The 72,089-nt window shown below is 40.3% G+C and overlaps 3 protein-coding genes across 3 annotated transcripts in view; 1 reads left to right on the top strand and 2 right to left on the bottom strand.

The window, feature by feature from the left end:
* The window catches only part of TDO2 (tryptophan 2,3-dioxygenase), a 14,530-nt gene extending 7,079 nt beyond the window's left edge, over positions 1–7,451 (bottom strand). Inside the window, exons 1-6 of the mRNA XM_040971408.1 lie at positions 7,355–7,451; positions 7,031–7,136; positions 6,077–6,167; positions 3,442–3,512; positions 2,508–2,635; positions 1,152–1,338 (exon numbers count right to left, since the gene is read on the bottom strand). Coding sequence (XP_040827342.1) covers positions 1,152–1,338; positions 2,508–2,635; positions 3,442–3,512; positions 6,077–6,167; positions 7,031–7,136; positions 7,355–7,389 — 618 coding nt within the window. The 5' untranslated portion in view covers positions 7,390–7,451. The remainder of the gene's footprint in view (positions 1–1,151; positions 1,339–2,507; positions 2,636–3,441; positions 3,513–6,076; positions 6,168–7,030; positions 7,137–7,354) is intronic.
* A 6,310-nt stretch (positions 7,452–13,761) lies between these two features.
* ASIC5 (acid sensing ion channel subunit family member 5) lies at positions 13,762–28,626 on the top strand. Its single transcript, XM_040971407.1, has 10 exons — positions 13,762–13,801; positions 14,566–14,872; positions 17,009–17,246; positions 18,725–18,850; positions 20,508–20,657; positions 21,457–21,604; positions 22,734–22,790; positions 23,232–23,400; positions 27,668–27,759; positions 28,436–28,626. The coding sequence occupies exons 1-10, from the start codon at positions 13,762–13,764 to the stop codon at positions 28,624–28,626; spliced, it is 1,518 nt and encodes a 505-aa protein (XP_040827341.1).
* A 1,905-nt stretch (positions 28,627–30,531) lies between these two features.
* Positions 30,532–70,166, bottom strand: GUCY1B1 (guanylate cyclase 1 soluble subunit beta 1). The gene is made up of 14 exons (XM_040971317.1): positions 70,031–70,166; positions 69,322–69,395; positions 55,050–55,150; positions 52,671–52,789; positions 42,741–42,938; positions 39,414–39,644; positions 38,445–38,561; positions 38,144–38,277; positions 36,505–36,702; positions 34,880–35,117; positions 33,763–33,903; positions 33,108–33,262; positions 32,660–32,786; positions 30,532–31,708 (listed from the first exon to the last, which is right to left on the bottom strand). The coding sequence occupies exons 1-14, from the start codon at positions 70,031–70,033 to the stop codon at positions 31,685–31,687; spliced, it is 1,860 nt and encodes a 619-aa protein (XP_040827251.1). The 5' UTR covers positions 70,034–70,166; the 3' UTR covers positions 30,532–31,684.
* Positions 70,167–72,089: the final 1,923 nt, after the last annotated feature.

Genomic DNA, 72,089 nt, shown 5'->3' with positions numbered 1-72,089 from the left:
TTCCATTCACTAGCTCACTCTCCAAGTGGCTGCTAGGCCTGCGTTGTGGCAGGAGCCTCAGTTCAGGTCTTCCATGTGGGTGCAGGTCTCCTAGCACGTGGGCAATCTACCATTGGTTTTTTAGACACATTAGTGTGGAGCTAGGTAAGAAGAGGAGCAGCTGGAACTCAAACTGGCACCATGTCTGGGCATTACCATGCGTGCCACAGCAGCCGGTCCTGTTTAGTAACTTCATAATGAAATAGCCATGCAGTTAGTTGCATGAAGATTTCACAATACATTGGAATCTAAAGATGAGACTGCATTCCTACAGCTTTGTGGCTTTTTATTGATTCAATACTAGCTCTGCGATTACTTTTCTCCATATTTTTATACAGCATTTGTGACGCTGTATAAATCAAGAGAACCTAAAAGCTTACTGACAGCACCCCAGGAATTCATGGGAAGGACATAATTCACAAAGAGGTAAGTTTAATAAGAAAAGGGAAAGGTTGTTTAAGTATGTCAGGATAATATGCTTTTTTAATCTAATTATTTCTTAATAGTGAACATTAATGATTCTGTGAGACTATGAGGTTCCAGGACATCAGGATATTGAGAAACAATTTCTGAGAAGTGTATTCTTGGCACATTAGTTTAAGAAAAACACTATCGTGGTCTATGTAGCATATAAAGCTGCTGTCTGCATGGCTGGCATCCCACATGCGCGGCAGTTGGAGTCACATTAATCTAAGAACTGATGTAACGATTACATATTATTGTTATTATTATTATGCAAGCCAGCATTGTGGCCCAGTGGGTTGGGCCACCGCCTGCAGCACTGGCATTTGATAAGCACACCAGTGTGAGTCCTGCCTTTACTTCCTGTTCAGCTCCCTGCTAATGGGCCTGGAAAAGCAGCGAAAAAATGATCCAAGTTGTCGAGTTGCTGCACCTGTGTGGCAACCAGGATGAAACTTCTGGCTCCTGGCTTTTGCTTGGTACAGCCTGGGTCATTGGGAGTAAACCGATGAATAAAAGCTTCTCCCCATTCTCTCCCTTTTACTTTGCCTTTCAAATAAATAAGTATTTTAAAATAAAGTAAAATTCTGGTTTAGCACAAGCTAACTTAGAGGCATTGCATTAGACTGAAGGAAAATGGAAGCACACACCTCGACAAGTTGCAGAAGTGTCTTGCCCTGCTCAGATTGAAGTAGCAGCTCGTTGTCTTCCCCTTTGAAGTTATCCCGATAATGTCTTCTGTTGTAAGGGACTCTCAAGTTCTGAAGAACACCGATCTTGTTCTCCAGGAGTCGGAACTGCAAACTCTGGAATCCTGATGCTGGAGATAAATACTCCCTGGGAAGGGAAGGGAAGGGAAGGGAAGGGAAGGGAAGGGAAGGGAAGGGAAGGGAAGGGAAGGGAAGGGAAGGGAAGGGAAGGGAAGGGAAGGAAGGAAGGGAAGGGAAGGAAGGGAAGGAAGGGAAGGGAAGGGAAGGAAGGGAAGGGAAGGGAAGGGAAGGGAAGGGAAGGGAAGGGGAGGGAAGGGAAGGGAAGGGAAGGGAAGGGAAGGGAAGGGAAGGGAAGGGAAGGGAAGGGAAGGGAAGGGAAGGGAAGGGAAGGGAAGGGAAGGGAAGGGAAGGGAATAGTACATGGATAGACATTGTAAATCGCTGTGATGGTTTCTTCTGTTTTAGGAAATTATCAGTACTACCTTCCTAGATATCACCAAGAAAACACACACACAACTGCCTAGAGCTGGACCTTTGGCTTGGCCTTTCTTAAAATAAGGAAAATGAGCTACTTAGACATTATGTTTCCGTCAATAAGAAGTTAGAAACTTCGTATTAGTTGTAAAATGTCATACATATTACAGCATATATTATATATATTTTAATATAAATATGTATAATAATGCTTAGGTGTTAGATAAAATTTCCATGCATGTAATGGAATAACAGCATACACATATGTATATATAGATACATACATATAGTTGTTTATGAATATATTTTTGTACTAAATATTTTCCTTTAAAGACATTTGGATACTGGGAAATTATCCATCCCATGTTGCTAAGAATTTTTTTATAAATATTATTAACTCCCCCATAAGTTACAATATTGGATATTATCATAATCTTGCTATCTCAAATCATTATTAGCATCAATGAAATAAGGACATGAATGGAATTTTGCCAAGCATGACATGAGTAGTCCAAAGATATAACTACTTCCACCCTCCAAATCACTGTACTTTTGGCTAAAGTTGTAATTTCTAATTAAATTGCAAGGATTCTTTTAAAATCATTTTTGCGAAGTTTTCTAAAATTCCTTATTGGGAAAAGTGGAGCACACCGCATTGAATTGAAACCAATTTTCATACATTTTTGTATCTGAAAATGGTGAAATGCCTTTCAAACGTTACAACTGCTCACTTCCGCCCAAGTCCAAACAGTGACAGCATCAACAGGTTCCTCACACGTTCTCCTTTTCCACCCTCAGGATAAAAGGCACAGAGCTACGCACCTGAAATCATTGAAGTCCAAGGCTGTCATCGTTTCCAAGACAGAAAACTGCTGCACCAATAATTTAAGGATCACGGACACGCGGTGCATCCTAGTGACAACTTTTAGCATATTCCTCTCATCTCTGACCTAAGATTAAGACATGAAATGCTGAATAATCAATGCCGACCTCTTGGGCAGAGAAGAAATTATAAATGACAACGCACGTCTGTCAACTTCAGGACTAACTGGAACTGGTCATTGCCATAAATATGTGTTGAAGGAACAGTAATACGGAATTGGGTACCAGGGACGCCAGTAAACCCAGGATCATTTTTCTGTGGAAATGGAAAATGAAGTGGCAGTGAGCAAGAAGAAGATTGTAGGAAAGCAGCTGCCTCCGATTCCAAGACAAGCTTTTCACTTTCATTTTGCTGTAAAGGGAATAAGGTCAAGGGAGTATGGGGACTTCTGAGGATTCCGCAACACGTGGAGAGATCTGCTCTTGACTGACAAAGCTGCCGCTGACACGAATGGGAAACACATTCAACTATGTGAGAAGAATGTCACCTGTCCGGAGAACACTCCAGGAAGTTCATGGGAAAATAAAGGTTATGTGGGTGCAAAAGAAATGTTGAAATCTGTGAATTGGTCTTTTATGCTCCCCTCGAGCCTTTGGAAAATTTCTTGGTACGCAATCCCTAGCCAGCCGCTCCTGGGGGACGAGCTAAGAAGCAAAGAACCAAGGCAGGATGCTGTGAGCCTCTACAAAGAGGAAGGGAGACTGGACAGGAGGAAGGACAGTTGAGTCCTCACCATTAACCGAAGGGTCCCCGATGCTCCCTCATTAAATACTGTTCTTGCCACTTGGTGTGGGATGTAACTCATTGATCAGCTATTTCTGTATTTCCTGATGCATGAAAGCAATATTGTGACAAAAAAAAAAAAGAACTTACGTGACCATTCTGAAAAATTTCTCGAACAGAGTCTAATTCCCAGAGGATCTGTTTAAACCAGAGTTCATAAGCTGTAATAATAAAAAAAAAAAAAAAACATCGTCAGTTGGAAAGTCATGGCAATCTCTTTGATCACAGTTCTTTATGGGCAAAATGGTTAACACTGAAAGAGATATGAAAAGGTTAAATAAGCGAAAAAAGCATTACATATAAAGATAGCACTGTTCAAACTAGAAATACCAGTATTAGAATGATAATACCAAGAGTTTATTGAATGTTTTAATGTACCCAGCACGTTTTTATGCTTTATATTCATTATCACAGTGATTCCTCTCAACTGAATGTTTGTAAAGGTGAAAAGAACGTTTTTTTCTTGTTTTGCAAAACGTCAGTTACCTACAAGCCAAAGCAAGACTGACAACACAGTGACATACATTAAGTAGATTCTGACTTTTTTTGGTCACTAGGCTACTCATAGTAGGACTAAATTATTCCCGCATTAACTTGCTCTTAAGATTTAGAGTTTTTGTCTTGTTTTAAATTGGAAAGGCAGATATACAGAGAGGAGAGACAGACATCCATCCACTGCTTCACTCCCCGGGGGGGATCACAGCGGTTGGGGCCGAGCTGATCTGAAGCCAGCTGCCAGGAGCTAGGAGTTTCTTCTGGGTGTTGCGCACAGGTACAGGGTCCCTAGGTTTTGGGCCATCTTCTACTACTTTCCCAGACCACAAGCATGGAGGTGGAGCAGCCAGAATACTAGCAAGTGCCCATATGAGTTCCCAGCAGACACAAGGTGAGGATTTAGCCACTAGGCTATCATACCAGAACCACATAAGTCTCAGACTATAAGTGCTTAGTGTCTAGATTTTATCACATTCATCTATGTTTGCTCAGTATTTAATCCAGTGCAAAAATAAACATTGAGTGGTCATTTATAAATAAAGAAATGTAGTCAGTCTAACTATGGACTAAACTTAGACAACCATCTTGGAGATCTGTATTGTACCCGTTTGGGTTCAATTGTATAGATAAAAGTTATATTTTTGAGATAATTGAATCTAACTGTAATTGTTAATTTGTGGAAGTTTGGGAATAGAGAGAAAACCAAATATCTGTTGATTAACTTATGTATCTCTTTTTCACATGTAACACGTTGGCTAGTCGTATGACCCACTGCTTACAAATCACCAGTGCAGGATGAAAGAGAGGGGAGCCTATCAAATGATATCAGGTGTTAATTATTGCATGCTGATCAAGTACCTTCCCTAGGCACCCATGCTCCCCCAAGGATCTCTGTGAGTGAGCAGATGGAATGGGTCTGCCCACTTGGCAGCTGTGAAGATAAATCTCCCTGAGATATGCACAACTGGACCAAAGGTCACACACCTTAGAATGACCTAGACAGGGTTCTGTGCAGCTTTCAGATGTCGCGTTTGTGGCACTAAGCCGCAATTCCTTTCTTGTTGACTTTACCTTGGCATAGGATGCCAATAAAAATACAAGCACAGAAGCAGAAGGAGTAACACATTAAGCCAGCTGCCGTTTGTCCTTGGGTGCTCTATTCCCTGGGGTTTCCAGTGCAGCCAGTCACTGAGGATCTGGACTGGGAGGGGAGAATGGGAAGATATGTAAGGTTACTGGGATTTTGTGCCCTGACAAGTCAGAGAACTATAAAACGTCCTGGACTACTTTAAAGAAAATGTTCTTAATATATGGGGATCGTACACCGTTTAGCATATATTCATTAAAAATGTGCATACAATTTCAGAATTTAGGGGCCATCTGAGCTCCTAAAGGCCTGCATTTCTAGATCAGAAACCACTGCCCAGAGGTAAAAAAAAAAAAAAAAAAAAAAATCTGGCATTCTAAAAAATTGTATTTTTTTCTCTATTGTCAGTTTTTTTACACATAATACATTAGATTGTTTAATTCCTGAAAATAGCTTTTAAAAAATGTTCTAACTTGAGAAACAGTAACAGCTTGTAAACTCTTGTTGAATTTCCAAGAATGGGGCTCAGCATGGTAGTCTAGTGGCTGAAGGCCTCCCCTTGCACGCTCCAGGACTCACAGAGGTGCCAGTTCCCATCCTGGCTGCCCTACTTCCTGACGAGCTCTCTGCTTGTGACCTGGGAAAGCAGTGGAGGATGGTCCAAGGCATTGGAACCCTGTACCTGAATGGTGCAGAAGAAGCTCCTGGCTCCTGGCTTCGGATTGACTCAGTTCTGGCCATTGCAACCACTTGGAGAGTGAATCAGCTCTCTTTCCTTCTATCTGTAGATGAGCCCTTGAAATAAAAATAAATTAGCCTTAAAAAGAAAAAGGGAAAGAAGGAAAGGAAAGAAAGGAAGAAAGGAATGAAGGGAGGGAGGAAAGAAGAAATCCAAACAATGAAAATCCTCCATGGAATTAGACAAAGCTGGAGTCCTGTTTGAAAGAACAAAAAAAAAAAAAAAACCATAAAATTAAAAAAAAAAAAAAGAAAGAAATGTGTTCACCAGTAAACTGGTCTCAGGCATTTCCGAAACAGATAGTTCTGTGCCATTTCACCAGTTTATTGTTGAAAGGCCGTCTTTTCTCGTTAGTCACGGGAGAGTCTTTGGAACTGTTCGTGTCGAGTCTGAATGCAACATACCTTGATGCGTTATGATGAAAAGGTGCTCATCGTGGATCTTGTTGCCTTTTATTTCACTTTGAAGTTCTTGCGCACTCAAAATTTTTTCCAGCTTAAAGTGAAAATAGAAACATGGGGCTTAGTATTACAAACCTTGTTTTTCACCATCTCAGTGGGAGTGTTCTCCAGCGTCCCAAACACAGCAGGAGCACCTCTATCCCTTTCTTTTAAACAATCAGCGTGTCTCTTTAGAAAGGAGTTGAACGGATGACTTTTATTTTTCTCTGAAAAAATTATACTTACTAGGAGCTTATCATATCACAGTTATTATAGTCATTGCCAGGCCACATTCCCTGTAACATTCAACGATTAGGGGATAGACTAAAGATGTGTTCGACTGTGTATCTGTCGTTTTCCGCTCATCCAACAGCCTCTGTGTAAATGATCTTAACATTTTTTTATTCATGAAAGTACAAGGTTTTCTTCCTCAAAAACTAGATGGTAATCAGGCTAAAACTTAAAAAAAAAAATTTCCAAAATCTCCTTTGCTGATTTCCTCTTACTGACTGATGATGAAAAAACAAAAATCAAACTAAAAGCTTGGGTGCCTTTTACATTTGTACTTTATGCTGAATCTTAAAAAGATTGTTTTTTTTTCTAGATGCATTTATAGTTTTCTAGGCTGAGCCTACTGACTGCTTCTTATTTATTCAAGTTATATACTGCTTGAATTACTAAAGCTATGTCATGCCTTTACACGCTAGGCATTCACTCAAGTCTCTGATTTCATTCTACCTCTACTAAAAAGTCGCTATTTTCACCTGTGCGTCTCTTGAATTATTCCACCAAAAACATAAAAACAGAAATTTGTGAATAAGGTTGTTGATGACGGAGGGTGCAAGACGTGGAAGAGTAACTTAGCAGAATTTAGTGCCTAACAGTGGTGGTTAAACCCTGTGAGAAGCCTGGCCCCACCTGTAGGTAGTTCCCATAGATAAGTCCTCCTTTGCTGGCTTTATTCACACCAGTTTGGGATTTGTCTTCTTCTCTGCCTTCCACGGGTAGGTTATTCAAAGCGAATCTGTTGTTTTAGTAAAGGAGAAAAGAAAGCAAGAGCTTGAGAACACACAGGTAACAGTACGTATGGGCGGTTAAACTTCCCTTGTTAATTTTGTGTAGATAATTCAACAAGGGGATCAAGGAGACAGCATTCAATGCTCTCCATATTCAGAAACTCAAATGCCCATCCTTGGTACTTCCATTAGCCTACATCTACTTAGAACACAAGCAAATACTCACCCAAAGTTGTTTCCTAAAACTGGGCACCCACTCATGATGAAGAGACACTGTCCGAGCAGCACAGAGCTCCGACTCCGGCTGGAGGGCTCATTGATCTGGATGTGCTACTGCTGCCTTTTACGAACTCTGTTTACGCTGCACAGCCAATCAGCTCCCTCCTTGTCCGCCTAGCTAGAGTGTCATTCCAGGTGTGGATTATAGAGAGGATTAAGGCCATCATCGTTTGTTTTCTGGAACAGTATGATGCCAAATTGGATTATTTGACTTCCCAACTTTTGCTTTCATATCAGAAGTACTGAATGGCAAATAAATCAATAGGAGCGGGGTTTTGAAAAGCACTATTCACTCCTCAATTATGATAAAATACGTGGCGTAGCGTTAGGATGCGCAGGACGACAGATTTGTAGAAAGGCAACATTCTCTCGGATTTGCACAGTCCTATAACCATCCATTAGGCAAAAATAAAACCAGATTTTCATTTCTAAGCAAAGAAATCCGCAGTATCACAGATCGTATGTATGTTGTATGTGCTCTTTCGTCTCGTCATTAGAAGTTGTGATCTATACCCTAAGCAATAACAGTTAAGCTTCTAACACAAGGCAGTGGAATTTAAACAGACAGAACTAGTTTACTTGTTCAACCCATGGCATATCAATAGGAGGGTAGTCCTGGCTCTTTGAGGTATTATCTCTACTGAGAATTTAAGAATAATGACTATCACACGCTCACAATTTTAAAGGTCAGTGATATAATAGGCTTCCTGGAAATGGTGTTTATTGGCCTACGGGCCCAACAGCTGCTTTAAGGAACTACGGAGTCAGGGCAAAAGTGCCATTGCCCTTTCCTTATTGCACCCATCCTGTTCATTGATAATTATGTATAGAAAGAGCATCACCCATTTTATTTCACTACCTACAATCAAATTTGCTAAATTCATGAAAGAAGTTAGAACCGGGAGCCCAGTGTGGTAGCTTAGTGGCTGAAGTCCTTGCCTTGAACACACTGGGATCCCATATGGGTGCCAGCAGCCCTGCTTCCCATCCAGCTCCCTGCTTGTGACCTGGGAAAGCAGTCGAGGACGGCCCAAAACTTTGGAACCCTGCACCCGCATGGGAGACCTGGAGGAAGCTCCTTGCTCCTGGCTTCAGATTGGCTCAGCTTCAGCCATTGCAGCAAATTGGGGAGTGAATCAACAGTTGTTTGACTTGGAGATAAAACTGAGAAAAGAAGAAATGAAACTCAGGACATGGGTTTCAAGGTTGAGAGATGTTTATGGATAACCATGGGTTCCTTACAGACCAGTTTCCTCCCTCAAAGTGATCCAGGATGACAACCTCCAGGGTGGAAAAGCAATCTTGGGGCTGGAATACAAAAAGGAATATAAATAGGGAAAATGGAATGTCTTATAGAAGGAACAAAAGGGACCTTTTTCAGCCTAGGTTGCGAACTATATTTGCGGAGAAATGCCTAGAAATAAACTTTTAATTTATTTCTTTTTTATTGAAAAATGTACCATATTAAGAAAGTAATTCCATTGTGTTTGGGAAAACAACAGAAGATAGTGCTTGCATTCTTGCATTCACGCTGGAGACCCGGGAGCTACTCCTGCTTCCAGCCTGGCCCACCCTACTTTCAGGGGGATTTTCTGAGAATCCGAGGTTATAGACATGTCCTGAAACGTAACAGGAGCACTAGCTTTACTGCTGTCATTTTTTTGTTGTCTGAGCTGTCACAGCTTCGCTATAAGAAGATTGAATTTAATTAGAGAAAATATCCGCAGGTAGTGCATCAAAATAAAGTTGATGATAGCTTGCTCTCTTCTTGTTCCAACGTGTAAAAATAAATCAGATAATTTGTATCATACCTGCAATGATTACGGGCAAAATGCAAGTAAAAATAAACATGTTAAAAAACAACAACAAAAGCAGGGCTAGAGGCTAGCATTGTGGACAGCCCACGTGAGAACCGATTCATCTATTAGCTGCTCTACTTCTCAGCCGGCATCCTGCTCACGCTCTTGGTTTTCCTTTCTATTGCAAACCTCACCCACCCAGAGATGCTGATGTCACCAGAAGGGCTCACACGGAAGGCTGGCATCCTCCTAAACCAAAGGACCTAGGAGAGTTGCGTTTTCTCACTGACGCGTTCTACAGATGCAAAGAGCATCTAGCATCCTTTTGTATTTGTAAATGAAGACAATAGTCTCCATGAATGGAATGATATTTCCAGATTCATTTTAAACATGTGTCTCATTGTTCTTGATTTAGAAGGCACTACATGACGCCTGGTCTTTTCTGTGACATACATGTATGTGAACCATTCTCTCCGTGGCATTCGAGTACTGTAAGATTTTTGCTTCTGCTTCTTGCCCCGAAGTCACCTGGACTTAGTTGTGTCTGCTTAGTTTCTCGGAATATCACCTCAGTGGTCATCTTTGAAAGGCAAATAAAATGCAACTGTGTTGTAAGACTGAAAATTCTTGCAGGTACCAAGAAGAGTCAAGATTTGATTCAATCCATCTGATTTCTCTCTGCAGCGTCTACTGGATTCCTAGTACTGCTTTAGCAAGGGGTCACAAAGTTGGTGGCCAGCAGACTGATATGAAACCAGCCAGCAATCCAAAATGCCGTCCTCAGGGTCAGACCTCCTCCAAAGTTCCTGAGAAGCGTCCTTGCTTGCCACTTATGGTTCTTAGCATTCCCTTGCACACTCAGGCATTGCCCTGTCCTCACACAGCCTTGCATCCTGCACACCTCTGTGCCCAAGTCTCTGCTAACTTCTCCTACAAAGATACCACTCATTGGATTTGTCACACACACTGAATCCAGAAATTTATTACAAAACCCTTGGACACTGTATTTAGAAAGACCTTATCTGAATAAAGTCACCTTCTGAAGTTCTGAATGAACATGAATTTAAGGAACCCTATTCCAATGCATTGTCTAAAATCCACATGGAAAATGTTTTAAAATTATTTATGTTCTATTATTCCCCAATATTTGTATCTTATTAATCTTAACTTTAAAAAAAAGTTACATCTTTGATTTTTAAAAATTTTGTTTTGTTTGGCTTTGGTCTTTTAAAAGATTTGTTAAACACACTCCTGACAGCCATCTGTTAGAATAGTCCCCAAAGTCAGTAGGCATTGACTAATCAATGTTTGTGTTGTAAGTCGTTGGAAGGAAGGTAAATTTCTCGCAAATGATCTATTGCAGCAAGACAAACGATCAGAGTTGAGAAAACAGATAGGAACATAAAACTTTCAGGCACATGCTTAGAGTTCAACACAGGGGTCACCTTGACCTGCAGTGTGATGTTTTGCATGAACACCCAATTTTGCAACCAAGTTAAGCATTAGTAGAGTTCTTCCCCCTGCCTTGACCAATTACAGGGACGTTTCCAATGGTCCATGGAAAGCCACAGAGGTGTTTCAACAGAACCTGCTTCCCTGAAGGTGTGGCTGCAAGCTGAGTGACAAACAGAAACCTCCTCCTGACAGAGCCAATCGCAGAACCTGGCAGAGAACAGGAGTAAGAACCCGAGCGAGCGTATTCCAGAAAGCCTTTCATCTGGGGAAGATTGAGCACACACTCCAGATATGGGCTTTGAGCTTGCAAAAGACGAGGACTGGCCCCACAGCTCCTGGAGAAAATCTCAGTGGTCCCCAAAATCCGTAACTGGTAATCATTAGAAAGTCAACTGCTTCTTCTATTTAAACATATGTAAGGATCTTTCTTGTACATGCAGAATTATTTTGGATAACTGATTAGACATTTTCTTAGCTATCGTCATTCAATAGAAAATAAAGAAGGAGGGTCGTGGTTTGCTGTGGTGGTTGGGATGCAAAGAGGGCCAGGTTCCAAGACGGACTCGGCTTCTTCAGGGTGTGTGTGCCAGGGGACAACAGACCACGGTTCAAGCCCTTCAGTTCCTGTCACTCACTTGGGAGACCCACAGTACATTTTTATTTTCCAGGCTTTGTCTGTGAAATATAAAGTACCAATTCAAAGCTAAACATTTTTTTGATATCTGAGAATTAGCAGAAGCTAAATGGTTATTAGGTACCTTTTTTTTCCCCCAAAAAATAGCATTGATCAGATGTAATTGAATGTCACGTGTTCAGTCATCTATAAAAATGGTAGTGGGCCAGAATAAACATTCTTGTCTAGACGTTCCCTATTGACTGTGCATGTTGCTACCCTCTGAATCCAAAGTCAAGGTCGCGTTGAGAGTATGCTAGTTGTGTCTTTTGTTCATTGGCTCATGTTGATTTCATCCTCTGCGGACATCAGCGCGATTGAGTGTATTTGCTTGAGATGCCATCAGTGCAAAGGCAGTGGAGAACGAAAGGCTGGAAGTCTCTGGATCCTCAGTGGGTTTGGTTTCATCCTTTAAGAGCCCAGCTGCATGGGAACATGTCTGTGTCATTAGCCAGGGGAGAGGAAGAGCCTGGAAATTGTGTCTCCTGTTAAGTGAATTACCTATTCAGATCAACTGCAATATCCAGGGAGAGCAGAACAAGACTAAGTGGGGACTTCCATACTATTTTTATTTTTTAAACTCTCAGATTAAAAAAATATTTATTTAAAAGCATCACAAGGGGCAGGGGAAAGATCCTCGTTGGCTGGTTCTCTCTCCAAATGGCTGGAAGTGCGCCATCAGGTCTCACCTGGGAAGTGAAACCAGTGGACAGAAGATCTTTCTCTTTCTGTCTTTCCCACTGTGTCTATATCCATGACTTTCAAATAAACAGAAGTATCTTTAAAAAGAGAAGTGAGAATCATTGTATCCATGTGGCATCCAGTGTTTTGTTACGGAAGAGAGAGACATGTCTGAGTCAAGAGAATTAAGAAATATTTTTATGTTTGCCTTTGTTCAGCCAGTAAAGAATAGGTAGGAAATGGAAAAATCTTACGTGTCCTCTTTTTTTTTCCTCCCTTTTTTGTCTCTTTTTTTTTTTTTCATTTATCACATACAGTGTCGTGAGAGAGATATTCTTAGGCTATGGCTGGAAAGAAAGACAAATAGAAGTTAACTTCAGCGTAGTTTGAAGAGTAAATGAGCTTCAAGGTAGTTTGTTCTCAGGCTTGAGTCTTGGCTAAACAACAAAGCAAATAAAATATAGTTTCAGAAACCTATCTTTGTCTTGAATTTTCCTGTTTGCCTCCGCTGCCATCACAGCTGCCCTGTTACTGCTTCTAGGGTGACACGAGCTCGCAGCCTCGCTTCCTACACAATCTGTCCTCAAGCTTAGACCAGCAAAGGCCTCTTAACAGTTATAATGGCGCATGGTTGATAACTGGTTATCAGTTACAACATTACAAAGCTCTGTTTGCCATCACGGCTGCACAGGTGCTTCTAAGTAAGGGAAGATGAGCCAGGAAAAGGAAGTGGAGAAGTTGGCTATTATTCTTCCCAGCAGTCCCTGAATTTCAAGACTAAACCTAAAGTTGTAAATTAACCTCAAAAAGGGTTCTTCAATGGAGAAATGCTTACACCTTTGGATGGATCCTGCTCCCAGAATTCTTAACGTCAAAGTTGGGAAGGTTTCCCCAACACCCCTTATTTATATCACTCAAAACCCCTTCGCTTGCGTCTGGGAAAGTCTAGCTTCCACTGAAAGCACCTAACTTCCAACCTTCCAAGTATTTGTAAGATACATACTAATAATAATTGGCTATATGCTTCTAAAAATAAACCTTTGTCATTTCACAGAATTGATCTAGCAGAGATACATGCAATTCCCGAGTTCAATCAGTAGATGGCAGCATTTGTAAACAAAAGCGTACATTCTCATTGAACTAAATTCTGATTTTCCAAAGTGTTAGTAAGAAAAATAATTATTCTCTAATTATTTTTTACAGTAATTATGTTCTTTCCATTGATTCCTGAGGATATATACACTCTGGATTTTACTTTACCATTTTAGTTCTTATTATTTTTGTTAGTTTTATCTGTTAATAATACCAAGAAAATTTCAATGAGAAAAGAAGACGTTTCCCACAAAAAAGCTTCTTTCATCCAGTTTTACATATCATCACAGAATAAAAAGATCTTTCCCGGGGTTGTCAGCTAGCCTGGCCAGAGTGCTATAAAAATCCTTGACAAGGATGGGCTCCTTAAATTCCTTTATTATTATTTTTTTAATAAAAATGACCTTTTAAGAATACTTTTTCTCACACCATGGTAACTTTTCATCTGTCCGTAACTGCCCACGCTGGCTTTACCAATGTGATTGATTTGTAGGTTATGCAGTTTGCAAAGCAAAACATAGCAACACAAATATTTAAATTGCCCTCGTGTTTTACGACCTCAACCACTGTATTTGACATAAAGGCAGCAAATTGAAGATTGTCTGAGATGACTTTCGCTTGTACCCTGAGGACTCCTGCTTATGGAAGCTGCAAATGGAGTGGACCCAGCCGTCAAAAGCCCATGCCGAGAGAGGTAGGACCTCCCAGCCACCCTGACTGCTAGGGGCTTGGACTAAGAGAAAGGAAGAGATAATTTTTTAAGCTTACTTGTTTGGTCCGTTTGAATTCCATTGCTGTGTGGACGTGATGCAGGTCACATAAGTCTGCACCATGGATCGGACACGTTTAGCTACTCAAAGAAAAAGGAATGAATGGAAGAGAATCCAAGGAAATTTACAATGTCACTGTGCATTCAAATCTGCTTTTTGTCTGGTCTCTGCCATTCTACTGCTTTCATTGCTGTTTGTTGTGTGCCTGCAAGTTTTGTTTTTTAGATAGAACGTGCCCAGAATTCCTCCAAGTGCCCTTATGAAGATCAGGAGCCAGTGCAAGGACCACTTTCCCCAATCTCCAGATCTCTCTGTACCCATTTTCTGGTACAAGTTTCAAAGCAGTTCAACTCTTTTTTTTTTTTTTTAAAGATTCTATGTTGTAGGTGATTCAATTCAAGGTGGGTTAGTTGGGAAGCTGAAATTGACATCCAATGAATAGGGAGTCTGAATACATGTGCATTAACCAAAGTCACTCTGAAAAGCGTGAGGGTATTTTTAGCAGATTCATGCAACCAACTCTTGTACTTCTTGACTCCTAAGTAAGTCATCCAATGCAAAAGAAATTTTGAGTCCCTCTGTAAAACACATGCAAAGAAGCGGCCCGTGTGGCTTCTGCATGATTTGTGTTCTTCCTAACTCACTAATTTTTTTTTCTTCTTAATTATCCTACGGGCAAAATCTTAAGGACTCTTAGAAAAGATAAAGCTTTGCCTTTCAAAGCAAGCACTGCCATCTCCCACTGACCGAAAGAAATTTGACCATGACTTTGCCATCTCCACTTCCATTCATGGGGTACACAATGTCGTCCGGAACAAGAGCAGGCTCCGGCGGGCGCTGTGGTTGGCGGTGGTCCTGGGCTCCGTGTCACTGATGGTGTGGCAGATCTATAGCCGCTTACTCAACTACTTCACATGGCCAACCACCACATCCATAGAGGTTCAATATGTGGAGAAGATGGAATTCCCGGCTGTCACGTTTTGTAATTTGAACAGGTAAAAGAAAAAAATCACTTTGGAAAATAATTATTTTCTTTCTTAACTTATGTTTACACTTTAGTAGGACTACGGTCTTCCTAGTTTTTATTTGCTGAATATAACAATTAGTGGAAGATTGAACATGTGAATGTAGAGTGGATTATAATTTATATATGGGAAAAAAAACTGATAAAGGAGCAGGATGAAGAGATGTGTGTGTTTGCGCGAGCATGGGGAGACAATTATACACCAAAGAGACCGTTTCGTTCTTATATACTTTTGTGTCATTTTTCTTATTTTTAAAAATTCAAAATTCTATTTTTAGTATTGCTTACATAGTTGACAGGGATCATTCTACTGGCAAATGATATGGCTGTCGGAGCCTCTGTGTGCGTCTGGGCATGCTGTCCACTGCGCAGGCACCAGTAAATGAGGAAGCCCAGTCCTGACCCATGCACTGGAGGGCACCCCACAAAGCTCGTCATTTTCCCTGTTTTCCTGATTTGAGTCCGGTACTCCAGTTGGGGCATTCCCCGAGAAACCTCCTTGGCTGATATCAGACTTGATTCTCCTGAGTTCCAGCTAATATGGGAGCGAGTTCTGTCAGTATTGCCAGCAGCCCCACCTCTCGTGCAAACCCGAAATAAGAATGGGATGCATACAGGGATGCAGCAGCATGGTCTGCCTGCCAAGATCACATCAGGCTAAGTGATGCCCACCATGAAAACTGTTTTCTTATCTCTGAAAACGTAGACAATGTTGTTTACATGTTTATTTATCCTCTGCTTTGTGTATGACCCACTTTGGGGAAGGGTTTAGTGAGCAAGGACAACTACATACCTACAAAAATATATAAAGGAAAGTAAGACGGAAGTATAAGACATAAAGCAGGTGCAGGAATGACCCACGAATCAGGCATCGCGTGACCCTGTGCAGGTGTTAAGCGATACCCATCCATTCCTCTCCATGCTTTTTAGCACCGAACTAAGGAGAGAAAGTTTTCGTATCAATACTGGCAAATTCCTATGAAAGTCCTGCTTGTACTTGGAAAGGGATGTGGAACATGCGTTACAGAGCCATGCGTCACACAAGGCAGGGATACAGCAGCAACACGAGGATTACAAAATAATACGGACCATAGGACAAGTTCTGAATATATTCCTTCTGATTTGATTGCCAGGAAATCACTGGCAAAAACGACGCATTGGTTCAATGAGCACCTATCCCATAGTCCTATGCTACAAGCATCCTTCTCAAAGTCTTCAGAAAAATTACTCATTTTGTCTTCAACTAGTATGTTGAGAAAGGTTCTACGAACATACACTATTTTAACCAGGGAAGAAATGAAGTGGCAGGGAGATGAAGGCATTTGGGAACAGAGTGTGATTGGAGAAATGAGCAGCTATGAATGACATACGCCAAAGGATGAAAGCATATGGGGTAACCCTTGGTCAGGGCTCAGGCCTGGAGAGGAGACCCTTGCAAGTGTTGCTTGGTTTTGTCGCTGAAGTCAGCAGAGCCTGTCAGCAGGACAAGCAGATGCGAAGGCAGAGAAACAAATGGAAGGTGGTCATGTGTGTCCTTCCATCGCCCTGACTTTGGATCTCAACTCACGTAGGATGTGAGAAAGTAGAAGGAAGGAATAAAAAATAGAAGTGCTGGCAGCTCCCCCAAAGAGCTCCCACTAGCAGGCCAACTAGAACGTTTGGTGTTCCTGCTCTTCTGTGAGGGTCGCAGTGTAACTAGATAAGAATAACAAAGGAAATGTTAGGAAATACAACTTCCAGTAACACAGAACCAAACCATGACAATGACAGAACTAAGATCTGAACCCAGGAACTCTGCTTCCTAGGTGTTGACAAGTTCACATTCCCAACTCTTTCTTTGGAGCAGAGAGGAATTCGAATGCTAAATGTCCATTAGAATTCATCCATATCGAGTACTACGGAGTATTCCAGACAGATGACCCTGTGCACAAATGCAGAGTAAATTGCATCATGTGTCAAAGACCTCTGGAGTCCCCTCTGGCTTGGATGGAGACGATGGTTGGAGATGAAAAAGCAAGAACAGATGAAGTCCAGAGACTGAATGTCTGTCTCCTAGATAAGCAGCAGCTTTTATTGTCCTAAGTATTCTTGTTTTTCCAACTAACAGGTTTCAAGCAGATGCTGTTGCCAAGTTTGGTATCATTTTTTCTTTATGGGATATTTTCTCAAAAGTTCTCCATCTTCAGGAAATCGGGGAAAATTCCACTGCTACTAGAAAAGCGATGGATTTTGTTGCAACTCAGCAGAATTTCAGCATCACAGATTTCATCAGGAACAATGGGTTTTATCTAAACAATAGCACTCTGCTGGAATGTGAGTTTTTTGGAAAGCCTTGTGGTCCAAAGGTAATAGTTTAATATTATTCCATGCTATAATAGAATGAACCACTTTTCCATGCTGTTTCGTATTGAAAGAAAGCTCACTGACACGGGGGGACTAGCCTATTTGCTCAGATTGTATTTCACTAACTTGGAATACACGTAAGACAAATTTCCTCTCTCACACAGTTACATAAGCAGAGAGTCAACTGAGATTTTGATTGTATCTCTTGTATAAATAATTTAGCAAAAAATGTTTTAATTTTTCCCATTCATCATGAGCAGTATACTCCAGCATAAGCTGATTGGTACATTTGCAATTTTTTTTTAATTCTTGTGATATTGAATCAAAACTACAGAAAAATTAATATATTCTGCATTCTATATGAAAATTATATACATAAAATTCACTCACAATACATGTATAGTTCAGTGTTTGTTATATGCTTACTAAACCTTCAAGACAAAGTGTTGTATATATCCGGAATCTACATATTAAAAGCATGTCAGCAATAAGATTCTGTTTTCCAGTCAGCAAATATGAAATCCGGGTTTTTTTTTTATGACTCTAGAATTCATTTCTTGTCCTTTTAGCACTCTCATTTAGCACACAACAAACAGAAATAAACCTGTGAGACCTTTGACCTGGAAGAAGTCTCTGGCTGAAATTTTAATCTGGAGGAGAAACTTTTCTAGCTTGCTTTTTATTTGCCAACATATTTAAACCCAACTTGAGCAAAGTTTGCATTCAGTATTCATTTTAAAGTTGCATGTTAGGAAAACTCAATTCTAGGAAGTAGGAAAGCCCAAGAAATGATTTCATTCAGTGGGACCTCTTCAGAACAGATAGGGCTAACGAAAACGCTGAACCGAGACAGCTCCAGACTGTTCTAAAGTGCTGTTGCTCAGTCTCCTGACTGCAAGGCCCCGTCCTGTATAGCCTTTCCCCATTGTGGACGCAGCAACTGCGCGAATCCCTACAGTGCCAGTATTTTAGCTGGGTACTCCACTATCCATGTCATAAACCAAGAGACACGTTTCAACTCCTGCATCAGCCACTGAGCCGAGAGGGCAGGGCGGTAAGACTGGCCGACAGGTGTCATGGCGTAGCTCCGTCTTAGAGGTGGTCGGTAGGAGCCGAAGTGGCACAGCAATGTGACGGATCTGCCGAGAGAACAGAGGATGGACGAGGGATGGCTCTCCATGGGTGAATCTTGTTTTCATGAATCCACAGGTGAGACGTAAAACAAGAAATTCTTAAGTGTGGAAAGACTACATCGAAGTATTTGAAAATGTCTTATTTAAATAATCATATTCCAGTTGACAAATATGTGTGTTTCAAAATTCAAGCCCATCACTGAATACACATATAAATTACCACACTGCCTTGCTTTCCGGTGTTTCTACATTCCCATTCAGACATCTGGGCCTTTTCTGAAGTTATGTAACTCACTCCTTAAAAATGACAATTGACTGTGTTTTATTTGGTTCGTTTTCTTCCTGAGGATTTTGCACACATCTTTACCGAATATGGAAATTGCTTCACTTTTAATCACGGTGAAAATATCAAAACAAAGAAAAAAGTGAGTGTCTCTGGCAGAGGTTTAAACTTGCTCTTCAACGTCAATCAGGTAACGAATTCTCAATCTATCCAGAAGGCAAGACACACAGAACAAACGAGTGTGTACGGCGCGGGGAACCCAAAATGTAATCAAAACATGCAATTCTCTGGAGATGTCGAACTACCCTGCTTTCACTCTTGTGACTTCAGGAAATAAGCACACCATAAAAAGAAGAAAAGTAGAGGTTTCTAAGTTGCAATATAAGTACTTATTTTAACTATGTATTTAAAAAAAATCAGGGAGATTTTGATGGAAAGAAGGCAACTCGGTGTAAAAAGGAGCTACGCATACATATGTGACAAACCAAAGAAAATACACCTGCAAAAGTGATAAAAAAATAATTTATATGGACAAGATATTGTATAAATGGTCTTTGCTCAAGACTAGTTTTAGAAAACTATAATTAGCCTAAAAATATGTGTCTAGAATTGGGAAGCATGTGGTCACATGCTCATGCTTAGTGAAAGTTGTGACATTTCTTCAAGGTTGTCTGCTATGGCTCCCATCCAAGTTGAGGCCTCGCTTTCTTTTACGAATAACCATTTCTATCATTATTTACTTAGAGATATGTTCTATCCCATTACCGTGACTTCATCTCCAAGGATTCTGAAATACTGATGGATGAAGTATCCAAAAAATTACACAATTAGTGTCAGAGATAAGAAATATGTCTTGGTCTTCTCGAACCTCACAGACTATCCCACTTCCCATTCCACAAGAACGAGGCCTTAGGCCATTTTTGCAGAAATTCTAAACAGGGTCTCTTTGTAACTTCTTGTAGCCCATTCAACATGTTTTTCATTTTCATTATGTCTAAATGATACAACACTGTACATGGCAAAGGAAATGCAACTACATATGTGTGTATATACATATATATATACATGTATATAGAGTTGTTTCAGCTCATCAGAATATTTGCTGGACAAAATATTGTGTGGACGGTTCTAATTTTAGTTATGCATTTTATAAACTAGAACTTACTAAATGCTTTTAGAATGCAGTCAAAATTTATAAACACAATATTACCAAGATATTACTCCAGATTATTTGGTTAAGTGTTTCTTGGAAGATATTATCAGGTGCAGGAGGAATAAAGTTTGGAGTTAAAAATGGAATATTAAATACAGCTATTGCATGTAATTACATAAGCTATTGTCATCTACCCAAAAATCATTATATTCTCAGGTCTGTTCCCTTTTTATAGCCAGCATTACAACCAAAGATCAAGATGTCATAAAATTTATGTAAAGAAAAGCATTGGTGTTAAATACACAGCATAAATCTTTATGGGAAAGAATTTTGAGTTTTAAACAATGGTAAGAATTTTAAGAGGAGATGAAAGCCAAGTGATTTTCTAAAACACGTGACTCCAAAAGACCATGCTAAAAGAAAGGGGAGGAGAGAGTGCCAGAGGGCATGAGATGGTTAACAGCCATCCTCTGCTTTCAGGATATTCAACTCAGGCAAAAGGGGATAGACACTTGAACACTTCCTGAGGTGTTTAATTTTCACACCTTTTATTTGAAATCCTAATATTGAAACTTACTATAAAATATCTGATGTTTACATAAGTGGGAACTGTCATGCGGTGCTTAAATACTACACTCATGTGGAACAAAATTCATCTGTGATTCACATGGGGGATCATGCACTTTTGCTCCAGGAGGAATTCATCGATAACCCAGCCCTGGGTTTTGCCGACGCTGGGATCATCTTCGTTATCCATTCTCCACGGAAGGTACCACAGTTTGACGGTCTAGGTTTGTCATCACCAGTAGGAACACACGCCCGTGTTACAATCCGCCAAGTGAAGGTCAGTACACGCCAGGCATGGAGTGAGTGAATGGTGCGGGGTAGGGAGTGCCTTTAACACATAAGTCATATATATGTATTTTTTGCTAGAAACCCCCTTCCCTCATGACTTTTAAACCCCACTAGAAATGCCAAAAATTATCCCAGATTCGTTTTCTTTATGTGTAGGTACAGCTTCAGAGTAATCCAGTATACTCACATAGTTAATACAACGAATCTAGCAGAACTTTGAGTTTTATCAGAAATTCCAAAGGTGATTAGGTCTGAGGAGGCAGCTAAGTTGGTGAACTGGGCATTTTTTTTCTTTTCTTATTGGAACTCTTTGAGAAGTAGAAAATGACAGTGTCAAGAGCTGTAATCTGGGAGTCCGATGGGCCCATCAGGGGTCCGTTTGTCTATCACTTTCTTAGTAATTTTCTTAATTAGTTTTCTGGATTTCCATTTCCTCTCTCTGCACAATCCGGAATGATATTTCCCTCTCGTTGGTACCATGAAGCTTAGCTGAACAACCACAGAACGTACTTACATTGTTGGAACACAACTATACTAGGCAACGGATGTTTTCTTGTGATTTTTGATGGCTTTGATTTGTGGGTGGGCTGATTGCTATGTTAGTTGAATGTTTATGTAGATGCTTTTTGCTTTCCTCATATGAGTTAATGTTTGGAATTGTCTATCTGACTTCATTGATTAGGGTTGTGGGTGCATCGTGCTTTGATACACGCAATTTCAGGGACTTTTCAGATTGATAGAACAGGAGACATAGACACATCTAAATGGAATGTTTCTTGTGACTTTAGACAGTCCATCAAGAGTACCCTTGGGGAGAATGCAACCCTAAAATAAAGTTGAAGAATTTCAGCCATTACAGCACCGCTGGCTGCTTGAAGGAATGCAAAGCCCGATATATCAAAAAGCAGTGTGGATGTTTGCCTTTTATGCTTCCAGGTAAAGAATGAGTGGAATCACCTCCTTATTTCACCATGCTGAAACCATCCTGGAAAGTCTCCATTGGCTAAATATAATCATCCCTGACTGATTGAAAATCTTGGAATCATGGTAGACATTTCTGGAAAAGAACTATGTGTGATTTGGGTGGGTTCCAGTTCTTATATGCAAGGATTAAAGTCAGGTGCTCTCAAACACCTCCAACAGTACATCAAGATTATCTCAACTTGCAAGCAAAGTTTGGTCATGTGTTTAAGTCTTGCTGACCATTAAAAAGCCATGGTAGGGAATTTTTTTTTTTTCTTGGTGACTGTAAAAGAAACTTCAGGATTCCTTGGGGCTCATTTGAAACATTTCCAGATTGGTCAATCTCAGAGGTTAGGTTTAAAGGATGCCAAAAGGGAGGATGGATCCAGAGATCAGGTGAGAGCCACAATTTTTCAAACAGGTGATCTTTAGGAAATCATGGAACCTCTGTACACCCCATGAAACTGGGAGCTTATCAGTACCCTACCTTATAGGGTTGGTATAAGACTGAAAACCAATAGGCAAGTGGCATAAAAATGCCTGACACGGAACATGAAATGTCATATAAATGTTAGAAGGCTGTAAAGAAAGGCAAAGTGCACTAAGGCAAAGTTAGAGTAGTGTGAGAAGTTTGCCATTATGGCTCTCTCTCTTTTCCTCTCTCTTTTTCTCTCACACACACACGCACACACACACACACACCTCCTATTTCCTCCCACAGAACATTACCATCTGTGTAGGGAACAATGTCTCAGGATTTTCAAACAGTATCTTCTTTCTCTATTTGGGTTTATCACGCTTTTTTTGAACACTGAATTATTTACACATTTGGTACATCTCACGGGTGCAGGTCTGATAAATACATTTCCCTCCTTCTTCCTCTCCTCATCCAATCCTCAACCACCATCTTTCCTTCCTTAGGGTCTTACTTCGAAAATCATAATATAAGCCCACTCTGCAGTCAAAGGCATCACTAGCCACAATATTCAAGTCTACACGGCTAAATGGATGGATGCATATAGATAGTAAATGTGGTTTTGCCCTTTGTTTGCCTGTCTTAGAAAATGTAATTTCTATATATATTACTCTTGCTGTTTTTAAGGAAATGCGATAGAATGTGACCTACAGAAATACTACAACTGTGTTTCTCCTCTACTTGGTAAGCAGTATGGTTTACTTCTTTCATTTTCAGGATGTTTATTAAGATCGCTAAACACACGACATTTAATCAATGCTATGAACATCCCATTCTGTGGAAGAGAAAATGCACTGAAGGAAGGAGCTTACTAATTTTATTAAATAATAACTTGCTTAAATATAGTTACACTCAGAAACTCACACAAATCCTCTGATTTCAAAATACACCTGATTTAAAGATAGTGATAAAGTCATAGTAAAATAATTTTGGTTTTGAGTTCTAAATTGTTAAATTGCTTTAAAAGTGTTTGCATTTCTATAATCACAAGGAAGCAGCACTTGCTGAGAAAGTGGAGACAACTTACCAGTCACCCAATTTCAAGACGAAAAGTTACATTGTCTAGATAAAACGCTGTTCCCCACGCTGTGATCTGCTTCTCTATTGTTCTCATTTTTGCTTCAGACTACATAGAAGTTAATGAACTATGCACAATGGGAACCTACAATTCCAGCTGTCCAGTTTCTTGCGAAGAAACCACATATCCTGCGACGATTTCTTACGCCACTTTCCCAAGCCAAACTGCTTTGAAATATCTTTCCAAAAAGTTGAATCACAGCCAGGAATATATCAGGTATTTTCAACAGCCTTAACACGATTTATAATCAACACGACTTTTTTCTCCCCCTTTATTGGAAGCTACCGAGAACTCAGGAAATGAAATTCTCACCAATTAAAAGAAATGGCAGCATTTGTCATTAAATTAACACTGAAAGAAAAGGATTTTGAAGTTAGATAAGCGCATATCCTTTTGTCCTTAATTTAATTACCTGAAAGTTAAATTGAAGCTTGCTTGAGTGACTTGCTCTGGGCTGAATCTTTCCGATGAAAACGATAATTCTGGCTGATATCTATCAGTGGTTTGAAACATAAAAATGCTGAGCATCTCTGTTGAATAATTCGAACCTTTCTTTAATCGCATACTATAGATGGAGCAGAAATATTAACGCTGTACATTAACAAGTGCCCTATCAAGATGGTTAGAGGCACTGACAGGAGTTACACTAGGTTATGCTAACTCCAGAAGTCACTGGTAATGGTGCAGGCTGTTGGGTTCTCCTGGCTCCCAGCTGCAGCTGTGGCTCTGCCACGGCTGGTACTCTGTTTTGGCGTGGTTCTCCACCTGCTTCCCACAAAAATTTCCGATTCCAATTCTCCTCAGGAACTGGAGTTTTCTAATTTTCTTTCTAGTAAACTTTCAGAAATTATAAAAACATACTTCCTAAAGAATCTACTGTTTCATCAGGAAGTAACTTTGACATTTCTCAAACTGTAAATCTGTATTTTTAGAGCTAGGATCTGAAACAGCAATGCAGCATATTTATGTATGTGCTGGTATCAAAGCAACGATATATTAAAGCTGATTTATGTGTGCAGAGGAAATACCCAACTTGAAAGCATGTTTTGATTTCGGTTTTAACCTGGCACCTGTTTTAACAAAACGAAACACATTGTTCTTGTAGCAATACCTAACCAGTAAACTGATCTTTGAAAATCAGATGGAAAAAAAAAAAGTTCAATAAAGGTAGGATTGATGGGTATAGTTTCAAACACGAAGACAGAAAATGAGAAAATCTGCAATTACCTGTCTGCATGCAGACATGTAAGATACAGCAGCACAGTATCTTAAACTTCCCTGCCTTCCCGTCGGAAGATCCAGTTACAGCGTGATGGCAAGCTCTCCTGGGTTGAGGCAGGCAGCAAGTGGATGCACATACTGGTAAACCGAGGTCAGGTTTAGTTATTAGGCGAACTAAGGAATTTCCAAAATTGCTTTTGTTTTAAAGTGACAGATGTTACAATAAAAAAATTCCCCAAATGGTTCACTGTCTGCAAAAAAAAAAAAATTCCGTTTGGATGGATAAACAAAATGTGGTACTGATACATTTACGGAGTACTTCTCAGCCAGGAACAGGAATGGAATCTTGCCATTGGCAACAAAACGGACCCAGCTGGTAACGCTTCTGCTTAATAAAACAAGCTAGTCTCAAAAGACAAACATTCTGTGCTCTCTCCGCTCTATGACAATTAATAGAGCACACACAAAAAAAAGATCTCCTAAGTGATATTAGAATACTAAGAACTAATTGTTATATACAGCATGCATTTCTTTACTCCTAAATAAAAGTGTAATTTCCATTTTTAACTTTCAATATATTTTTACATTGCTATTTTACTTTGTTTCATTTCCCCCTATTTGCTGTGTCTCATTTATGATATCTTTATATATTGGAAAGTTAATCAGATATACAGAGAAGAGGAGAGACAGAAAGATCGTCCATCTGCTGATTCACTCCCCAAGCAGCCGCAATGGCCAGAGCTGAGCCAATCCAAAGCCAGGAGCCCAGGTGTCTCCTCTGGGTCTCCCACACAGGTGCAGGGTCCCAAAGCTTTGGGCCGTCCTAGACTGCTTTCCAAGGCCACAAGCAGGGAGCTGGATGGGAAGCGGAGCTGCCGGGATTAGAACCGGCGCCCATATGGGATCCTGGGCATGGAAGACATGGAATTTAGCCGCTAGGCTACAGCCCTGGGACCCTTGAAAGTTAATGTTGTGGCTGTGAAATAGATGGTTATTATTGTAATAGCCTGTAGAAAAAAAGGAGGATACAAAAGGAGGAGGAGAGGGAATGGGGGACTCCTCGCCCCCATGATTCTAAATCTGCGTGGTCAAAAATGTGAAAAGTATTCCTTGGGCACGCATTTAGATCAATCTGATTACCTTCACGCTGCACTCATGTTCAGGCACCTGCGAGCGTGTCTTTAGGATTTTCTAGTGTAAGTGATGCTCTTTTTCTTTTTTCCCTTTGAGCTTTTTGTCTCTATTAAAAGTCATCACTTTGTGTCACCTGAAATAAAATTTCCTTGATTTAAATCCCGAAGAGTTTCACTCACTCTTTGGGAAAGATTCAGCAAGCACCTCATTCCTGGACAACTCGGCTGGTACAGATGTTGAGTGAGCACCACAATCCTTGTGTGGGGGAGGCGTTTATCTTCTCTCCAAGGCGCATGAGGAAGCTGTGCAATGATTATGATTGTGCTTGGGAAAGTCAACAGTATTATCAGTGTACGCACAAGTCAGGAACATAAAGATTGAAATCGTGCTTATGTCTGTGGACTTCCAAGACAACTTTATCATTTTCGTCACCTTGGGGGCTAATTTACCGTTTGTCAACATCGCTGCACCTCTTGATTGTCTTTTCAAACGAAACACATTCTTTTGTTACCCAGGGTTCGACCAATGGAAATTAGGTAAACATAACTAATATTTATTTGGAATTAAGCATGATGGGATGTAGCAACGTTAAGGCTAGAAGCAATAACAGTGATTTACGACCCTGTTGTTAAGATGTGAAATAAAACATCAAGCGATTCCAAAAAATATTGCTAACAGCAACCATTCTTAATGACAATGATTATTATTTGAAAATCGTGAATTCTTTGGTTTCCACCTTAACTCCTATCACAGTCAGGTTATAATCATCTTTCATGTATTCCTTTATATGTATGTTTTATAAATATACAACGCACACCTGTTATGTGTAATATAATCAATAAACATGTTGGGCATTAGAGATACCTCGGTGTATGAAAGACAAACCCTGTCTCATTGCACTTGTTTCTACTGGGATGGAGACGGACAATAAACATAGTTAGGCAGGTTAGAGGGTGCTAGGTGCAGCAAAAAGCTGAAGTCAGGGTTGTGGATTACAACCGGGAAACACCTGTTTGAGAAAGCAACACTTGAAAAAACATCCGAAGCAGTGTTCTCAGAATTTCGTGGGAGAGTTTTCCTTAGAGTGTGCTGGGGAACCTGGGGTAGGAAGGCTGGAGGAGAGGAGAGGCTGAGAAGCAGGGACACATGTCTTGGCAGGTTAAGGAGGATGGTTCCACTGCGTGTCTGTTGAAGCAGGTGAATAAGAGCAGCCAGATAACATTGTTTGGAATCCAGAGATAATTTATGGAAGCCTGGGCAGTGACCGTGATTTTCAGAATCTAAATGTTCAAGCATTTATAAGACAAATATTAGAATTTCCTTAAAGACTGGTTATGGAAGGATGATATTGTACACTCATCGTGGGGGAAATACCTACTGTTTCGCTTGGGATAGGTTACGTTTGAAATATCTGTTATTCAGGTAAGAATACTCAGAGGTCATGAAAATTTTATTTAAGCTCAAGGTAGAAGTTTTGGCTCCTGATGGAGTTCAGGCTGTGCAAGAACGACCAGCTATTGTTTCTTTGAGAATGTCCCCCTCTCTGGTCATGTGAAATGGTTTCTGGAAGATGCTAAAGAATGGGAGTCTTTGCTCAAATATTTCAATAAAATGGAGTAAGTGACTAATCGTTATGCAGTATCAATAGGGACCACAATGTATACCAATCCTTTATTGCATATTCAGTTTCTTCTCCCCCTCCACCCTGCCGCAATCCTAAATCCTGAAATCAGATAAGGAAATAATGACTTAGGCAAACAAAGCAAATTCTCTGGGGTGACATTCATAGCAAACGAAAGAGTAGGAACTCGAATTAAACTTAAGCACATCCTTACACATTTGTTAATTCCGCAGTAGACATTTCTATTAGGGTGATATTTCCACTTGATGCATTTTTTAAAAAATTTCTCAGGAATAAAACATGATGAAATTGTAATCCGTCAGAAAAGACTCCTACTAAAAACCGGACAGAATAAGAAGCCGTTCTAGTGAAGCTAGCTGTGACTAACACTGAATGCAACGCCATCTCTCTAGAATAGTAAACTGTATTCACCCATCCTTCATCAGATGGGAATTAAAAGTTGTGCTGAAATTGCCACCTAAAGCTAACTCAGTTTTTAATTCCTAGGGAGAATTTTGTGAACATTGAGATTAACTACAGTGACTTAAACTATAAAATAACGCAGCAACAAAAAGCTGTAAGTGTGCCTGAGTTACTTGGTAAGTGCTGTTCGTCTTTCCTAATTCTCTTTTATTTTCTTTTAGCTTTTATTCTTCTCTATTTGAGAGTTAATTTATCAATGCAGAAAAAAAATAATTTGAATAATTTATATAACAAGTATAAATATACCCCCCAAAAAGCTCTGCTTTTCATTTAACAAGTAAAACTGGGTGTTTCTTATGGGTTTATTTTGTTACTTGAAAAGCATAGTGACGAGAGAGAGAGAGAGAGAGAGAGAGCGAGCCTCCACCACCGTGAGTTCATTCACTCAGGAAATGGTCATTAACATGGACCTAAACTGGAAGTGCAGTGGCTCAAACTTGAATGAACACTCACTTGAGTATTTATGTCACAGGCAATGACTCCAGCACCTGGGCCACAACATGGGCTCCTTGAAACTGAATTGTATTGACCCCAAATCATTCATAAATCAACCTAAAACTTCCATCTTCCAAAGTCTTTGAGATACATTTGTAGAAACAGGTTTTAGCTGTGCTTTTCTCTTCTTTTTACAATCACTTTGAGATTTTAAAACATGATTAACTTATCCTTATATAATATCGCCTGTGATTATCTCATTCATTTCAAATAATCTTACATCTAATATTGCTTCATATGCTTTTCTTGTGAAAAAATAACAGTGACATAAAAATTCAATGTTGATTTTTCTTACAGCGGATATTGGAGGTCAACTTGGCCTATTTTGTGGTGCAAGTGTGATTACAATTATAGAAATTATTGAATATATATTCACCAATTTCTATTGGATGTGCATTTTCTTATTGCTGAAGATACCTGAAGTGACAGAATCATTTCCTCCTCAGCACAATCATTTGCAAAACAAAAATAGGATAGAAGAATGCTGATGTTTACTTAGAACGAGAGTGTAATTCTCTTCACAATAGCTTGTCATGACTGATTTCTGGCTATGTAACTCATGATTTCGGGAGTCCAATAAAAGCCATTCTCTTACTACGTCTATTTATATATCTATATCTACTTATTTATATGTGTACTTCTGTGTGTGCGCATATATACATATACATAGAAAGCAAGCCCTGTTCAGTTCTTTCACTATTATATTTTCAACACCCACAGTAGTGGAGATTCTATGACAGACATTACATGCTTTTTACCAATAAATGAGTATTTATGTAATAGTCAACCCTTTCAGTTAAACATGTAAAGTAGACCTTTAATAAATAAACTTTGAGAACTTACATGTACAAGTTACACTTCATAAAATGTGATAAATTTTATTTTCACTGATTCAATGTTTTTTTTTTTTCTTTTACCCTTATAACTAAATTTTGGAGATGCAGAAATAGGTGGTAACCGAATGATGAACAGATCTTTAGAAAAAGTCCGAACTCTGTCAAAAGATAATAGGGGCTGATTAGTCTTATAAATGCTTCTATTAAAGTACTGCAAAAAGAATTGTTAGGTGAAAATGTTAGGATACTTGAATATCTTGGAAAGATTAAGTTGCTAATGTCAGCAGCTTACCCAAAGGGCCAATTTCTTGTTCTTAAATATTTTTTTTCTAAAAACTCTTATTGTGGGACTCATTTTCCTTTGCTATTCCTCTTATCATCATTTGTATGATGTTATAATACATAGAATGAAAGTTCAAAAGAAATGATCTATCCTGAACTACTAATGAAGCAAGGAGAAAAACACAATCTAGTATCTGTTTATTTCTTAGAAGTTATCTTCCAGACCCCGTACTTATCTATTAAGTGTTCCTAGACTGTAAGACTTATTGTCTTAAAACCTTATATTCCCTAAAGGACCAAAGCTACAGCAGAAATAAAATGGCATTTTGTCAAAGAAATGATGGAATTTTGAAATAAGAATTAAGGAATCGTCTGATCAGATCCTGTTAGGTACGTTAGGAATTTGTCTAGAGCTGGACTCCAAATCCTCATTCCCTGTCCTGTGTCCCATTCAATGAATATTTACTGTATTTGCACTCTGGCATGATGAAGCAAGGGAGTATCGCATTTGCGATACCTTTATTTTGTTGATGTAACAGGTGTCATCCAGTTTTATCTTTAAAAATAAGGATATACTACCTTCTCTTTTTGCATTTGACAGCTTCTAACCTGAATTAGACTCAACTTCGTTGGCTTAGAGTAAAGCTCTCTCTGTGTAAAGTGAAAGTTTTAGCCAGTTCATACAACTTCCTAGGAATTTCACAGGAAACAGCTGGGGGAAAATTTCTGGACAAGACAAGTGAAACAGGGTCCTGCCACACAGATTTCTAATTGTCAGAAATAGTTACATGCATGGCATTCCTCTGAATCTGGCAGTGGAAGGAGAGTTAAGTCTTTGGTTTCTTTTTTCACAAACTACAATTCAAAAAAGCGTTCTTTGCTGCCCTCTAGAGGCTCCATGAGGCATCACTGAAGGAGAAGGACAACCCATGACCATTAAGACAAAAAAGCTTGAGGTGAAATTGGTTCAGAATACACAGGCAATACAAATATATAAAACTTCACATTTTATAAACACGGCTGATGTCATTCCTTATTTATATGTGCATCTCCCCAATCAACAGTCTTGTTTTCTTTCAATATATTGGTGGCAAAAAATTAGTATTTAAGAATATGCCTATTTGAGTCAATATTAAGAATGCATAATGGTGGCAAATCAAAGTCAAAGTTTTGGTTAGGTGTCATTTTAAAGTGTGTAAAGTGGCGTGAACAGCTGTATAAAATGACAATGTTATTAATGTCTTCTCGAAATAAAAACTATCTAGAGACAAGTGGAAAAAATAATTTATTGTAGACTTTTACACTTTGACATAGAACATTTGTACATATCTCGAGGTGTTGGTTGGAAATACTAAATTTAAGACAAACATTTTGACACAAAAGTCACTGCACTCTATTGTATAAAGATTGATATTAATAAATTACCAGAGCTATTCAAAAACAACAGGCCAATTATTCCAATAACAATGTATTCTATGTCGAGATTAAGCTGACTCTTCTGAATAGGATACTCTCAGATGCAATCATGTTCCTCAAAGCTGGTTAAAAAAAAATCTAATTTCTGGGAATAAAAGGCTGCGTATGGTTCTGGCTAATTGGGGGACCCCCCGCAGCTTTATTTTGGGGTATGGTGAAAACTCCTAACAGTTAGCCCGAGCTAATGTGTAAAATCATGCGGCTTTCTAGAATAGTCGCATGTGAATAATGAGATTGAAAGCAAAATATACAATGCATGGGATAACATTTTTAGAGGAACTGTGATTGCCACAGGATTTGAATGTGCAAGTAAATGCTCTAATAAATTGAATGCATGCCTGATACGTCTAGTGGAAAATTAGCACATTTCAAAATACTCACCATTTTTTTTAGCAGGGTATATTAATTCTTACAAGGAGAGTCTGAAAATACATTGCACTTTTCCTAAAACTTAGAGTATACTTCTTTAGAAATCGATTTCTATGATGATATACAGCAAGATGATACAAACTTTATTATATGGTCATTAAAATATACATACATATATATATATATATGTGGAATACTAAACAGACTTTGCAAACCATGATATACACGGACACACATGGTCAAATACTGTTTAGTTTCACTTCATTCAATTCAACAAATATTGGTTGGGTGCCTACTACTAGCAGATACCTTGATTAGGTAACGCTTATAGTAGATTAAGACACATGGAGTTGACATCACCCGTATCAAAAGCTAAACTGGATAGTGTAACACCTTAAAAATAACCAACAGCAGAACTCAAGTGGGATACTAGTGCAAGCTACGCTCAGGAGAAAAGTCGGAGAGCACGGAAAAGCGAAACGCCAACGTCCGTATTCCTCAAGAAGACGCGCTCCAGGGGTTGGCACGTGTTAGGAGACGCCTGGAGCTGAATTTGCAGTCTTCCTATCTCGCAGTCGGAGATTCAGTTTTCATCCTGCTTTGTTTCCTTAAAAACATTGAAAGACAAGAGAGGATTGGTAGGCAGGGACACACGTCTCTCTCCCCCTCTTAGGATATGACCTGCACCGCATCAACAGTGTCTACAAATTATTCTCATCGTGATTCCAGGTGAAATGACTCACAGAATAGCCCCACTACGGTGATCAACACATGATATAAAATAATACGTATATAAACATGCATGTAAACATAATTTAAAGTAAAAACAGCAAAGGGAAGATAAATATTTTAAGTCCTAGGATTCCATCCCTTTAGGATTTAGACTCCAAGGGCATTTTAAGGGAATGTGCACCTACAGAAAAACGAATAAACTCAAGAATCTTACTCTCTATGAAGACGCTATACATCAGCAGCAAGAGACAAAGGTATCAAGTTTGCTTATGATCCAACACGCGACGGGTCAGAGAAGGCCAAACATGACCTTGGTGTGAGCAAGCACACTGAAAATGTACTTTGGAACCAGTTTGCACTCCGTGGAGCTCTCAGAAGTCTTGCCTGAAGAAGAGCCCATCAGGGACCAGAATTTCAAAGTAAATCCCTAAAGCCACGCACAGGGATGGTTTTCAAGAACTTGAGCCTTGCTTAGTTCTGAGGGTGAGCTCAAATTAGCCGGGTGGCAGATGGGAGAGAGGCCCAGAGTCCCCTCTGCTTGCCTCAGGAGTCTCTGCACCTCATTATTGAAGATGAACCAAAGGAGCAGACCTTCTCAATCTAGTACTGTGGTTAAATTTCATCAGGGGATAAACCCAGTAATAATCCTCAAAGGTATTCCGTGCCCTTACTTACCCATCATGTTTATTCCACTGTTATCCTTAAGTCTTAATATTCATGAGAAAGTATTCTTTTCAAACAAAACATAGGTTCAGTGGTTTCACCTGAATTCCCTGTATTTTTGTTGTATCTTAAAAAATGAGACTTACATTCTTATGAGTCATACCTCCGTTTCTGTATTTTTTCTGGATAGAAACCAAACTTGCATTGGCTCTTTCTTGCCCTTCATAGACACAGGGCCCCTGTGTTCCAAGTGGAATTGTGGATCTGCGTTTTCTGGAGACATGAGGCATCTGGAAGTAGCGGCCAGGGGCAGGGAGACAAGGGTGCAAAGGTCACACGGAGAAGGTGTCAGGTACTCAAGATGCACATAAAAGATACATACACATACAAGATATGTTTTGCACACAATGATCCTACCACAAATTGCTAATAAGGTATGGAATCATTCAAAACAGAAATAATCACAAAATCTTGTCAAGCAGAAAACAAACAATCCCAAGAAATGTGCTGCTGTTACGAGGCAGATCATCACTCATGGTTATACCACCTGCAGAAAAAAAAACACACCTTTTTTACAGCAAAGTAAATATCAACAGGACATGTTCTCTTACCTGTACGTATATTCAGACACGTTTATCTTTCCTTTTTCTCCCGTGGTTTCTGTTCTGCTCGTGAGGTTGACAGTATTTCCGAAAAGACAGTACCGAGGCATGCGCTGTCCGATGACACCTGTCACAACCTCTCCAGTATGTATTCCTATTGTTATCTGCGGACATCAACGAGTTGATTAAAAAATCAGTAACAAAGGCATGTCTTCTGAATGCGTGAAACAACCAGCATCGCAACACGTGAGGAAGAATTCCCTAAGGACTCCAAACCAATGACAAGATATCATCAAAATCTTTTACAAAAATCTCTCTCTCAAGAGAGAGAGGAATATTCTGCCCCCCCGCCCAAGAGACAAATCAGAAGTCTGAAGATTTCACAGTTAATCTCCCTGCTTTCGTGAGATGCAGGAAAATACAGTAAAACGAAGCTTCATCCTCGCTATTCTCAGTGCAAGGGACACACCAGGTGAGTTCCAATATGGAGACAAAGTTCCATCCCTGTGGAAGGATGTGATACAACGGGCTCCATAAAATATCACAGCCCTTATTGTCAAGGTATGTGTTATGATACTTAGTAATGGTTTCCCGTGCAAGAATATGAATTAGTTGTTCACGAAGGTCTACTGCCACGATGATAGTTGCTGCTGTATTTACTAACCTGAACAGATTCACCATCTACTTGAACTTGGCCAGCGATTTCCATCATGTCCAAAGCTAGGTGGCAAATGGATCGCGCATGGTGAAAGCACGGCTCTGGCAATCCACTGACCGTCATGTACTTATCGCCAACAGTCTCCACCTAACTCAGTGCAGAAACACATGGGCCATTGGTTAGTGTGAAACATGAAATTTGCTCTCTTACCAAAAAAACCCCAAAATTATGCAAGGCTAATTACTTAGGGTTGACATGCGTTAGCATGTAGGAGCTTTGACTGCAGGCAGGTGCAGACATTAAATTTTATTTTGAACTCAAGGAAGCAGCTGGTTTCCTACCTACCTGCCTACCTCTCTCTGATTCCCTTATAAGGCACTAAAACAGTATATATATATTTTTTTCTGCTGAACACAGGTATGGTTTCATGGCAAGAGCCATTGTCTGAACCTTGGTGCTCCATCACTCTAATTACCCATTTTGTTTTATTATGTGCTTCCTAAGTGCTACATTGGACCGCAAAACGTCAACTACAAAACAAATAGTCCCTGTAGGGTTGTAGTGCCAAGGGACGGTTCAGCTAAGCTTCTTTGCCTCTATGAAACAATATTCCGCTGACTTCATCTTTCCAGTATTATATTTGCTTCTACTGGCAACAAAGGGGTGAAGTAACTTATAAATGTTTATCTTCAAGTTGATGTTATCTGAAAGTAAATCTGGGTTCCAGTACCTTGCTCCACTCCCATGCCTTCTTTCCTGTGCACGGCATTTATACATTTCAATAAAAGTGGCTTTTGCAGGGCACCAATGAATGCCATGTTTATACTAAATATAATAAACAGCTCACACGGATTTTTTTTTTTAACCAAATGCCACTAAGTGAGCTACTAAATATTCTACTTTATCCTGGAAATCATCTACTTGATGAAACATTCACTTTGGATACAAGAAAAAGAAAGTGTTCACAGCAGGTTAATGAAACGGTGAGTGGTGACTACCAGGAGGCTGCTGTAAGCAAGGTTTTAGGGTTACCCAGAGAACTGTGCTGTCAGGACCCCCACCAGGAAACCTCAGTAACCCAGACTCAGAAGGGCCCTGAGTGGGACCCAACTGTGAGACTTGCCTTATACACAAACGGGTTTTTCCGTGAATCCGTCAGAGTGTCGAACCTGGTGTAAAGGTCGTTGAGAAGGTTTACAATCTTCATGGCCCCCTCTCCGGAGGCGTGCTTGCTACAGAAAGCGTTGAAGCCCACAATGCCACTGAAGAGGATGGTCACATTGTCGTATCTTTTAGCTGGTACTGGACGCTTATGTCTCAGCTCGTTGGCAACAGATGGGGGAAGAACGGAATACAGCAATCTGTTACGGGATCGAGAAGGAGCAACTGTGAGAAGCACCAAGAATGCCTTTACAGCTGTGTGTGTGTGTGTTTAATTTTTAAGTCCATCATTCGTTAGAAAATGTTAAAGCCTTATTTGAATATCAAAGGTGATCAAACTACCTAACATTTGAAAAAAAAATGACTAGTAATCAAACCCCCTTGAACATCAAGTATCAGTAAAATAATAAATTCCATTCTAAGAGTCTAAAAAAATATACATATTTTTTAGGTTCTGGAAGCACAAAAGCTCTCTGCACAGGAAGTTTCAGAAAGCTAGGGCTGCCCTGGGGAACCGTCCTGTGAGGAGGATTTGTGGGTTCTCATGTCTAGACCAGCCAGCCCATGACTCTTTTCCCAACAATTCCAACTTTGGATTCCTGGTCTATTCAAAGCAGTGCTACAAGTATAGCAAGCAATCTTCTGGGCGAAAAACACAGTAAAGTGGTTCAATTTTGTAACAAGATAGTGTCCTATTATATAAATAGTGAAAAGTTGGGGAGGGAAGGAAGCTAAGCCACTGGCATCCCATATGGGCACTAGTTCAGGTCCTGGCTGCTCCACTTGCCTTGTAGCTCCCTGCCTGTGGCCTGGGAAAACAGTAGAGGATGGTCCAAGGCCTTAAGAACCCTGGAAGAAGCTGCTAGTTCCTAGCTTCTGATCTGCTCAGCTCTGGCTTTTGTGACCACTTGGGGAGTGAAATAGATGAATAAGTGAATAAGCAAAATCAATAAATAATATATGAGAGCCCGAGCTGGAGCAGAAATGGAGCAGTCAGGATTCAGATGGGGCATGTATCTGTCTGAAGCAGCAATTTAACTGCTGCTCTAAATGTGTGCCCCAAGAATCATTTTACATCTCGATGCTTTTGTTAATATATGAGGGAACTTCTAAAATTCCTTGGACCAATAAAATTCAAAGATGAGAGCTTTCTGTTGCAAAACAAAAGATCACATTCATATCTTCCAAAATTAAATTTCAAGAAAAGGAACACTTTTTAAATATACTGACCAATTAACTCCGAGCTCCCAGCTAGTCCCTGAAACACTGAAGATGACCGGCACTGGACTCTTTGAATGAATGAATACATGAAATGAATTGGACTTTGACTACACATTTGGGTTGTTAAGTTTCAGAGAGATGTTTCAGCGTGTATAATTTCAACTTGGCTTCTAGAATTAGGAGATACACACCCCTGCCATTAAGATGGGTTTACCATGCTATGTGTCATGTCTTTCTAGCGGTAATGTGGAAGGTTTCATGGACCCTTCGGAGACCCCGCAGGTCCTGCACCCTTCTAGTCTGGTGGTCATTTTGGACAACAGCAGCATCCCAGCCAGTGAAGGATACAGGAGGCAGCATCCTTACGTGTCTGTCTTTTTCTTTTCGTCCTCCAGGGCTCTCAGTGTGAGCTGCAGCCTGTCCGTGAGAATCTCCAGCTCCTGGGTCAGTTTGTACTCCTCTCTGAACTGCTCTCCCAGGAGAACCAGGTCCCGCGTGGCGTCATGCAGGGGGATGTCGCTCAGATACAAACCTCTCCTCGTCAAGTCGTCCAGGTTCATCACACTGCCACGGAGAAAGGAGGTACAATCGGGTGCAACAGCCCAGGTCTGATTGTCACCCCACCTCTCTAAAGTCTGGCTGAACAGGCAAGTCTAGGGGGTACAAGCAAGGTGCATCTTGAGCGTCTTTGAACATGTGTGAACAGGTTGCTTGGGGCATTCTGTGGGACGCACAACAATTAGCAAATAGCCTCCACAGTTTCTGATTCCTTCCAGAGAAACCTTTTTCTCTAATACCCCTACTAGGGAGCTGACGTTTCTTAAAGTTCAACAAAGAGGCCGTAGGTCACAACCCTCACTGATGGCAGGGAACTTATTAAAGTTCACAGTGACATCAAGGTAACTTATTCAAGAAGAAAGGGTTTTAATTTCACAACTTTCTCTTTATTTTCATAATATTATCCAAAAAAAAATCATCACTATTCTTTTACATTCTCATGATTAAGCTTATAAATTACATTACCCAATTAAGTAATATTTAATGAAAATCAAATATGTTTAATTGATAATATATTTATTTGGCTTTAAAATTAGTTGTATGGAGTCTTTAATAGTATGCTAATATGATTAAAAATGCTGTTACAAAGTTTGCTAATTTTTCTTTCAGAAATTTTAAGAAAATAAGTAAAAATAGATTATGATGGAGTTTGAATTAAATTTTTTTAATTAACATTTTAACCAAGACCACTAAAACAGGTTTCTTGTGGATATCAGTAAACAGTTCACTTTTTATTTTGGTTATGCATACTTAGAAACCTACAAAATCTCACCTAACAACTCCCGCACTTATCTTTCCTATTCTTCTCGGATCCACGTGTTCCTAATCTGAATGCACATCCATCTATTAGTCAAATGTTTTATCAAATTGGGAAAATACAAACATATAGCTTTAATTTCCCTTAAAATTTATTACAAGCAAAAATATTAATGTGAATGTCAATGTAATATCATGCTTGAATAGTACATCTGAATAAAGTAGCCAAATATTTTAGTGTAAAATGGTTAAAATCCAGAAATATAGTTCTTTTGTAATCTAATGTGCCATACTAATGCATTGCGTAAGATGGAGATTTTTTTGATGCCATCATATTGGATACTCTACAGAATTTTTTTTTTAAACAGGATCCTTCTTTGTAAAGTACACAACTATTAATTTGCTAACTGGTTTTTTGATATCTTATACTCTAACGGCATCAAAACTTCTCAAGCGGATTAAGTTGTGGCCGAGTACCTTGAGTTTACTACATATGTCCAATGAGATCATCCTTACGATGGCGTCATCTACAGCCAAGGGTTATAAAACAGAATTATTCTTCAGCACAGGCAAACCACAATTGGATCAGCAATGACTAAGATCCTTAGGGACCCCTGGGTGCCGAGCCCCAGCGTCAGTCTAGAAGTGACCCCTGGGTGCCGAGCCTCAGCGTGAGTCGAGAAGTTGTTACCTCGGAGAGCACAGGAACAGGATGCTGTCTGCTTCAGGTAAGTAGATCATTTGTCCCTTGAGACGCAGGCAGCTGATCTCAGTGCCCGTCAGCTCATCCTCACATTCTAGCTTCTCCACATCCAGCAATCCTTCCTTTGAAAGGAAGAGACAGATATTCATGAGTGCCTTGCTCCCGACCTGACACGCCAGCACCCAGATGGGCGCCAACACTTCCTTTTCCCACCGTAAGGCAAAGCGAGTGCATGGGTTCTAAGAGCTGGGTGCCTTTCATGAGCTTTAATGAGGCAGCATCACATTACCTTGCTTCTCAACACGAAAACGGTATTGATGTGTGAAAGGATCCCATGGAAGCTAATATCAATATGAGGACGAACCAGAGAGAAAACGGATAACAGGCTGCAATTCCCAGGCTGGAGCTAGGTGAACAGAGAGCAGAGGGCAGTTAACCAGTGCAGATTTGGATGATCTTACAACACTAACTGTCGGATTAAACTGGCTTGTTGAGGTTGAAAATCAGAAAACCGCAATTATTTTGTAGAGAACTTATCTCAAAGCTATAGACTCCCATCTTGACTACGCAACTCCGTGAAATAGTTGCCAGAACACAAAACCGCTTACAGATTCAGAGGACAGTAGGCAAATATGAACTAATGCTAAAGAAACCTTTCCACAGAATAGAGATTTTTACCTTATTATTTGGGAGGCAGAGTGAAAGAGAGAAGAGGAGAGATGCAAATAAAGAAGTGTCTTTCATCTACCGGTTCCCCACTGGATTGAGCACAACAAGCTGGGCTGGGGGAGGTCTTAGCCAGGAGCAGGGGACTCCATCCACACAAGGGAGAGCTGTCCGTCTCTGCCTTCTGGGGTGCGGCAGCAGGGAGCTGCTTCAGAGACGGGATAGTGGGACTTGAACTGATGCTCTGATGTGGAGATGCAGGTGAATGGGAGAACGCTCCTTCTGTATCTGTTTGCCTCTCAAATAATACTAAACCATTATTATAATAATACAATTATAATAACATAATATAAATAATAACCATAATATAATTAATAAGTAATAATATAATTATAGTAAATAGATAAGCAAAAGCCCAAAGGCAGGTTGGCATAAGGTTAAATATACTTAGCTTGTGATTATAATTGTGTTATACAGGATGTGATGATCCACAACTCATCGTAAGAGGACTACATCATGGATGCCTGACATGTAGGAGTGGTATCTTGCAGGCTTTTGCCTCAGGCCCCAAGGATGCACACTGCCATCTTACCTGGGGGAGAACTCTGTAGATGGCATTGCCACACTGAGTGACCACGAGGTCCCGGTCAAATATGATATGAAAAGGGAAAGCTTTGCAGAAGGTGTATGGGCTGATGCGTGATTCCTGGGTACCGTTCTCTTCGAATCTGTCCAGGTCTTCGTAAAAATCCTCTTCCTTTGACTCTTTTTCCTCAATTAAAAATTGAGTGTGGTCGCATTCTTCATTTCTCTGTTGGATAACCTAGATATCAACAGGGGAGATGGCATCAAGGGCCTTTCACATCAAAGTATCTAAAGGTAAGACACTTGTATGAAGATGCGTACATCCAGAGGATTGCTTGTAAGAAATTACATATATGTATACACACACACATATGTTACAGATATGTTTATGCACAATTATCATACACGTCTAAGGCAGAATAACATTTCAGAACATTGCTCCATAAAATTTGAACTAGTTATTGGTAGTGAAACACAAATTTGGTATCCATTTCCCAGTAGCTCCCGTGGCCTCTTTGAAAGAACTAAGAAAAAAAGAAAGTTCCCCGTGCTGTGACGGGCCAGTTCTTATCAGCTAGGCACAGGAGTACTGTGGACAAGCTGCCAACAAGCCAGGGAGCACCATACATATATTTAAAAGCCACGCAAAAGAAATTACAGAGCAATATATCCAAGAATATAAGCAATGAGATTTGATTGTCTATCCACTGGCAAGTATTAAAAAACGTCACTACCAAGCTGAATAGGGCCTCTCAACCAGCACGGATGGGCAGGTCTTTTGACTAATTTTGCTGGAAGATAAACAGCCAATACATGTTAAAAAAAAAAGTATTAAAATATGTATTATGTGTTATTTGTTTCCAAAGCTAAATTCATCCTAAGGAACAACCTTATTTATAAAATGCTGTCCAAGGACTCATAATATATTACTGAAGTGCAAAACAGATTTTTTTCTTTGGACTTGAAGAAATTTTAAGTAGTGTGTCCTCTTACCAACCCTTTCTCAACTGGAGCCAGACTGGGGTGCTGCTCCTTTTTGATATTTTGTTCAAGAGTTCTCCGTAGTCTGCTCTAACTTCTAAAGAAAATCTCAAGAGCCATGCATGCTGTTGCATGCAGTCTTTTATGGCAAAATGAAGGTGCGATTATCCCCATAGCTGCCTCTCAGGGTTACCACGGAAATCGTATATCAGTGTTTCTTATTTACACATTTTTAAAAAATGTTTCCTCCATTATGGATAATTTTATTAAATCGTGGACAAAAGTTAAGGCCTAATCTTGATGTTCCATTGCTTTTGTTTTGAATAAAGAAACTGAATTATGAGGGCTCCATTTACTGATTAATTTTTAAATTCTACTTGTTTCACTTTGATCATTGTGGCAACACAAGTAAGTAGCTTTTCTGACGCTATTTCTAATGTCTCGTTGCCGTATCCTTTTATGATTTAATATAACATTTCCAGTGTGGTTCAAATCGACTCTCCGGACCTCAAGAGACTAAAACAGTGCCTGTGGAAAAAAAAAATCAAATATGCGAAAAACACTTATAAAATGCAAATATTATAGAAAATCTATACGTGAAGAAAACACTAGGAGAACTAAATATGGTATAAAGTGAGCCATTGCTTGAATTTTATGTCATGTCGGCTAAAGCAGTAAAGCTCCCATTCCAAAGACTGCAGGAACATAGTAAGAACAATTTTGGAGAGTTCTAATTTGTGTTTTTTTTTTTTTTTTATTTTCCCATGTACCTGTACCCTGTTGCTCCATTTAGTTAAAGGACTATAAACTTAACAGTACACACAGCATAGAGGAAGTCCCCAAAATAAACTCTCAGTGATCTAAGTCATGTGATTTTGATGTTAAAAAAAGAACTGGAAATGATAAAATACATGCTTTTTCCCCCCTGAATTCCAGTGAGATTCTCGTTCAGGAATAAACTGCAGTCTCCTTTCATCGCAGTTGTAACTTTTCAGCACTTTTGTATTGTATCACGGAAGGTGTGCGGTCATACTTTCCAGTTGTGGAAAAAGGACAGACTTGGACATCACCAGCAGGTGTCCCAGAAGTGACACCAACTCAGAAACAGACGAAATCATGACACCTTGTGTAACATGACCAGATCAAATCGAAGCAATTCTTTGCTGTTGTTATTGATTTAAATATTGCTATTTTTAAAGTTTCTGTAATGCTGTGCTTTTAAACTGTGTGATTTCTCTCCATGTGGAGGCACAACAGGAGTGATAGCTTAAAAAAAGTATACACACACACACAAAAAAAGGACTGCCTATCCATTCTGCCTTAGAAAAGGCAATTGAGGGTCCAGCGCTCAGCACCATGGCTCAACAGGTTCATCCTTTGTCTGCTAGTGCCAGCATCCCATATAGACACGGGTTCGTGTACCACCTGCTCCATTTCTGATGCAGCCTGGAGGAGCAGCACAGAATGGCTCAAGTCCTTGGGCCCCTACACCCGCATGAGAGACCTGGAACAATTGGCTCAGCTTCAAGCTTGTGGCCATGTAGGGAGTGAACTAATGAATGAAATACCTTTCTCTCTTTCTTTCTGTAAATCTGATCTGCCTTTCCAGTTAAAAATAGCCTTTTTTAAGGCAGTTGAAATCACGTATCGCTCTCTGTACTCAGACCAAAGTTAGGACTACTGCAGAAGGCTCTTGGGGCTGAAGATGCTGAGCCCTGGAAAAGCAGCTGGCTGGGAAGCCCCTTGCAGCTTGAGGTAGAGACAGGTGCTGCCTCTCCCATTGCTGCAGAATCCAACATGTGTCTCATCAACAGGAACACAACTGTTAAAGTAGCGGTCCTGGCTTCTTTCACCAAAGTAGCTTGATTTCAAAACAAAACAGAACATTCGGTCCTCAAGATGAGACATCTTAGATTTATTTCGGAGCAGACAAAAATTTCCACAGAGAAACATTGCCTGTAAATCAAGATGTAACCTTCTCTGAATGTGAAAACCCCAGTGGTAGTTCCTTTGCGGGGTGAAACCCCCACACGGGAGCCACTCACATAGGCCCCTGCTTCCCAGCTATGGGGTGCCCACAGGGAATGTAAACCAAACTTCTTGTGGCATTCAGTACTGAATAATTAGAAAAATCTGCTGCCTATATATATATATATATGCATTTTCTCGATAATGTATAGTGAGCCCAACTATACAAGCCTTTTATAGCACTTCTACTATATACTAAGTACTTCTACTGCTAGGAGTTTATGTATGAGGGCTGCTGTCAGTGGCAACTAAAGGTACATACGCAGCAATTTATTTCGGACACTTTCCCGAGCGTCCCCCGCCCGTTAAGATCTCTGTCCATTACCTTCATGTCTATTTCGGTGCCATGTATTTGTTGCGCCACCGTTTTGATGATCCCGATGACAATATCCTGAAGCCCTTCTCTCTCGGAATAGTAATGGAGGATGAGTCCTCTGCCCTTGTCCGCGTCCGTGCACCTGAAGGAGGGAGCCCGCATCCCAGGGTAGATAGTGGCAAGGTGGTCGTGCAGAGCATCAAGATTCTGCAACGGAGAGCACAGCGGGTTAAAGAAATCATTTCTCTGCAGTGATGGTAGACTTGGGGAAAGCCAGCCACAAATGGGCAGGCCAGCAGAATAAACATTCACATTACACAGCCTTCCTTTGCCATACCCAGATATCTGCAAGGCAAGGACCAGCGAGAAGCTGGAATTAAAATAGCATCCTTACGAAAAAAGAAAAAAAATCTGTAACTATTCATAGTACATCTCAAAAAGGGATAAACAAGATGTAAAAAAAATGCCTGAAGCAAAAAGTTTTAAAAATGCATACAGTGACGGACTAATGTAAGAGTTTGGGGAAAGTTGCATATTGTGTTCTGTGTTAAACAGCAGGGAATGCCCAAGGTGTCCACGTACCATGTTCCTGTTCACAGTACAATTCTAAACGTAATTGCTAATGCAAAAATGTGTGTCAGAGTCGTGAGCAGAGGGAGACACAGACATACAATGTCTGAATTCACATCTTACCAACTAACACTAGACTTCAGAAATAAAAGCAGCCTAATGTCTTCGTGTTCATTTAGCAGTCTCCGATCAAGATCGTTCTTTGGCAAGCCCATGAGATACTCATAATTATCTTCATGTTAGAAGAACAATACATTGGCTACAAATAAATCATTCTCTCTTCATGCAGCCTTATTGTTAACTCGGGAAATGCCAAGTCCTCGAGGCTCCCACATGCTTTGTATCTACAGACATATATATCCGTAATGGCTTTGGATAGTATCAATGAGGGAGCCAATAACGGGAGCTGAAGAAATGAATCCAAAGACTCCACTGTGAAATCCAGCCTGGCTGATGCTGAACAACACACATGAATTCCTCCTGCCTGCCTCTAGAGGACGCTATTGCAATGCGAAAGTAACCCGACCGGCGGGCCTGCCAGCGCAGGGTAAAGTTTACATAACCTACAAAGACTCCTGAAACCCCAGGGTTATTTCGGGTGGTGGAAGGGTGTGAGAGCTTCTTCTGTGACAAATTCTTTTCATGGGAACTCTGGCCTAAGAAGGGAGGAGTGAGGACTGTTCTTTGCAAACCTTCCAGAATGCCTTACAAAACTGATGTGAAAAGCTTGAGGCAACCTGGTGAGAAGAAAAACAATCACCCAAAAGAGATTTACTTTGATCTCTTTTACCACACGGAAGACTCCAAGGAGAGATGTGGCTGCACACGGGACATTTTCCCAGCACAGGTAAGCCCAGCTTGGAGCTGTGGACCACTTAAAAGTGAAAAGCGTTAAAAGTGAAAAGAGAATGGAAAAGTGAAAACCGAGTCAGAAGTTAAGTCAAAATAGGCCTCATATTTTTTTCATTCTTTCGTAAGTCACCATGTTTATAGCACGTTCACACCCACTATTTGCATCTTGTGTCATTCTGTGCTATTAGCCCTTTTCCACACGGAGGCAAGAAGAGCTATCCCAGGGCTGCAGCAATTGCAACAAACTACCACTTCAGGGGCATCGTTGGTGCCAGGGTAGGATAGACTAGACCTATTGCTTGGGCCGTGTCACCTTGGATTGCTAAAGACTGGCCTTGCAACCTCAATGTGGGCAAACCTATCTAAATTTAACTCAAGGTATAGATGATATTACACCATGAATATTAACAACAAAACACAAGTGATGTTTCTGAAATGCATCTTTTCGAAGCCAAGTAGGATTTTTTTTATTAAAATGTCCATTAAGAATGTTCATCTTTCAAGTCTTTTTGCGGTAACCAACTCCCCCAAGATTTCCTGTTTTATTGAATTTGCTATTAATTAGGTGGACAAGTAAAGTGCTTCCTCACAGCATGAAAGATTTAAAACCACTTAATGTACTATTGATTTTCTTTAGATAGTATCTAAAATGAAAACCACTCCTGGGATTTCTTTAGTTACAGATTCCCTTGCTTGAGTTTGCTCTCTCAAGACTAAAGTGATTACCATAGGCTGCCTGTCACAAGAAATGGGATTAGGGATGAAAAATTAAATTATTCCCATTGGAGTACATGGTGAACAAAAAAGTGCCATGTTCAAACTTATACTACAATTGTTTGCAGCAACCGGAGAAGGCCACTGAGGAACACCTAAAATAGCCAAGAGAAAATATTTTCATATTTAATGAGACATCTTTTAAAATCTCATGAAAAAAAATGCATATTCTAAAAAAATGCACAGTTTTCAAAATTTTAGCAAAAATATAAAATTATCTTTTAATTAATGAACTCTTTGAAATATCCTCATAATATCTAAACAAAGTTGATTATTCACTCACATGGTAATAGCAAAATTCTGGGAGACGAGTTTTATGTTCAAATTGATATTCTGTTTCATTTCTAAATATATACATAGGAGGCTAGTATTGTGGTGCAGTGCACTGGGTCAGGGCCTGCAATCCCAGCATTTCATGTAAGTGCTGGTCCAAGCCCTGGTTGCTCCACTTCCTATCCAATTTTGTGCTAATGTGCCTGGGAAAGCAGGCGGAGATGGTCCAAGGCATTTCGGCTCCTGGCACCCATGTGAGAGATCCCAATGTAGCTCTCTCTCTCTCTCTCTCTCTCTCTCTTGCTTGTTCCCTCATTCTGTTCTTCCCTATCTGTAAGCCTGCCTTTCCAAATAACAGCAGATAGATTATTTTAAATGAATTAATAAATAAATAAATCCATTCATGAATGACCATATGGAAAGAAAAGCCTGCCATGGCCAATTGCAAGAAGTATATATAGCCATGCATGTAAAGAGAACAGGTCTGGAAAAAAGGATGGAAACACACATGTCACAGCAAGTATGGATTCCCAAGAAACAACCAAGCGCATTTCAAGTGTGTTTCTATTTGTTCTTCTTAGCTCCATCAACTTGGAAACTTGAAAAGTCATACACAGCTGACCCATCCATGTGGTTTACACAAAATGGCTATTCCGAGGTTCTAATGTCATTATCTAACATTTTGGTTAAGTTATATACAAGAAAGTGGCCATTTTCAAGTTTCAAGATAAAAGAAACTTTCAATGACCTAAATGAAGTAGAAATCCAAACAGCAGGTATTAGAATTACCAAAGTAAGTATCTTAGGAGCGGAACAGGAACTTTATGCTCCCCACCCCCTTTCCTGCCTTTTCATCAAGAGAAATAAATCACCCCTTCAAATGAAAAAGACACAGATGATTTTTTAAAACAAACATGATGGAAACCTTATATGCTCGGGTCGGTGCAGTAGGTGTGGATGACTCAAAGGTGTGAAGAAAACAGCTCCCCTGCTTGGCAGGGCCCAGGGGAGCTTCCATCTGTTTGGCAGGGTCCGGCAGATTTCTCTCTGACCACCTTGACACAGTCTCACCCCCTGTTTGCGTGGACACTCGAGCACCCCACTAAGAATTCTGTAATCTACTGAGGCATGGTTGTTTGCTGCCCGTGAGATAGTTTTTGTAACTGATATAAACTTGGGAGTTAATGTTTTTGATAATGTCTTGGTGAGTGTACCTTTAACTGCGCACAGGAATACAATTAAACTCATGCCATTTCTGGACACCTTATCGTGTGCCTACCCATTGCCCTGAAATCTGACCCAGACATATAACATGCCTTCTGGGAAATGGCTTGATAAGAATTTTACAAATGATTGGAAGTGATGGGAGTATGAACTGAAACTGCTATGGCAAAAAATACAGTTACTGTGACCCTAAAGGCTATCCTGCTATGGCAAAAAAAATATAGTTACTGTGACCTTAAAGGTCAGCCTGTCCTTGAAACTCTTTAGAGCATAGAAAATGTAGTCATTTTAGCTGCTTTCATAATTTTTTAACTAGAGGAAAGAAAGGGAGATTTTACTAACAGCATAGAGATGTACTTTGGATTATTGTCTGATTGTTTATGAGGTTGTAGAGCCTGTAGTTGTAGGGGGATTTAATGTTTGAAACTTTTTGTCCTATCATTATGGTTTTTTTTCCCCCCTTTGGGTCTATTTCTCCCATTAAGTGATACATACGTATCTTTATCATTACAATTTTTTTCAAGAAAAAGACTCTCATTAAGGAAAAAAGGAAATAAATAAGTATACCTATGTGAGTATTTTCCTATTGTAATGCTTTTCAATTCATCCTAAAAAAGGATCCCGTCTGTACAATAAATACATTTGCTAATTATTTTTTTAAGATTTTGAGGACATGGGAATTCTTTACAAAATAAGTCTTACAATTCTAAATGATTCTTTCTGCTCAAGGTTTCAAAATTTTTTATTTATCAATCGATTTTCACTTTCTTTGAAAGGCAGAGACAGAGAAAACAGACAGTGATTTCCCATTTGCCAGCTCACTCCCCTAAATCCTGTAACCAGCCACGATGGGCCGGTCCAAAGTCAGGAGCCTGGAACTCAGTACGGGTCTCTGATGTGGGTGATAAATGTCTCGGACTGGATTCTGCTGTTTGCACAGGATACACAGTCGCAGGAAGCAAGGGCAAAAAGCTGAGGGTCGGAGACGGATCCCAGCCCTCATACAGGGATGTGTAAGTCCCAAGTGGTGACTTAGAGCTGCACCAAACCCCTGCTCTCCAAGAAAGGATTTTAGAACCAAGCTAAATCCCCATTTGCCAAATTTAAAATTGCAGGCTATAGAAACTGCATTTCAGATGCTGAAAAAAAAAACCCACCAGTTCTTCTGAAATTCAAAAGCTAAAAATAAACTGAACAGTGCATTTTTCTAAGAAATATAAATAATTTAGGGAAGTATTAGACTTTTACAGCTGTTCAGGAAAACCCTCATGTTTCCCAAAATAACATTTTGGACAAACAGTGAAGAATCAGATCAGTCTCCAAACCCAGATTGCTCCTGGTGGGCTAGCCAAATCGCAATGTCGTCTTTTATAAACCCAAATCTGGAGCCAAGAAGAATAGAAAAAAAAAAATCCCACTGAAAACTGAACAGAAGTGCTGCTTCAGGAACTTGAATACATGCAAATCGAGGGAATGCATGAAATTGCCAGTGTCTCAAGATTCACCGAGGGAAACAGTGAGTTCAGCAGACACTGAATGCTGGGATACTCAACTGAGGTCTCAACACATTCAAACAGGCTCATAATTGAAAACTGACCTCTCGCAATTGCATTTTGGACTTTAATGTTTTAATAGTCGATCTGAATGTCTTGGGTGTTCACCTTGTTTGAAAAGTTATTTATTAGTTTTATTTCAAAGACAGATTTATACAGAGAGAAGGAAAGGCAGACAGAGAGAGAGAGAGATCTTCCATCTGCTAGGTCATTCCCCAAATGGCTATAATGGCCAGAGGTGGACTTGTGTGAAGTCAGAAGGAGCTTGGAGCCACTTCCAGAAACTCCCATGTAGGTAGATGGGCTTAAGGCCTGGGCTCTGTTCTGCTGCTTTCCTTGGACACATTATCATGGAGCTGGATGGGAACTGGAGCAGCCAGGACTTGAGAACTGGTACTCATATGGTAAGCCAGCTCTGCAGGCAAGGCTTGACTTATTTTTCATCACAGCACCAGACCCGATGTTCATTTTAACTTGATTTCTAACTCTTTAAAATTGTTGGAGAAATAAAGAATATATGATAGTAATATAATATCACTGAAAAGAAATTGGTTACCCTAATTTATGTTGACTTGGCTTCCATTCCGAGAATTTAAATATTATTAACTATGACCTACTCTAAGTTCCTGACTCCTTGCACAATTGAATACATGCATATTAATGTATTAATGTCAACTAATAACCTAAAGGGAATGATATTCCACTTACCCAGTACTGGGTATCAGATCATCCCAAAATGCACTAGTTAAAATAAGAATTTCGTTATTATCTTGCTTGGCATTATGGGTTGGCTAAGGCAGGGATTTCTTTGCTGGATTGAGTTCCAATGGACAGCAAGGCCACAATCATCAGGATACCACAGTAGTGTGGCTCTCCAAGTTGAATCAACCCAGTGGGATGCTAAGTGTCACTGGCTCTCTGCTGGGAGCTGGGCACTGTTGCCTGAGGGTCTAACACAGCCTTTCCGTGCGGTCTGTGCTTCTCATGTCATATCAAGGGAGCACCCAAAGAGTACTATCCAAGCTCCCGAGGACGATGCCCATGAGCAGGTGTCTCCAGCCTGACCCAGCCACCCTGTGAGGTCATCTGGGGAATGAACTAGTCAATGGAAACTCTGTCTCTCTTGCTCTGTGCTGCTCTGCCTTTCAAATAAATAAAAAACTTCTTTCAAAAAAAATTTTTGAATCATATATAAAATTTCCCAAGGTAAGAGTTATATTAGCCTAATAAATTATCCTAAGAAAACCTTTAAAAAGGAACACACACCCTACCATATACCCCTACGCACTTCAGAATAATTAATGTACTGATTCAGACTCTACTGACCGCCTACATGCATAATACATGCTGTGTCTGGTACTAAGAATCTGTAACACATACATGTGTCATATATGTTATATATAGATGATATATTTCATATACATATGTAAAGGAAAGCAAAAAAGGGGATTTATATGCACACAGGAACTGTTTTTTTTTTTAAAGATTTAATTATTTTTATTGAAAGAGACAAAAAGAAAGACCTTCCATCTGGAGGTTCACTCCCCAAGTGGCCATAATGGCTGGAGCTGAGCCAATCTGAAACCAAGGACCAAGAGCTTCTTCTGGTGAGACACCTGGGTGCAGGGTCTCAAGGTTTTGGGATATTCTCTCCTGCTTTTCCAGGCCATAAGCAGGAAGCTGGAAGGGAAGTGGAGCAGCCGGGACATGAACCAGGGCCCATGTGAGATCCCAGGACTTGCAAGGTGAGGATTTAGCCATTGAATCATCATGCCTGATCCAAGATGTGTTATGCACAACGTATCCACATATCCAAGTAAGACTCTGGGCAGAGATGATTCCAAGAAGTCCACGTTGGTGTGATGAATGACATGGAGTGATAAAGCTAGAGCAGAGTCAAATAACCTCCCAGGTTATGATTTTGGTAGCTATTTTATTGTTCCCTGTCAACTTTACATCGAAATGTTAAAACGGATATTTTTAAACTGTCAACAGATATGAGCAATTCTCCTTGTAAATTCAATCCTGACTAGTAATTTTCCTGTCGACACGAAAAGGCAATTGGACTAGCCATGGGTCTCTTCCTTTCTATTTCAACGTATGTGTCAAACTGAATTATTCTTCAAGGAGAATTCATCTCAAACTATTCGTGTGTTTGGTTTCTGTTTTTTTTTTTTTTAAAACAACTATCATTTTTAAAAAGACAGTTACACTTTGCCACAGATAAAAATTGTCTGGAGAGACACAGTCATTTAGGGTATGTGTGGGGGTCTCTGTGGCCTTGGTTTACATTCCAGCCCAATAAACAGGAAATGACCCTGCAGTGTGAGAACTCCTGTGGCTGTGAAATAGTGTGCAAGGAAAACACGAGGATGGCCAATTTCCCTGGCTCCAGTAAGGCAGACAAGGGAGACAGTGGTGGGGTCTCACTGGCACAAGTGATTTGATCTGCAGGTTGAGTGGGCTTTTTCTACGTGATTGAAGGAACTGGCCAGGCAGAGGGAAATCTTTCATGGTGTTTTAATAATTTATGGAAAAATATCAATTTTTATACATGCCATAGTATTTTAAAGCAGTTCATAAAAACCAACTGTTTTATTTGCCATAATGAAAAAGAGCATTTAATTTTTATTTAATTAGCCTGGTCAAAAAATTATATTTATATTTATATATATATATATATTTACTCATAAGAAAATAGTGACTTAACATATTCAATTCACCATTAACAGACCATTTTAAAACCAAGGTTGGAGGATAATATAAAAGTTGCACAATTAAAACCATGCTGGTATTAACTAAATTTTGTGTAGCCCACTACATCCAAAATACTACCACTTTAAAATAAAATAATATTAAATTTATTAATGATTAGTTTAGAATTCCTTTTTAAAAATCTAGACTTATTTATGTACTTAAAAGGAAGAAACACAGATAGTGAAAGTTAGAGAAAGACACAAAGAAACAGACCGATCTGCTGGTTCACTCCCCGTTGGGCTGGCTAGGCTGAAGGCAGAAACCCAGATCTTGTTCCAAGTCTCCCATGTGACTGGCAGGGATTCAACTCCCAGCAGCCATCACTGGATGCCTCCCAGGATCCATATTGTTCAGCAAGTTGGGACTGGGAGCATAACCAGGATTTGAACCAGGTACTCTGATATCCAGACAACCTGAGCTGTGTTAACCATCATGTCCGACACTTGTCCCTTACGTTCTTTCTGCACTGTCTTTGGAATGTGGAATATATTGCCCCTGACAACCCATTTTCTTTCCAGTAGGCAGTAGCCTCAGGTTTGGTGCCTGTCATACCAGACAGCATAGCACTAGAAAGGACAGAAAAACTCCTCAGAGAATGCTTGCTCCCCAGCTGTGCCATAGCCAGCTTAACACAAGATTGCAAAGAGCAGATTTAAAACAGAAAAACAAAACCATCGAGGGGAATATTGCTTTGATTATGTAGTTACGACCATTGAGAGAGAGAATTAAGTCCCAGCTATGAAAAAGCTGAAGCTTTGATGACAATGGTCAACCAAAGAACTAGAGAAAAGTGGAATAGGTACTTAAACTTTTCAACTAATAAACTGTAATCAATTATAAATGATCTATTTAAATACCAGCTGTTCCGTTTTAAGTCTCTCCCTGCAACTACTTCATTTTTTTTTCCTTCTCTGACAGCAGCAGTTTAGTAAATACATGGTGGGAGATTGCAAACCAGTTTCCATCTTGATTTAATGCTGTTTTAAGTTTATAAGAAAAATGTCACTGTGTAAACAATAGACATTTTGATTAAACACTAAAGTTCTTATTTTGGCTGTTAAATCAATAATGCAGCTGGATTGAAAGTAGTTTACATTCCCACAGAGCTGGGCTCTGGCTCAGCTAGTATTGCGCTGACATCATTCTCCAGCAAGATCTGCCTGCTTTCAGCAGCCGGTTTGGAAATATCCTTTGCAAACAACTACATAATTTTCAGTGTTAACACATTTCAAGAAGAGGGTCTTTACAAATTCCAGTGCTTAAAATAGTAACAGCCGTCCAGAAATAGCCTCGCATCTAATGTGTAATTTGCTAGCTAAAATGTGGAAGGTGAATTTGCTAAAGTGCAAGACAAAGACCTCTTTTCACATCACCTATCTTTCCTTTCCTTTTTTTTTTTAACCTGAAACTATGGTTGGAAGATTTTTCCTGTTTCCCTTTTTACAGATTAATTAATATGCAACTCACGGCAACAGTTCTGAAATTCATTGTGATGGCAGAATGGCTGATGCCTTCCATCAACAAGGAATTCCAGGTAGAAAATCATAAAGGACTGACATACTGCACCCATTACCCTGTACAAACTAGAACCCTGGTTCCCTGTTGAAACCACACCACAACCACTGGCATACCCATGAAAGGAAGTTGAACAGAACACAACAGGCCATGTGGTTATTTTGAGAGACCATTAACTTGTGACATATACATTCCGTATCAGCATCCAGATGTTTTATATATTTATATACATTATGCATATATATAGTAAAGATGCTAAAATTTGTTCACAACCACCCAACAACTATGATTATACTTGAGTTAGAAAAGGCTTGCTATGACGCCATGCCAGCATTCCAATTGTTCAAACAAAAACATCCCAAAACCTACCAGGAAAAGCCACAAAGTCTGACTCTTGTAGACAAAACCCCCAGGTGCTTACCTGTAAAAACTCTCTCACATTAGATCCCAGGACACGCAAGATGGTGTCATAACCGGATTCTTGACAGAAGACGAAAAACATCTTCCCGAACATTTGGAGGATCTCTCCAGCGTTGAGATCTAGTTTAACAGGTTTAAGAGAAATTGAGAGAGACAGAGAGAGATGTGAGATCAGACAGAGAAACAGGCAGAGAGAAAACAGCACGTATTAAAAGTAGAATATTGGGGGCCTGGCATGACAGCTTAGTGGCTAAGTCTTTACGAGTATCCCACACAGGTGCTGGTTCACATCCTGGCTGCTCCACTTCCCATCCAGTTCCCTGCTTATGGCCTGAGAAGGCAGAAGAAGATGGCCAAAGACCTTAGGATCCTGCACCAACTTGGGAGACCCGGGAGAGTCTTCTGGCTTCAGATTGATTTGGCTCTGGTCATTGTAGCCACTTGGGGAATGAACCTGCAGATGGAAGATCTTTCTCTCCATCTCTCCTTCTCTCTGTAAATCTGCATTTCCAATAAAACAAATAAATCTTTTTTTTTTAAGATAGAACATTGGGGGAGGAAAAGAGAGAGGGAATATCATTTTGTTCTTATAACTGCATCTGTAGACCATATTAAATCTGTTTCATTAAAAATTTAAAAAGCAATACATGAAAAGATAAGTGGAACAAGTATAATATTAAGGATTTTTAAAATTATGTTTATTTATTGGCATATTTATTTGACAGGGCCGCACAGAGAGAAGAGACAGGGAGAGTGTACCACCTCATTAATTTCCCCACATGGCTGCAATGGCCAGAACTGGCCAAAGCCAAAGCCAGGAACTTCATGTGGGTCTCCCACGCAGAAGCAGCAGTCCAAGGACATGGTTCTCTTCTGATGCTTTCCCAGGCACATTAGCAGGGAGCTGGATTGGAAGTGGCTCAGTTGAACATGAATCAGTGTGCCCTTGTGGAAAGCCAGTATTGCACACAATGGCTTAACCCACTGTGCCAAAGCCAATCCCACATTTACAATATTGTTCATGTAAAGATGAAGACACTAAGTGTGTATAAAAATTGGAAATCTTGTGCAGAATTAATCTTTCATATTAAAGTATCCTGGCCAAGACAATACAAAGAAAATGGAGCAGGGAATGCTAGTAATATGTCAATTGAGTGGATTTGTAGTTAGAAGCAAAGCAATTGATTTCTCAGCTTCCTTGATAAATGACATCAATTTCTAGATTCTTAAAGCATAAGTTCAATTTAATATTTTTTCTGAAAATTAAATTGCAAAAATCATCAAAATTGCATAAATGGTATTTTGGTACAAAACAGCTCTTTTATAGAAATGTGGGTATTTAATAACATGGTTGCATTTGTAACATGAACTATAATGGTCCTCTTATTCTTAATTTTTATATAAATTTTCTGTAGTAGCTATATCACATTATTCAATATAGGAAGAATTCTAGAATTTATTTCACCACTTCTTTATTATTTAAAAATACATGTTTTCAAATTTTTGATAAAATAAGCAATTTTGACATGCCACATACAAATTTTAATGCAATGCGATCCGACAATTTCTTTAGAAGAAATTCCTAAAATGTTTGAACATTTTTAAAAAAGAATTTGATGATGCATATTTTTTTCCCAAAAGTTCTATCTGAACTTACCATCAGAGCATGTAGCTAGTAAAGGGGTTCATTTCTAAACTCTGCCAAATGTAAATGAAGAAAAATCATATTTGCTTTAATTTTGAGTATTAAGGAGGCTAAACATTTTGTTATTAGCAACTATTTATCAAACTTTTTTTCATAAATCTTATGTTCAGATTTGCTTTATTCAACTCTAGCCATGCCAGACGTCTCATTTTGTTCTGTTCACATTACAGTCTTGTTATAAATTCTGTGTTATGAGAACATCACACATTATGCATTCTTCCCCGTAGAACTTTCTGCACTTGGACTTTTCCAGCAATGAGCTCTGTCTGCTCAGTTTCTTGCTTCATTTACCAGTTGCTAATGTAACTTGTGATTGCAACAGAGGCTTGAAGATAATATCTTCTTGTGTATTTACTGTATTATTGACACCATAAGAAAAAAGCTTGTCAACCAGCAGCATTTTCATCCTTCCCATGAACAGCTGTCTGTAAGCAGGGGCAAGGAGAATGTTGTCTCTCTTCTGTTTTTCCAAGAGCTTGTAAAAAGAATAGGGCCTGGCAAAACTTAATGCAATGCAAACAGTACGCAATATAAAACATGACATGCAAATGCCCTCTTCATCGGGATTTCTGCTGTGTACACCTTACAGATCCCTCAGTTGTGACCCTGAACTACATGCCTTCTTCGAGTTTCTCAGTGTAACTCGGACAAAAAGAAAAGCTACATTCAACTTACTCAGGACTCTGCTTGCAGCAGCGACCAAGTCATAGGTTTTGGAATCATCGTATATTATTCTGACAAGAAACTGTCCTTCTTCATCTAACTGTGCCTCTTTTCTGGAAAACAAAAGTGGAAAAGAGATAGAAAGGAAGCTGAAATAAAAGGGTTAGCACAAGCTTGGATGACTGCACAAATAGTAGTTTTACATTCAACATGGATTTTTTTTTTAATGTCAATAAAACCACATCAAGTCCCTAAAATGTGATGATTGACAAAAATCATGACATAAACCATTTTCCAAATTAAAATAACATATTTAACAATATGTTGGCATACTAACATTTATATAATTTGCCAATGCTTGATAAAATATATGACATCAAATGTACTCAAGAAATATCTCTGTTTTCATAAATGCGCAGCAAACGGTTCTTGAGTCCCTATATGAACCAGACATTTTTCTAGTAAAGGAAGAAACATTTTATGAGTAAATTGGACAAAGACCTTTGATCTCTTGAAACATATATATTCCAGGAGAGGAGACAGCCAGCTCATAAAACTCGTTATTAACATGCCATCGAATGAAAGAAAACAAGACGGAAGGGGCGGGGAGCTTAAAGACAGCAATCATGAAGGTCCAACTGAGTTGTAGTCTTTTGAACAGAGTCTGAAGCAGTTCAGAGAGTAAGCCATGAGCTGTCTTGGGAAGCTGTGTCCCATGCAGATGGAAGAGCAGGTGCTATGGATCAGTCAAGGGGCATGCCTGGAGTACTGTAGGAAGAGCAGAGATCAAAGTAGCTGGCACAAAGAGTGAGACATAGCTACTAGAAAACGAATCAAACATGTGAAAAGAGACCACGATTGGTAGGCCTGGATGGGCACCGTGATGGCTGTTATTCAGCTAAAAAGGATGATTTTAACACTTGTCATATGGGCACTGACTCGAACTGACATAGATTAAAGGGTTTGTCATGTCCTGCTTCTGCATTGAGAGTAGACCAACAGGGTGGAAGACAGAGAGAAGAGACCCATTAGGTGGTTCCTGCTAACACTCAGGTTAGAAATGCTGATGATCTGGTAGACAGGGCAACAGAATGGTGGCAGGTATTGTTTCAAAGCCTGATCTGGACTGAAGGTAGATTCAATATTTTTTACTTTCAGATTGGACAGGGGGTGTGAGAACTCAAGGATGACATGTTTTTTGGGCTTGAGCAGTTAGAAGGCTGTTGTCACCAGTAGCTGAATTCAGAGAGACGGTCGGGTAGACTGGGATTAAGATCAAGAGTTCTCTTGTAAACATATTAAGTCTGGAATGTCTTTAAATATATCAAGTTTGAGATGCCAAATGGACTGATAAAATCTTCAAATATATCCTTAGCTTATTAAACTCAGGGGCTCAAAATACACAGTGGATTAGTGAAAAGAAATAATGGTTATCATGTTTAGTAGTTGTGATGATTCCAGAAATATATTTCTTTGCACTGACAGGATTTAGATTACTTTTCTCAAAGTGTCCAAAAGGGAAGGGGAACTCATGGTTCAAACTGTGCCCTCGGTAGGAAGGGACTGACCCAGGGCCCCAATGTCTTTGTCAGTGTTGAATTCACTGAAATTGATGGAGCTTAGCTATCAATTGTTGAGTCCCAATCCAACCCCTATAAATCTCTATGCTACTAGGAGAACACAAGAAAAATTGGCCACTATAATTAGGTGAACTTTTAACACATCGGCTCCAATAGCTTCATAAATGGTGTTGAGGCAAGTCCTGGTCCATCTCTTCCTTCAGAAACTGCTGCTGCTCTCTGCTGCTACTGAGGGCCACGTCTGGGTCCACTCGGGGAAATTTTCAAGCAATAGCCTGTCTTTGGTCACCATTGTAAGATGGAGACATTCTTAGAAAGATCTTATGTTTTCAAGATACCACTTAGTTGTATGCAGCTATGTAGAACAGTGCATGTAACGAAAAAGATAGCCCACCTTTTCAATAACTAAACACAGATATCCAAAAATTATGACACTAAAGTGAGCAAACGTTGGCTCAACCTTGGAAAAATGGTACAATCCATTTTATACATGTCAATTCCTAATTGTAATCATCATCTAAAATGCTGTGAAAGAAGAAACATTTAAGAAAAAAAAATCTTGCAGCATGCTTGGCACTGAGCTTAATGGTCTCTAGTTGGTTTAAAGTTGAAAGTCACAGCTTAGTGGTACTAAGTGGAGACTGAGGCCAATGATAATGCTTGGGATAAGAGCCCAGCGAGAAGTCTTGAGGGCAATGGGATTGTGATCTCAAAAGGTGGCTATCGCCAAAGGCTTGATTACTAATGCCTGGGTCCAGTCTGGTCACTCACATTACTATGTCCACTTCTTAAAAATCTAATAGGATTGCTCTACAGATAGTAATTTTGTAGCCTCTGATTTTAAGACATGCTAAAAATACAGGTATGTTTTAATTAAATACATAATACAGTAAAACCTAAATCATACTTTCACCATTCCCCAATCATTTTCTTTCAATTAGAGTAAATGAAATCACATACATTTCTGTAAAAACGTAATTCAGTTTCCATGCAATGTTCTTTCCAATTTGTGAGGAAGGAATGGAATATGTTTTCCTTCTACATAAAGTGGAAGAACAGCCGTCCTCTGAAGTTCCCTGCCTCAACGCATTCCTTCTTGCCTCTTTTTTTTTTTAATGGAAATATATTTCCTTATCTGCTGAGCTTTCTTTTTGATGTGATCAGCTTCAACATGCTCCCTGGAGAAGGACTAAACTAAACATCCGTAAACTAAACAGCAGTACATAGAAGGAAATAATCATCTCTGTTGAAGCATTTCACAGTGGTGCTGGTGCTTGGTGCGGTACCTAAGATGCCCCTGATCTCCATCAGAGACCCTGACGTGAGTCATGGCTCTTCCGTTTCTAATTCAGCTTCCTGGGTTGTGCACCTTGGGAAGCAGCAGCCATTGGTTCAAGTATTTGGGTCCCTGCAACTCACAAAAGAGATTTCCAGCTCCTGACCATGATTTGGTCTATGTGTGCCTGTTACCGGCATTTTGGAGGTGAAATAAAAATTTCTCTATCTTTCTCTGTTTCTTCCCTGTTCTCTGTTGCTCTTTCAAATAAAGTGAAATATTTGTATGTGTGTGTATAGAGAAAACACTGAACAATTCAAAATATTTAGAGCTAGTTATTTACACTTATTTTTGAACTATCCAGGAATGTTGGGCTGCTGATGCTGTGTCTTGTTTTACAAAAAATATTTGGATATCTATTATATCCCAAGCACTTTCTTAAGGACTCCTTGTAGATCAGTAAGTGGCATAGATAAAGATTCCTACTCTCATAAAACTTAGACTCAGGGGTCAGTATTGTGATACAGTGTGCTAAGCTGTCATCAGCAGCACATATGGATGCTGGTTCAGATCCCCTCTGCTCTACTTACAACTCCCTAATAATGCACCTAAGAAAAGAGTGGAGGACGACCCAAAGGCTTGGGCCCTTGTGCCCACATGGGAGACCCAGATGAAGCTCCTGACTTTGGCCATTTGGATAGTTAATCAGAGGATGGAGGATCTCTCTGTGTCTCTCTCTCTATAAGTCTGCTTTCAAATAAATAAGAATAAAAAAAGTACTTTGTAGCTTGCAAAAACATGCAATAAGCAGAATGTACAACAAAATTGCACAATATGAAGTGAAAATGTTATAAGTAAAAGCAGAGAAGCCTGAAAGCAGGGAACGTAGCAAAAAGGGTAGGAGGCAGTGCTAAACTACCTCAGCGTAGGTACGGGGGGAGGCAATATCCGAGTGGTTTTGAGGAAGTACAGTTTATCTCTGTCTTCTGTCACCAGAGCTGTCTGGAAACACTTCCCTTCTCTCTTTAGCTACTGCTCATCTTTCCTGATAGCGAGGGGACACTGGAATGGGAAGTGGTTTCACACACTAAACTAAGAAGGAGCGTGACAGATTAAAATCCAGCAGAAGGCTTTCCAGGCAGTGCGGGCAGGAAGCTGGTATAAAGTTGGCAGCCACAAAGCCTTCTCTATGGGCGCTTACGACTCCACACTACTCCTCTCTACCTTTTAGTCCTGTTTGTGTTGGGTCAGGATTCACTCTGCCCAGTGCTTTGGCTTCCAGCAGCCCAGAGATGCGATGCTGACCTTTCACAGTGCTCTGGGAAATGCACCTGCCACTTTTCTTGCGGGGAATACATTTCCCCACACTTCATCTACTACATGAGAGCACAGAGGATTTCCAACACAATATGAAACGTGAGGATGTAAGCTAATATTTAGATTACACCAGCAGCTATTGATGCAAATCTCCATTCCCAATGCATTGTGACCCTACAGGTTGAAAGGATTTTTTATTAAAAGCATATACATATTATTTCTAACAACTTATGAATTGTTTTCATGATACATGCGTTTCCTTTGGGCTTAAATTATCCAAAATCAGCCATGTGCAGGAACCAAATGTCTCAGACTCTCTTCCAGAATTATTTTTGTTGCATTATTCAACAATCTTACGTAATTTCCTTGTTATTTAAATTGTACTTAGTACACATGTAAGGAAAACCGTAGGTTTCACTGAGACACATGATAATTAAAGGAGAACTGTGGCACACTTATATTTTTTTCAATGATTTGGTGATTACAAAAATTGCCACATGAAGCACAGAAAAACTGGATTAAATTTATTTTAATAGCCTTCATTTATCAGATAATTCAGTGGTACTGTTATTATCATGTGCTGTACTTTGTGTTGTATTGTCTGTCGATTTTCATTATTATTATTATCCTTAGTTTAAAAAAAATTTTTAGCTGACCCCAAATTAACATAGCCTTCTATTATTTTCAAAAGATATAACTAGAGAAATGTCTCACCTGTATATACCAATATCACTCTAATGCATTAAGGATTAAATTAATCAATAAGAGATATTAGCAGACATCAAGAAAATATTTTTAAAGGATTTATTTATAAAAAGGGTCTAAATAAGGTGAGATAAGTTAAAACAAAGTAACACTTTATGTTGCTAACAAGTGAACCTAAATAGAGTAAAATATCACCTGGCTTCCTTCGCATTTGTCATAAATCAGCATTTCTTTATATGATATGGAAATAAACATCTGAACTAATTCTTTACACAGGGGCACAAAGTTTGAGCAACAGGAAACATTTTGCTGTTTGCTTTTGTCACCCATAGAGACAGAGTGACAGGGTCCTCCCCCAGCCACCACAGTGTCAGCAGAATTACTCTACAGAAAGAGGTGGCAAGGGGGCTTCTCATTACTAACAGCTTTAACCGAGGAGAGTCAGGGTAGCTGGACAAGAGGCGAGGGCAGAAGGAAGGAAATAGAGCAGAGAAACAGAAACAGCAGCTGTGAAAACTTTCTTATCAATACAGTTAAAATAAAGATTCTCTTGGATTGTTGATTAGCTGGTAGAATTTATGAATATCGAAAAATCTGATATTTGAATTCAAATAGTACAATAACATAAAACAAACAAGCAAACAAAAAAATAATGAAATAAAGCTTTGAAAGTAAATAGACCAAATTCTCACCATGGGAGAAAATAAGAAAACACACACACACACACACACACACACAATCCATGCCATATAACTGCTTAAAAATTGAGAATGCTTTCCATAGCACTTACTTTCCCATTGACTCTTAGAGATGATTTTAAAGGTATTAGGGATTTTCAGCATGGTCGTGACCAGGTATTTGAGTTTTAAACATTAATCACTATTGTCTAATGCTGTGCCTAGAATCCAGAATGTGTTAATGAATGAAACAAAAATCATTGACAAGGGTCTATGGCTTGTTCTGAAAATTGAGAATATGTTATACCTTCTGCTTTTTTAAAAAAAAAATCTTAGGATACGGTAGATAAGAAATGCCCAGCAGGCTTCTCATAATTCTATTCTTAGGAGGCCTTCCTTAAATCTAACACGTGAATGTACAATATTAATCTTCTGACACAATGAATCCCTGCTGTTACAAGCTGTTCAACTAGGTTAAGTACAATGCAGGGAGTATACATTATTCAGTCTAGGTAAACTCATTTGGGCGATCAACAAATTTATCTAAAGACTTACAGTATGCATTGTATCCTTAACTCTTCAAATAACATTGTTCAAATTACAGACAACGCAATTTTCGGTGAAAGCATAAAAAATGGGAAAATGTGAACACAGGCTTCTAGAAGATGGAGTCTCCCTAAAAGGTCTGTTCTCAGATGAGAAAGGTCAACAAAGATTCAGCAAGCAACCTGACCAATGAGAGCCCCAAGTGGCTACTTACCCTGCAGGTCCCATCATCAGAACTCACACTGCTCTCCAAGGCACTACACCTACGTGTTGACAAACCCTGGGACAGCTCAGTGCAGTGAGCCGGAAGGCTATTCTTACTGCTACCTTGTTGACAGTCATTGCTCACATTAAACGTTCCCATTATAAACCAGAGACAATAATGGCAGGGGAGTTCGACAATATTAAAACACAATGACTCCCGAAGGAGAGATTCTGAGAAGGCTGCTGAGGAGATGCACTGATCTTTCAGTCCAGCTGCAGCATCCTGCTTAGGACATTTTTCAGTTGATGTTAGCCCTTCTAAGACACCGTGGTCCTCACACACCGAAAGCATGCTATGCTAAATGCTCTCAGGGATCACTTTCTCTGTTTCAGACAAAATATGCCACAGTCCAACTTTCCTATTCAAGGGCTTGGATACTCCATGAACATGAACATCAAACAGGCAGCGCTAATACACAGATGTGTTGCCACTGCCCACCTTCCTGTTAATTTGCTTGTCTTGTCAAGAAGGTTTACAGGCCTTTCTTCGTGGGATAAAGTGCCTACTACCACAATTACAAACCTTTGATGGCCAATTCCCTGCTCTGATCATTAGCAGCTAAGTAGTCTGAGCTACGTTTTCTAAAAGTCCTTACAACTCGGTTCTCTTATTTGCTAAATGAGGCGAATGTACACCTTTGTTTTCCATGGTGGTTGCGAGGATTAAGTGATACGAGAATGAAGCACTTAGGGCCGAAGCTGCAGAACCATGTGGGAAGTGTCCGCTACATAGGAGCTATCACACTCAAAATAGAATGACTCAGTGAGCACTTCCATCTGGTTTTCAAGTTCAATTCCAGTTATTACAAACATTTATCTACAGTCTGTGACATTGACTCTGAACAGCCATGCACATACCTGCCTTTGAGGCCCTTGCTCAAGGATTCAATCATGCCCTGAATCCCATCCAATAACTGTCTTTTGATATATGAAATTGGCGGCCCAACAATAGTATTCTTAATCCTTCCAATATGTCCCTGGGTGGTGTGACAACCCTTACAAGAAGACTTGAGTCGACTGTTGTATCTTCTGCCATTCCTGATGAAAAAAATGTTCATTTTGCATAGCAATGTGACCATAATTAAGAATGCCTAAAACTGGATGAAACAACAGATCCAAAGTGCTCTCAAATTGCAAAGGCCAATTATAAGATGTGATGAAGATCTCAACTAGCTTGGCGATGCTGGTTATTTCCTGATCTACGATAAATGTCAAGTTCATACAAATTAAATAAATGTGATGTTTGTCAGTTATGCTGCATGAACTTGGGGTGCAAAGAAAAGAACATTTCAACAGAACTTACATTTCATTAACCCTAGCAGAAATGTATAACATCATTTTGAAATAAACTCTGGTTGCAGAGAAAAACAACTATGATGATATCTGTGTGTTCTATTCTCTGAAAATTAAAAATGTGGAAGATAATTGATTACTGTATGAATGGTCCTATCCATAATGTATAGGAACACAGAACCTGGTACCTAATCCTATACAAAGGAATCTTCAATATGCTCATGAAAAAAACTTAATGAGGGTAAGCTATTAAGGGATTACGACATTGTTTAGAACTGAAATCAATTTTTGTTTTTATTTTCCACAAATGTTTTGAAGTATATTTGTGTGTGTGTGTGTGTGTGTGTGTGTGTGTGTGTGTGTGTACAAATTTGAGAGGAAAGAGAGAGGAGAGAGAACAACCTACCAGGCTCTCTCCCAGAAATTTTAAAGGAGAGTGGAGTCTGTTGAATAAGGATAAACATTAATCAGATACTACAGAAACATAATTATACGCTTTCACGTATACAATGAGGAAATAGTACAATTTGGAGCATGGGAGAAAGCTCTCTTAAAAATTAGCATTTGTTCTGACATCTTGGAGCTGAAGCATGTTGATTTGTGCAGGAATGGGGGAAGACACATGCTAGCACAGATGTGTCACTCTGCCAGAGCTGAAATAGCAGAATGATTGAAGAGCTAAAAAGCGGGCCACGAGACTGGAATGCCGAGAGCAAATAGGATAGATTGACAGCCAAGTCTAGGGTTGAGTGATTTGAAAACTGACTTAAAAAAAAAAATTTAAAGCAGCAATTTAGTATTTAAAGATTCAAGAGAAGCCAAATACTGTAGAATCTTGGACAAAGTTCTAGAAACCTCCTTAATTCCAATTTTTTGATACAGTTTGATATCTAAAAATGCGCTCCACCCAACAAAACACATGGTTTTCTCTCTGTTTTACCCCCTCAGCTTCCTCATGAACAGACAAGAAGGCAACTTTTCAAATGGAAAAGCTGCAACACCTCACATCTTCCGAGTTGTCATCCTTAAATTGAGCCAGTTAGATTTCGTGTTCACTTCCATAAGTGCGTTTTCCTGTTTTTGTCTGCACAGTGTCAAACGGTAACGAACACTTGCCAGCACATTAAAGAGAAACATTTGCTATTGTCACTCGTTCTAGAGAAAAGTAAGCAAGAAAAGAGACTTTTTTCTTACAAACAATAATATATACTGGATATTTGCAATGACTAGTATTGGAAATATCAAGGGTGAGAATATATGCTTTCTACTCTGGCACTAAGGGTAATGTGTGAAAACTTGGCTCGGATATAATTAAAATTACACAATCTTCATCTATTCTTTCTTTTCTCCCCATGTACACAAACCATGTTTGTACTGGTACAAACAACACCTAATATTAGTGAGTTGATCAGCTAACACACATTGCTTCCTTCTAACTTGTAGATATTTCTACAGAATGACATAACCCCAGCATACTTTGGTTTATCTACTTTCAATATAGATACTAATGTGTTTATTTGTATTTGGGTTTTTTTCTGGGTAGGAAAGTGAATATGTTATCTATTATGTGTTTATTACATTAGCTCTTATTTAATAAGTCAGCTTTAAAAAATGCATTAAACTTGACTTAGGCAGAGTAGGGTTGGAGTTCTGACTCTTTAGTGTCCTAAGGTCATCTAATCTAGAAATTAAGCTTCATTAAAAGGAAAAAGATGGAAACTTAAAAACAATGACCTAGAAACTTCTTTCTTATTTGAAATGGATTTTGTAATACTCAAATGAAATTACAAAGAAGAGAGAACTTTGGGAATTTTAACTAGCTTCATTACATAAAGTATCATTAACATTTATAAGCATACACAGACATATTTGAGCATGGAAGCAGAAATGTGCAGGAATTTAATTCATACCTTCTTGGTTATGCAACTCTAGTTAAAACATGGCAAATGATGGTAGCACACCAATTTGCTTGTTTTAATTTGTTTTGATAATGTGGGCATTAAAAGCATATTCTGGCATTAACAGACTGCAAACAGGGACAGGGGATAGGAAAGGAGAAGAACATAATGTAAGATTGATTTCAAAGCACATGTTCAGCAGAAATACAACAGGATGGAGAGGAATTGGGAAAGTCAGACGTAGAAAATTTGGCTAAGGACTGCTGGAGTCCCTGGAGGGAAACTGAAGAGGGTGAGCATACAATAAGAGGATCGTTTAGGAGGCCAGCTGCATGAAGGATGAGCAAGAAAGAAGGAAAGATAGCACTTATTTCTCAATCTCTGATGAGGAAATATTTAGAGTCATGTGTACTTCCAAGAGTTCATGGATGGAGAAGCATTTGGTCTAACCATGGTGGCAAAGAAGCTGCTCTGCCCTCCCAGAGTTCCTCAGGTCCATTACAGAGTTGGATACAAGCTCCTAACTGCAGTGTGCAGCTGATGAAAATCTGGAAGCTGGCTTAGGGGGGAGATCCTCATGGCACTATGTTCCTACTCCTGGACTCTGCTGCTTCAAAACTGGCTGGCTCAGTTACAGGTGTTTGGAGTCTCTCTCTCTCTCTCTCTCTCTCTCTCTCTCTCTCTGCCTTTCAATTAAGAAAAAATAAAAGTTTGCATAAAAATTGAATTAAATGAAAAGCTTATCTTGAGCTTGTATTTTGAAATTCAAGCATTTTTGTTTCAACATGGATTTTCCAAGAACTTTTTGAAGACTGCCTATATGCATCCATTTTTTATTTTCCTTTTGGGACCACACTAAACATATCCTATAATTCCATTTCCCTAATCACTTGGAAAGACCTGGGTCTGTGATTTCATGTGTCTCAGGAGAACTGGGCAGTGAAAAATCTCTGATTCTGAGAGAAATGAAAAAGAATCTTTCCCTGATTAGGCAGTTATTTTTCAAAAACTATCTTAATCATTTTACAGAGCAGCACTGTCAGCTAAGTATCATTTTATCCTTTGAGTACTGAGGCCTTGAAACTGAAAGATTTATTTACTTGAAAGGCATAGCATGGCGGGGCAGAGGTAAGGGGAAAGAGTCTCCGCTGTCTCACTCCTCCTATAGCCAAAGCAGCCGGTCTGGGGCAGGTTGAAGTTAGAAGCCAGCTTGTGGTGGGGGCACAACCATTGGAACCACCTTCCCCTGCCTTTCCATGCACGTTAGCAGGAAGTTGGACTGGAAGTGGAAAAACCAGAACTCCAACCAGCCCTCCAACTGGGATGTCAGAAGCAACGGAAGCTACGAGAGGCTTGGAAAGCTGAGGCTACCTGGAAAGCCACAAAACAAATTTATGGCGAAGCATTTGTTTGTTGGAACCATCATGCATAGTTTGTGATGACCAGATTCAATTAGAACCATTAATATTAAAACTAAAAGATTAGTATATGATGTTTTGCAGTCAAATTGTTTCCATATTGAGTTACAGCCCCCCCCCCAAAATAAAACTAAAAATATCTTGGTATCTCCAGTTTTTTTTTTTTCCTAAGTGACAAATTACATCATTCTTTCTTCTGACCTTGGTGCCTAAAACACTAGACGGAAACCCATTCAAGATAAGCACAGCAAAGACCAAAAGAAAAAAAAATATGAATCAATGAATAAAAACATACCTTGCCCTGCTGTAGGGAAGTCAGATAAACCAATACTAAACAAATATGTGCTCTTTACCCAAGGGAAGATGAATGACAATCTCCTAATTTTAGCTTATGTAAAACTTCCAACTTAAGACCATTTTTAAACTTAGTTTTGGCTGTTAACTCTAGGCAAATAGTTTTTAGCATTTTGCTTCGTTTTTCTTACTAACTTTTAATTACGTTTTTACTCATCAAAGATTTTTCAGGTTTTCAAATCCATCCTTCAAATACGTACATTCTAATGAAATCAAAAGACAAATTTAAATCCAGTAATTTGATGCCTGGCTGAATTAACACAAGGTAACAAGAAAAGGTTCAATCAAGGTGCTTTGTCAGCAGGAAAACTCCTGCCAGGACTCTAAATGGATACCTGGCTTTTCTCATCCTGTAGGAACCTGGATTTCTTAAGAAAAAAAAAAAAAGTCTGAAGATGGAAAGCAAATTCATAATAGAATATCCAAGGTAGATTCAGAAGTCTGGTTTGCTTTCTTACATTTATTATGGTCTGAATCAGAGCTTGGGAGACAGTAGACTCGCTGCTCCATCCTGTTCAGCAGAGGAGGTAAGGGTGATTTTTTTTATACCCTCGCGTGGTTAGAGTTTAGTCTAGATACCTACAGAACATCCTCAATTTTGACTTGGCCTTCAGCAGTGCCTGATGCAATCACTATGTCTTTAAGAAAGAGCCTACTGGTCCTTTGGTTTAGAATTTTTCTTTTTCTCCAAAAGAGAAATCTGAAGCTCTTGTGAAATGGTTATATTGTTGGATAAGAGTCTAAGTGGACAGTGAATTTTCTGTCTGGAGTCTGTTACTTAGGGTTTTATTTGTCATTAAATGTTTGACATTCTTTCTTATGAAAGACGAATGGTCATTTCCTGCAAAATCAAAAAAAAAGGATTATATAAAATTATATAAACATCAATTTAGATAGTTGGTTCCAAAAGAGAAGCTAGGAGTGTCTGATGCTTATTGAAACAAAGAATCTGAAAATTTTTTCTTCACTTATCTAACATCTCATGAAAAATTGAAACTCAAAATATCTTGGGCTGTGGGCAGCGGTGGTGACCCCACAACTCTGCGTGTGTGTGGGGGGGGGAGCATCTTTTAATGATGCTTGGTTTTCTCCTTCCCTGCTCCCCAGCAGTGGGAGGAACCTGTTGATCTTCCAGCGTGAGTAAGCAGAGACCCCCTCAGCATCCCTGGCTGAAAGTCTAAGAGCAGCTGGAATCTGATTTGCCTCACTCTATAGGCTGAATACTAACCTTTCCCCAAGACCGGCTGGTATCCACCTAAAGGATGCTTAGGCAAAACAAGAAGTGATGTAAACAACACCCGAATGATCACATTCATTTGATCCACAGCATTGCTTTTGCAAGGGGCACAGTCCTTGAAGTAATTTAATGATGGTTTGTCTGGATTCTTACCAAGAACGGTATGTTTACATGACTCGGTGGTCCTCATTTAAACAAATTAACACTGTTGATGGAAACTAGTTACAGATATACTGGTGAGTCAAAAAATTCTGGTGTTTTCTTAAATATTAAGTTATTTCTGATATGGAAATTGGGGCGATTCCTTTCTTTGAAATGAGAAAATATCCCATGGGGAATATGTTTGCTGGCTTCACGGATTCACAAAGGGGCTTTAAAAACTATCCATACTTGAAATCTTGCTCTTGGTGGCTGCCTTCTCTGTAAACTGGTTATCACGCAAAGGAAAATGTATCATGGTGTTTATAAGGTGGGCTGAAAATTCCAGTCTCTAACCTTTAACGCTAACATCCTCATTTAGTACAACAGCATAATCGCCAGATGTCAGCCTCCCCTGAAATAAGTACCCTGTGCCCAACATAGATGGTTTAGAGAACATGCGGGGAATGTCCACCCACACAGACCCAGAGGGCGTAACAGTGGCACTCTAAACGCTGGCCTTTAGCACCCGGGTCATTTCCATGGAAAGGATGGCTCAGAGAATCCCTCTGTGGTACCTCCCGATAAGGCCTATTAGAATGGATCAATCATTGTAATGTGCTTAGGAAAAAAGAGCAGGGAGGGAGCTACTTTGAGACAAGACAACTAAGCACAGCCATCCGAGCAGATGACAGAGATCTGCCCATCCAGGTCACCGCTGCCCGCACAGCTCTGTTAGAATTCAACAACAGTTCAATGCTGACTCCAATACGAAAATCCGTGAACTGCTACCTGACAGCACAGCTACACAGCGCTAAATGCAACATCAACAGACTGAGAGAGCCAAACTGACGTTTCTTTTTTAAAGATTGAATTGCTCAGCGTGCTTGGAGGTGATGACTGGATTGGTTTAAAGGCTCCGGAGAGGGACAGGGGAGGGTGTCTCTTCCTTCACATTCCTAGTCTGGGCCTCAAGGCTTTAGACAAACAGGAAGCCAGAAATGCCTCGCATCACAGCAGAAAAAAGAAAAATAAAATTTAAAAAAAAAAAAGGAAATTTAAAACATTTCAATTCCACTTTATTTTAGAACGAATGCATGTATTTGACACACTGATGCGCCGGATAAAGTTACCACATGTATTTTAGCATTTCGAAAGAGGATTAATGATTTGGTATTTCGGCAAAATGTGTACATCACAATAGGTGCCCAGGTCGTCCCTGGGTTTCTAAGACCTCTGAGAGCTCGAACCTCCTCCCTTCTCTCGGCTTGGGTGCCGCCCCACGTCCACCCGCAGGGCCTGGGAGCCTGGGAGGCGCTGGGAGCGCGTTCCCACGCTCCGGCCGGGTCGCAAGGCCGCGGTGACCCCCCAAGGGGCTTCTTTGGGGCGGCTAGCGGCCGCCCAGCCCCGCCCCGGCTGGGGAGCGTGGGAGCGCAGAGAGAAGGGCTGGCCGAGGCACCGCAGAGGATGCGCGGCGGCGGCGGAGAGGGAAGCAGGGCGCTGCAGGGAGAGCACCAGGGGGCGTCCCCCGAGGGCCCTCCGAGCACGGCGCCCACGCAAGGGCCCGAGCCTGCCACTTACTTGATGTCTTCCCACACCTCGGGGCCGTAATTGCGGATCACCAGCAGCTCCAGGGCGTGATTCACGAATCCGTACTGCGGGCACAGGGAGAAACCGGGGCGTCAGCCAGCGGTACGCTGTAGGTGGGAAGGGGCTTGGAGGCCAGATGGTTGACACGGACTCCATTGCGCTCCTGGAACCTTTCGCCCCTATCCCCGGCCCGCTCAGCTCCATTAGGGCGTACCCCGTCCTGCATGGTGACTGAGCCGTCACCCCAGCCCCATCACTGCCAGAGGCTCGCCGTCAATCATCCGCCCCACCCCCATGCCATCCTCTTAGGCTGGATCACCTGTCAAAGCGCAGGGCAGCATAAGGACTCGCACCCGGAGCCTGTCCGCCCGCCGATCCTGAGCTTCCCACACCCACAAGGGCCTGCAGGACTCGAGAAGACCCCGCACTCCGGCCGTACTCCATCTCGGGAGAAAGGAAGGTCCTGTGCACAGGATCCGCGGAGGAAGCAAAGCTCCGATCGGCTCCTCCGCGACCCCTCGCGACCCTACCTCCCCTGCCCGTGCGCAAGGCAAACAGGGCAGGCGGCTCCGGCGGCCGGCGGTGCGCTCCCTCGGCCCTGGCGGCAAGCTCCGCCGGCGCGGCCGGTTCCATCCGGCAGCCAGGCCGGGCCTGAGTCGTGGGGTGCAGTTCTGGCCTGCTGAGGCTGGAAAGCACTCACCATGGTACCTGGCGCCCCGAGTCCGGGAGGCAGTCCCCACGCAGAGGCACGGTCGAAGGGGACCTAGGCAGCAGCAGCTGCAGCAGCGACAGCGCAACCCGGCCGGGGCGGCAGCACCGAGCTGCAAGCCAGCGCACCAGCCCCGGCCGGCCCTGATTGCCAGCTCTCTCCAGCCAATGGCGAGTCGAGCCGCAGGAGGCCGGTCATGGCCCACGGATTTCCAGCCAACCAACTCCAGAGGAGGGAATTCGGTTGCTCTCGAGGCTGCTAAGCTCCAGTACCTTCCCACCCCCGCCTGGCGACAAGGCCTTCGTTTGAGGCCATAACAACGGGATGGAAGAGCCCTGGCCGTTTCCCCTGCAATTATTTTGGGGGCTGGAGAGATATACCTCTTGTGGTTCCCCCTAAATGTGTTCTTATGTAGAGATGTGTCCTCATGGATAGCAAAAAAATGAGGAGAGAGTGATGTTGTCGCACACAAACCTTAAAAGGCATCTACCCCTGCAATCAGCAGCGTCGTGGTTAGCATTGCCTTGCTGAAACACGTTTCCATTGTGGTATGGTCCTTTAGCAGCGTATGGCAAATTATAAGTCACTGAGACCACCTGAAATTTCCAGTTACAGAGTTTGGTGAACAAAAATGGTCAAAATCAGCTCTTCCTCTTTGCTAGGCGAGACAAGAAGATCCTACCGTGTATTGGTCGCACTTTGTTCCAGTGCGGTTTGGGCGTGGGGGGTTGCACAGGTAGTTGACGCTGCGCCATGCCAGAACTCCCAGGAGGTCTAAACTCTAGGACCGGTGCCTATTGCCGTGTCTCAGGGGAGACAATGTCCAGTGCAAAGCAGGTAGATTTTAATGACTGTCTTGGCCAGGCTACATTCTAGCAGGCATTTGGCTCCCTGCTGAGCCCCAGCACAGCCTTAAGGTAACAAAGGATCAGGTGTCGACAGTGGATGAAAGCCTTTGTGCCTGAGGCGTTAGAGACCACGGCGGAGAAAGTCAAAAGGTATCAGGCAGGTTGCCAGTCAAATGGTCCTAAGAAGGACCTAAAAATGGTGTTCATGCAGCGGGATACAGGTGGCTTCCATTCTATAAGCGCCATTTCTGGGAGGATGCACAGGGAAAGGTTGGCACGGTGTTTATATAGAGCCAAGATTTTCCCTTCATATGGGATAACCTGTTTTGTTTGAGATTTTGTTTTTCTAGATGCCACCGTTGTCAAAGGCCAAAAGACTTGTTTGCTTTTTTTTCATCATGTCTGTCTCCAGCCTCTTTTAAACAGTGCTGGACCTAGCTAGTGCCTCGGTTTGGAATGTTCTGCAAAGCGGGTTATTGCCCTGGATGAATGAGAGGGCAAGTCCGCATGAAGGAAGATACTAGATGAAACGGAGGATGGATGCTCCTGTCAACACACACGCACGCTCTCTCCAGCTCACACTTCAGCCTCAGCACGCCAGCTGTGCCAGAACTGCTTATGCATCGATGCATTCCGTATCCAACACGTATTTCCAATTGTACATTTAATGATCTGTTTCCTAAATGTGTCACAACCACTTGGAATCTGCTCGAAGTTCTATCCACCAAATTACGGCTGCCCTTTGCTTGACCCACAGGATTCTACAAAATGTACATGGAAGTGCCTTACCACCGGGTCACTAACTGTGCTTCACCATGCACCCTACCTGTCATTACACCTGTTGGCCAAGAAGTCTGGAAATGACATCACACTTGTGACTTTTGCCGTTACAATCAGCAGACACTTTAAAGAATTGATTCAGAGTGCTGATTGGCAAGAAGTATGATGTTTAGATGACACGTTCTGGGATGTGGTCTGGATCCATGGGAAAAGTGGAAAAAATAAAACTCTCAAGAAAAACGATTCCTGAAGAGATGTCATTCAGATTTCCGTTTTTGCTTGCCAATTAACTGTCAGTTGAGCCACAGGAAACGGGTGTTTTTAACATCAAAAGAAAAAAGCTGTTAAACTTTTTTTTTTTGAGAATTTATTTATTTGTTAGGCAGAATTCCCATGATTCACTCCCGCCAAATGCTTATAGC

Source organism: Ochotona curzoniae, unplaced genomic scaffold, assembly GCF_017591425.1.
Source record: "Ochotona curzoniae isolate NIBS_2020 unplaced genomic scaffold, NIBS_Ocur_1.0 contig_21, whole genome shotgun sequence".
In the NCBI taxonomy this organism is placed as follows: Eukaryota; Metazoa; Chordata; class Mammalia; order Lagomorpha; family Ochotonidae; genus Ochotona; species Ochotona curzoniae.
Note: the sequence above shows the minus strand (reverse complement) of the source record. Positions and strands in the feature narration are given on the sequence as shown.

Excerpts from the sequence above, each read along its gene's own strand:
- GUCY1B1 (XM_040971317.1), bottom strand. Across the intron at positions 38,278-38,444 it reads TTTTCGTGTTGAGAAGCAAG|GAAGGATTGCTGGATGTGGA; the intron begins GTAATGTGATGC and ends TTCCTTTCAAAG. Across the intron at positions 33,263-33,762 it reads TAGATGGTGAATCTGTTCAG|ATAACAATAGGAATACATAC; the intron begins GTTAGTAAATAC and ends TGATGTCCGCAG.
- ASIC5 (XM_040971407.1), top strand. The coding sequence starts at position 13,762 with ATGGAGTGGACCCAGCCGTCAAAAGCCCATGCCGAGAGAG. Across the intron at positions 14,873-17,008 it reads ACGTTTTGTAATTTGAACAG|GTTTCAAGCAGATGCTGTTG; the intron begins GTAAAAGAAAAA and ends TCCAACTAACAG. Across the intron at positions 20,658-21,456 it reads TTACAATCCGCCAAGTGAAG|ACAGTCCATCAAGAGTACCC; the intron begins GTCAGTACACGC and ends TTGTGACTTTAG.